The sequence below is a fragment of the Garra rufa genome, chromosome 1, assembly GCF_049309525.1.
Source record: "Garra rufa chromosome 1, GarRuf1.0, whole genome shotgun sequence".
Lineage (NCBI taxonomy): Eukaryota > Metazoa > Chordata > Actinopteri > Cypriniformes > Cyprinidae > Garra > Garra rufa.
This window is the reverse complement of record NC_133361.1, coordinates 13,822,354-13,894,442: the sequence shown is the minus strand read 5'-3', so window position 1 is coordinate 13,894,442 and position 72,089 is coordinate 13,822,354. Positions and strand designations below refer to the sequence as shown.

The following is a 72,089-nucleotide window of genomic DNA, read 5'->3' as shown; positions in this document are numbered from 1 at the left end:
GATTACCAGCCGAAGGCGACGGTCGTGTACTTTTCCGTTTGAGAATGGTTACGTCGCCACACAGACGCGTGACACCAACGCCATGGAGAAGTACGTCGCCTCAACAGGCGCGTGATAAGTTACGTCGCCTCAGTAGACGTGTGAATAGAATTTCCCCTCGGGGATAAATAAAGGAATTCTGATTCTGATAAGTATGTCTCTGTTAGATTTGTTGAATTTGTAATACATTGTCAGCACAGCTGTAATTTCCCCAGTTTCATACAATAAAAATCAAAGATGAACATGTTTATTTAAAATCAAGTAACATGTAATAAAAACAATATCTTAAGTATATTTTGATGGATATAGCCTTATATCATTTAAAGGGATGTATTTGCATTTTTACTTAAAGGGGTAGTTAAAGAATATCAAGAAGTTAAAAACCAAGTAATCACTATAGGCTAATCATTTTAATTTCATTTGAGTCCTATTGTTATTTTCTTTTTTTCTGTGAAACAAAAAAGTTATTGTTTTTGTTTTTAAAATCTCATCACTTGAAGGCACTGTTCATACTCTCCTTACACATGGAATAAAGCTAAGAATGAAATCATAAGTTTTGGATTGTCAGAATACTAGATCAATAGAAAAAAATCCTAAGAATAAAAATCAAAGTACACTTTCATTTTATTATCCAATTATTTTGATGACTAAAAAAAAAACCCAAATAGACAATGTTTTTTTTTAATAAGAATGAATAAAAATCACAACAAGAACAACACTTAATGTTTCAGATAAATGTTTAATCATTTAATAACAAATCGTAAAATGCAACAAAAATCAGGAATCTGTAAATTTGATAATTCTCTTTAACTTTTATTTAATTGACAAAAGTACAAAGAAAAGATTTTCAAAGTTTCACTGACCAACTTAAATATATTTTGTAAATATAAACAAATTTTGATTTTGATGGCTATACCATACTAAAAAAATGCAAAAAAAAAAAAAAAAAAAAAGGGTTATAGAATTGAGCTGTTTTGGAACAGTTTGTGAGCAGGGTATATTAGTAGCCTAGGTAAGGTTATCAGGTTTGGCTCATCAGAAAGCTATATATCAAGTGCCAGAGCTCATCTCAGATGTCGAGCTGTCAGTCCCACTGATCGAAGGGAACTCAAAAATATTAGGCCTAGAAGATTCCTTATCCTGTGGCTCAATCAAGTGGACAACATTAATATCACCGCCTTTATCTTTCAATTAAAATGGCTGATTAGCGTCCCAAACATGAAAAATGCGTGAAACTAAAGCCGACTCGCTACAGGACTGTCATGAATGGAATTTGGTCTTGAGGACGGTCGTGCCCAGTAGGTCTGTGTCTGTTCATGGCCTCAGTCGCTGTTTGCAGTCGGCAAAAAAAAAAGTGTCAAAACTTTGTCTAAGATAATAATCTTAGAATCCAGGAACCAGTCATTGCCATTCGTTTTCACAAAGATTTTTTTAAACATTTAATATTTGTCACTGACAAATATTAGCTGCAGCTATAGCGGAGAAGTGTTCCCTGTCATATATCATTCAGCATTAATTTTTCTAATTTTATCAAACATCCCAGCCGGCACATGACCGACCTTCAACGTTGAAATTTGGTTGAAATAAGGTCAGTTGTTGTTTCAACAGTGAAACAACGTTGATGTGACATTCAATGCTAAATGGTTGAAGATCAGTCAACACATGACCGAAATTCAACGTTGAAATTCGTTTGAAATTAGGTCGGTTGTTGTTTCAGCGGTAAAACAACTTTAATAAAACTTTGAATGCTAAAAGGTTATACATGCCTTCAAAAGCAAGTGTTTAAATTATAATATTAATAATAATAATAATAATAATAATAATAATAATAATAATAATAATTAACAAGGTTAACTTGTAAATCAACATAAAATCATGTCTTCAGCATACAAAGAAATGTTTGCCTTTTAAATGGACATTGTTATTCCATGAAACTTATAAAATATAAGTGTATTTAAATATAATTATCACCAACAATAAAACTAAATACATTTCGCTACCACACGCTGAAACAATTCCTATTGGTTGTTTTACCTTACTGCTTTGATCATGATTGGTTCATCTGGCTGTCATTCAGGAAACTGACAGGTGAAACTGCGCGCCTTTGGAATTTAAAAAAAATTGACCGTTACCGCATTTTCTTGTGAGGCTGTGAGCTGCGTAGACTATATGAGAGCTGCTGCTTACCGAAATTATTCAGTTGGTCCCGAATTATTTTATATTTTCCTGTTATATTTTTATTTTGAGCGTATTTGAATTGTGAGATCCCAACGGAGAACAAAAACCGGAACACAGAGGAAATAGACGTGAGCTGCGAGTCTCTGAAAACATACAGCACTGGCTAAATCAGGGAAGACAATAAGTAGGTATTTATTATTACCTTTTAAAAAATAGTACAATAGTTTACAAATTGGTAAAGGACATGTAAACTGCAGAAATTAAATACTTGAGTGTGTGTTTGTGCTGCTTTATTATCACAGACAGCAAAAGTTAGAAGCTAATCGCATTTAGAGCGCTAGCATTATTAGCTCATCTGGTCGTATAGACCATTTCAAGCGCTATTCGGCGGCTTAAGGAAGTGACGTCGTTGGTCCCAGGACGTTTCCGGTTAGTGATCCAGCGCATTCAAAACAATGGCGAGAAGCGCTTTATGAACAGTGGGATTGCGGTCATATATATACAAACTTCCTGCTTAAATGTCTAAATTAAAATTAGATCCTTGTCGTTCGGTGGTTGTGTGCTCCCTCTGGGGCGGTACTAACATTCTGAGACGTGTTTAACGGTAGATTTCCGCGAAACGTACCCGTGTTGCGGCAGTGAAGGAGAAGGCTGGATAACAACAAGCAACTCTAGGATATACAGCGCACATTTCGATTCAGGCAAGTAAATATCGTTTTTAATTAATCGGTTTATTTGTATATCTTTACGTTAACTCTTCAAGTATGATGCTGCATAATTTAAAGTAGCATTTTGTCATTGTTTTAATGTTTACATATGCATCTAGCTTTCGTGTGTAACGTTAATGAAAAAAAGCAAGTTTTTTATTTCTGTTTTATTGCTAAGTGTTATGTGGGTTAAATTCATATTAGTCGTCTAGTTATTTTGTCAGTTGACAAATGCAGTGAGTAACATGAAAGTACGTGAATGTTGTATTGTGTAACAGTTAAGGGTAGTAGTTTACAAAACGTAATGTTTATGGTAAATATTATTTTCCATCACATAAGCTTTGGTGATGTTAATTCCAAGATGTACTGACGTATTAAGCAATAATAGCATTATTTTTTTATATTGTGCATTATATTAAATAATTGTTTTTCTACTTTTATCCTTATATAATGTAAACAAAATTTATAGAGGTGATTTCTAATATCATTTGTTTCTTAGTCTAGGAAGCATTTTGATGTAAGCAGTTGTAAATATGCAGCAGGGTCACTAAATCTGACAATACAGTGTAATACTGAAATTTGTTAGCTCCCTGTAATTCCCATAGAATTGGTTAAATGTTATATACATTTTCATAATGATGGCTAATATCCTTTGTTTTGTTTTCTAGAAAGTATTCTAAACTGATGTAAACAGTTGCAGAAATACAGAAGGGTCACCAAATCTGAGAAGGCAGTGTAAGGAGAGCCATCATCTGTAGACACCCAAGGACAGCTGATCATCCTGCAGTGACAAACCACATCTGACCATATCAACACCCAGATGTGATTGAGAACTTGAGTGTAGTATTCAGTAATTTAGTGTAGTACTTAAAGCGACTGATGACCAGACCAGATACAGACTGCTGCTTTTGATATTTGTTCCCCCTTTGTACTCCATTTCAGTTCAAATGTTGTTTCAGTTGTTGTTGTTTCATTTGTTGAAGCATTTTATGTTCATACAAATATTTACATATCAATACATGTGCTGGAAATAAAAACAGTTGAAAGTGAGAGAATGCTTTTTGTTTATATACAGTACTGGTCAAAAGTTTGGACAAAGTAGTTTTTTTATGTTTTTGAAATAAGTATTTTATGTTTATTAACATGATTAATTATTTAAATGATTTCTATTATAAAAAAATATGTTGTGCAAAGCTGAATTAGCATCAGCCTTTACATTACACCAGTATTCATTTTCACATGAATATATATATATATATATATATATATATATATATATATATAAAATTTGTGTGGGTGTGAACAGTAAATACGTGCATAAAAACATATATGAATGCTTTATGTGTGTTTGTGTGTGCATTTATTAATCTGCAGATATACAGGTTTATGTAAAACACGTTAGCCAGCATTGAATTGCGACGATCTTGTTTATTTGTGATCACATGATGATTCGGAGCATTCATACCCTCCACTTGCACTGTTCCACAGCAACAAACTTGACCAAACTAACGTTGAACACATGTTGAAATGAATTCAACACGTAATAATAGCATCGAGCGCTTAGTTTAATAGCATACATTTAGCGTTGTTTGGAACGATATGTATTGTGAAAAGTAATGTACTAATGAAAACAAATATTTAAACAGAAATACAGACTGACCACGCAATGCAAGTAAATTAATCACGAACAACCTCCGGATATCTTGGGAACAAAACATGAAGTAAGTTGCACTGCTTGCTTCAGACTGATGACATCCATTGTACGAATAAATGTTCACAATATTTCCGTTCATGTGATATGCTTTTAGCAATCTCCCGTGTACACGCACGCAGCATGGATTAGTTAATGAGCAGCTTTTTTTTTTTACCTTAACTAGCTTTTTCGCTAGATTTTAAAAGAATGTGTTCGTATTGACAGATCGGAGAAATAGCGCTACCGGAAATGTTTCAGGACCGGACATGCGCAGTAACGTTCCAACGCGCTTGTTATTGTTTACATCCTTGAAATGGTCTATAGACCTTTTTCCTGAGTAAACGATGAGCGCCGCCATTACGAATTCTAACGTCAGATTGAATGCTTTTCTGTTCCGGTTTCCATAGGAACCCATTCAAATAGCGTCCATCTGTTTTTAATGTAGCTAACGTCCGCTGCTTCGTGTCATCTACACACTCATTAAAGTGAAGCACTGACAAGAATGAAGTGGGTCCAGGAAGAGAGTGTTGAGGGAATCCTTTGGTCACTTTATTTCATTTTAGGTTTCATAAAAGGCTCTCTGAGGCCTGGTGCCACACCCATTGTGTCTGCCGTTTGCTCCTCCCACAACAGTGTCCATTCTCTATCAGTGTCTTGTCCACGGTCAGTATGTCGTCCACTATAACTGTCTAGTTCACAAGTGTTTTCTCCATTATCAAAGTCTCATCCTCTATCAGTGTATCCTGCTGGAGAAACAGTAAAATGTCAAAATGTATTTGCAGTGTGTGTGATAACCTATTACATAGGAATGCACCAAAGTTTTGGTCAGCAATAAAATATTAAACAAAAAAAAGTATATGATTGTAAAAAACAAACAAACAAAAAAAAAAACTTGCTGATGCACAGTGAAATGTATCTTTACTCTATTACAGCAGCACATGGACAATTTTTGTCTATTACAGTTTTGAGTCCAGATTTGGTTTTAATGTGTTACATGTGCAAAACTGACATTTAATGAACAAACTGTCTGTGCATACGATTGCATACTTAGAGAAAAAAAAACATTACTGGTGTGCATCTTGAGACAAAACAAAGGTACTGGTACATTTTTAGATCAGTCAGTGCAAGTTTCTTTCAGTTGAAACAGTCTGTTGTAAGTGTAAGGTTCTGTTGTAAAGATAAAGATAAAGATAAAGATAAAGAGACTTTATTGTCATTGTAGTTATACAACGAAATTTGTTTGGTAGCTCACAGAGACCAGCAGCAATAAAACAAGAAAAGCAGCACAGATAAAAACATAGTAAAGTAGAATTATAAAACTAAATAAATAAATGTATAAAATAAATAAAAAAGGCACTTAGTATAGTAAAAGACAAAGAAATTTAAGGAATAGAAATGTAACAGTATTTAAAGTGTGCTAGTTAAGTACAAATATGAATGTCCTATAAAGTGTCTAAGTAGTAAATAAATATAACTATACTGCTTCCAGCGTAGTTTTCCTTTTGAGCCACTAGGTGGCGCCTTTACTTTAATGTTTGACATTGGCTGCGTTCGAAACCGCATACTCAATGAGTAGGTACTTAATTTCAATAAGTACTTACTTAACGAGCGCTAAAAGAGTACGTACTCTACAGCCAAATCTCGTTGAATATGGATGTGATCTGCACGTCTTCCGCCATGTTGACGTTATCATGTGACCAACGACGTTATAACAAGTGCAACAACTTAACATATAGCGACAGGTTTAATTCATCTTTCTATAAATATTTTGATATTGATGAAATTTGTTCATTTTGTGGTCATGTTGAAGAAACAGCTGTTCTTTTATTGTGATTGTAGTATAACAGATACATTTTGGGTTCATTTAGGTTTTTGTATTTTCTAATTCTTAAAGAAATAATTTTTGTCAGGAAAACCCAAATTCTTTATTTTTTGAATAAGTTATTTCTTTTGTATTCAAAATTGTTTATCCACACGCAAAGCTAGCTTAAATTCCTGTTGAATTTCTCTTTTCATCCCTGAGGCTTATCAATAACAAAAACAAATCCAATTTTTGATAAACGATGATGTGAACATTTTGATTATTCAGAGATATTTAATCATATTTCCCCGTGTATATAATTGCATACTATGATGTAAGCAATCCTAATAGTTATGTTTTCAGTTTTTCTCATTATGATTGTTCATTGTTAAAGATAAATACCATCTTTCCCTGAGCTTGTAATTGTAAGTTAGGTAGTATTAATAATAAAAAGAAAATAAGCACAAACGGTGCTCAAACACCTCATAGCATCAGTAACACAACAACCCTACCTAGTACATCTTCCTCCATGTTTGCAATATCTGCACAAAGGAGACGTGGATCAGCTGCTTGAAGATCTTGTGTTTGGAGGTGTTTTTTGAGGATTTTACACTCAAAAATGTAAGTATTACTACTTAGAAATTAAGATTACCTCAGAATGCACTGATCAATAATAATGATAAATGCTGACCTATAATTAATTATATTTTTTAGTAAAACAAGCATGTTTTTTTTTAATCAAGTAATTAATTAATGCATATGTTAATGAAACTTATATTTTATTTACTGATAACAACATGGATATATGAGTAAAATAATAAAGTAACCATGAACATAAATAAAGACACATGGAACAAAGCTTTATTCAGACATATTGGTATTTTAGTCTTTCTCTAGATGCTCTCGCTGGCTCTTTGGTCTCTGAGGATGAAGAGACCACAGCAACATCTGGTCCAGATGAGACCAAGGGCAGGTGGAGTGATGGAGGGTCTCATCGATGGCACTTGACCATTTCCAGGATGCTGCTGTGGATTTCTCTTTTCTCGATGCACACCAGTCTGCAGCAGACATTTCAGATCATACAAAGATGCACAAATACAATACAAAAGTTGTCATTTTAACAGCACAATTTCATTAGATCTCTGTATTAGAAGTAACAAAATTACCTAACTTTATATTAAGTTACAGATTTTACTTTTTCCCCCACAAATGCTGCTGTCACCTTTCCGTTCAGGTCCTGCTCCACCGCAAAATATCTGCAACAAAGGCACAGAAATCTAGAATCAGAAAAGTAGTTAAAGTTTTTTTTATTATTAATAAACTGCAACTTAAGGTTTTGGTCTGTAGTGTACTCACTCAAAGCCTTTGATGGCAGCACTGCTTCATCAATCACTCTTCACCAGACAAGCATACATGTCTCATCTGTCCCTGTAACATCCACACAAGATTCAGTTCCCTCTGATTTGTGTGCTCAATACTACATTTATGAGGTAGCTGTTGTGTTCATTGGCTTTTTATCCAATACAAATGCTCCTGAATTTATAAACAGTACTATTAGACAAATGAAACAGATAACTCATGTTTAGTTACTATATGTACACGTGTTTATTTACATTACATTAATCTAAAGCAGTGTTGACAACAGAGAATTCTACATAAACTCACATAACGTCCATCACTCATTTAGATGTCTGTTTGGTGTTGTGATGTGCTCATTTAATGCTCTCAGAACATGTTCCTGTCAGTTGTTAAACATTTAGTAATCATCTTTAAGATGCTATGGTCGCTATACGTAATAAAACGTGTTTTACAGCGAAATCTCAAATATACTTTAACACTACACGTATTGACACCTAATGCAAATCAGCAGTTTACGATACAGTAGCTCAACAAATACGATTTTAAGACAGGGAACCGTGTTTTGGTTTGTAATACTCACATTTGTAAACACCTTCGTCGCGGTTCTCAATCACGTTTGATGATGACGTTTTGGCCTCCTGTGGCCTCCTGGGATTGAAAAGTGTGCATCAGATGAACACTTCAGAATCTGGGCTGAAGCAGTAGGACATCCGGGGATTTCTCGCCTACTCTTTTATGAATACTGAGGTTTCGAACGTACTTCTTTCTTCACGTACACTTTTTTCCTACTATATAGTAGGTAAGTAGGCATATTCGAACGCACTTTAAGTAGACGTTCGTCCGAATCTCGCGAGAATTAGTGCACTCGCCTACTAATTCTCGCCTACTCTTTTATGAATACTGAACATTCAAACATACTTTTTTGCTCGCCTACTGCTTTTTGCCTACTATATAGTATGGAAGTATGCGGTTTCGAACGCAGCCATTGTCATAGTAAATGACTTCTGACCTTAATAGCAGCCATCTTGCTGTACTCAGTTGATGCTGATAGCCACACAGTTAAGGCAGCTACCTTCAATCTATTCATTATTCCTGCAATTGGTTTATAGAAGCTTTGTCTGTAAGTACTAAAATGTTTACAAGTACTTTATATCCTTCTTATGTTGGATATTGGTGATGTTACTCGTGACAAACTTATGTTTAGAGAGATTATTTTCAGAACAGTGGTACATACATCCACATTATTATTGTATATGGTTTATACAGTTTTCTCTTAATTGAACTGTAACATTTCTTTAATCCACATATTTTTGAACCCTATTTTCCTCTGTATTTCAGTTTTACTCTGTTCCACTTATATTTGAAGTGGTGGTCACAATAAATCCATGCTTCAGTTCAACGTCACTGTGGAAGGAGTTATCTATCTGTCTAGTTAAAGAAGGGGAACTCTTTTACGAGGGCGGAATAGTAAAAAGACAATCACTGATTGCAGCTGTCGATGAGTAGGATTTCAACTTCTGCATTCACCTCAGAATGTCTTCATCAGAGAAACATAGTCTGAAAACAAGATCAGTGTGTTCACGATCATCAAGACGCTCAAGCAAATCTGCAGCAAGTGTAGCAGCATTGGAGGCCCAGGCAAAGGCCGAAGCTGCACTGACTAGAGCAACATACGCTCAAAAGGAGATAGAAGTGAGAGTGAAACAAGCTCAAATACAAGCTCAGCTTAAAGTGGAGGAGACCCGTCTGGAGGCCACACTGAACGCATTGCACCAAGAAAGAGAGGCAGAAGCAGCTGTAGCAGAGGCATCAGTGTTTGAGGCGGCGGCAGAGACTGGGGAAATAGAACAGCTATCTGAGGCCCACGTGCATCAGTAAGAGGACTGAGAAATATGTTGAAGAGCAGCACAAATACAAAGAAGGGAAATTACCAATGCTCGCAGAGACCACTGAACACAAGCCATCGGCTTCCTTCTCTGGTAATCTGCTACAGCCACAAACCATCATGCAGGATAGTCCTTTTCAGGACTTGCCAGTGAGACAGTCACCAACCCAAATTCTCACAAAAGCTGTTACACCTCTTAGCTCCCATACCATGCATACTCAAGCTGAATCCATCAAACAAGAAGGTGGAAACACATCACAGTTTAATTCAGCATTGCCTAATGCATTACCTCCTAAACACAACATTACATTCACAACTCACTCACCCTCTCAGCGCAACGAGTTCCATACTGCTAACTCAGATGTGTTTGAGCTTGCAAAATTTCTGGCCCGCCGTGATCTTCTGACAGGCGGACTTTCAAGATTCAATGATAAGCCCGAGAACTACTGGGCATGGAAGTCCAGCTTCTGCAATGCTATTGAAGGACTTGATCTTAAGCCTAGTGAAGAACTAGACCTACTTGTTCAGTGGCTTGGCCCAGAATCGACTGAACATGCAAGACGCATTAGATCAGTTCACATAAATTATCCAGAAGTTGGCCTCAGCATGGTCTGGAAACGGCTTGAGGAATGCTATGGTTCTGCAGAAGCTATGGAGGCAGCTCTCTTTAACAAACTGGAACGTTTCCCTAAGCTGACAAATAAAGATCCTCAACATCTCAGAGAGCTAGGAGACCTACTTCTTGAGTTGCAGACAGCCAAGTCTGAAGGCTATCTGCCTGGGTTGACCTTCCTAGATACTTCACGAGGCGTCAGCTCCATTCTAGAGAAGCTTCCATTCAGTTTGCAAGAGAAATGGATGTTGCAGGGAACTCGTTACAAACAAGAGTACGGTGTCAGCTTTCCTCCATTTTCATTCTTTTGTAATTTCATTTGTGCTGAGGCCCGCATGAGAAATGATCACAGCTTTAATTTGAGTAGTACGTATGATGTGAAATCATCAAGAGGTGAGAGATTTTCAAAGGCAGTCAGAGCTCCTGTTACTGTTCACAAAACAGAAATTGACAATGCCACACAAAAGGATGAATCTTACAAGGCAAATGACAACCCCAACAGACAATGTCCAATCCATAAAAAGCCACATCCCTTAAGGAAGTGTAGAGGTTTCAGGGAAAAATCTTTGCAGGAAAGGAAGGCTTACCTCAGAGAGAACTCGATATGCTTCCGATGCTGCTCCTCAACCACTCACCAGGCAAAGGACTGTAAGGAAGTAATCCAGTGCTCTGAATGCAATAGTGACAAGCATATAGCTGCCCTACACAATGGCCTAGCCCCCTGGTTAGCAACGGAGGATGCCGAAACCTCAACAAATTATGGCGGGGAGCAGAAAGAGCCCCATTCCCCAGTTGCCACATCCAACTGCACAGAAGTATGTGGGGATCATAATAGCAGAAAATCCTGTTCAAAGATCTGCTTGGTAAACGTATACCCAAAAGGTGAGCCTCAGAACAAACAAAGGGTTTATGCAGTCATAGATGATCAGAGCAATAGGTCTTTGGCAAGGTCGGCCTTTTTCGAGATGTTTAAGGTTGAAGACAACACAGCACCTTATACGCTCAGAACATGTGCAGGTGTCGCACAGACTGAAGGCCGTAGAGCTGACGGCTTTATAGTGGAATCCATTGATGGAAAAACATGCCTTGCTCTTCCATCACTTATTGAATGCAATCTCATTCCAAACAACAGAACGGAGATTCCTACTCCAGAGGCAGCACAATCTCACAGTCATTTACAATCAGTAGCCTCTAAAATTCCAAGTTTAGATCCAAAGGCCAAAATTTTGCTTCTGCTCGGAAGAGATCTCATCCAGGCGCACAAGGTGGTAGAGCAATGCAATGGACCTCAACATGCTCCTTTTGCACAGAGGCTGGCCCTTGGGTGGGTGATAGTTGGAGATGTCTGCCTTAACGGAGCCCACAAACCTTCAACAGTCAATGTTTTCAAGACTCACATTTTAGGAAATGGGCGCCCCAGCTACATGAGTCCGTGTCCAAACAGTATGTACATGAAGGATTGTCTCAGTCTTCATGAGGAGCCAAAAAATTCCTTTGCCCTAAACCCTAAACAGATGAGTTTGCCGACTCATAATGAATGTCTCATAGGTGAGTCAGTTTTCTGCTGCACAAGGAATGATGAGAAACCAGCTCCTTCCATGGATGACCTGGCCTTTCTGAAGATTATGGAAACAGAATTTCATCAGGACAAGTCGAATAGCTGGGTCGCTCCACTTCCGTTCCGTAGCCCTCGACAGCGCCTCCCGAATAACAAGGCGCAAGCCAACAACCGGCTTATGTTACTGACTCGCAAACTACAAAAACATCCCGAGGTAAAGGAGCACTTTGTGGATTTTATGAGTAGGGTCTTTGAGAATGAGCATGCAGAGTTGGCACCTCAATTACAGAAAAATGAAGAGTGCTGGTATCTACCAATGTTCGGGGTGTACCATCCAAGAAAACCTGGACAGATAAGAGTAGTATTCGACTCCAGTGCTCGGCATCAGGGTGTATCATTAAATGATGCTCTCCTCACCGGCCCTAATGTGAACAATAGCCTTTTGGGGGTTCTACTGCGATTCAGGAAGGAACGGGTGGCAGTGATGGCTGATATCCAGCAAATGTTTCACTCCTTTGTGGTAGCAGAAAAACATAGGGATTTTCTACGCTTCCTTTGGTATGACAACAATGACATAAACAGTGAGGTGCTGGAGTATCGCATGCGAGTGCATGTTTTTGGAAACAGCCCGTCTCCAGCAGTCGCCATATATGGGCTCAGGAGAGCTGCACTCACAGGCGAACAAGACTATGGATCCGAAGCAAGGCATTTCGTGGAAAAGAACTTTTACGTGGATGATGGACTTACCTCCCTCCCCACAGAGGAGGAAGCCATCAAACTACTCAAAGCCACTCAGGAAATGCTGGCTCAGTCTAATCTACATCTTCACAAGATTGCTTCCAATAAAGTGGAAGTCATGAAAGCATTTCCTTCCGAGGATCTTGCAAAGGAGGTAAAGAATCTAGATCTGAACACTGGCCTCCCACCAGTCCAGAGAAGTCTGGGAGTGAATTGGGACATGAATGAAGACGTGTTCATCTTCCAGGTTGCAGACCAGGTGAGACCATATACCAGACGTGGGGTTCTGTCAACGATTAACAGTTTGTTTGATCCTCTTGGGTTTGCGGCACCTGTCGTCATTCAGGGTAGACTTCTGCTTAGAGAGCTAACCACAGAGTCTTGTGACTGGGACACACCTCTATCAGATGAGAGATTCAAAGAATGGAAACATTGGAGAGACTCAATAAAAGAGCTTGAGCACGTCAAAATTCCCCGCACATATGCTACAACCTCTCTCCTTCAAGCCCAACGGAAAGAGATGTGTGTCTTCTGTGATGCATCCACAAATGCTATTGCAGCTGTTGCATACAGCAGGATTACCAATATGAGTGGTAATATAGAAGTTGGCTTCATGTTCGGCAAGGTTAAACTAGCTCCACGACCCGAGATCTCTGTCCCCAGACTTGAACTGTGTGCAGCTGTTCTGGCTGTGGAAATAGCTGAAACTATTGAAGATGAGATTGACACCAAACTGGATGCTGTAACATTTTATTCAGACAGTAAGGTGGTCTTAGGGTACATCTGTAATAATTCCAGAAAATTCTATGTGTATGTTCACAACAGAGTGCAAAGGATACGGAGATCTACGTGTCCCGAGCAGTGGAAATACGTACCTACCGATCAAAACCCTGCTGACCAGGCCACGAGATCGGTTCCAGCAGCTGACCTTCCCCATAGCTTATGGTTGACTGGGCCAACATTCTTGTCTGCTACAAAACAACCTAAAACTCACACAGGTCTCTTTAGCATGGTAGATCCGGAAATAGACACTGAAGTACGCCCCCAAGTCACTTCCTGTGCTACGCATACTTCCAGAAAGGAGTTAGACACCAAACGCTTTGAAAGATTCTCAAGCTGGCGGACACTGATTAGAGCAATAGCAAGACTTGTGCACATAACGCACTCCTTTAAGCAGGATAGTGACAAAGGCACTTGCAGGGGCTGGCATATATGTGACAAGCCCTGCTCAGTCCAGGATCTAGAAAAGGCCAAATTCATCCTAATTCATAGCGTTCAAGCAGAATCCTTCTCAGAGGAGCTGAAATGCCTTCAAACAGGCAGAGTGATTCCCAAACAAAGCCCTCTCTTCAATCTCTCCCCCTATATTGATAAATCTGGCTTACTCCGGGTTGGTGGACGCCTTTCACAAGCAAGCCTTAGTAGAGATGAAGTGAACCCTCTGATTCTCCCCGGTCATTGTCACATTACATCTCTTCTCATTCAACATTATCACAAACTAGTTGAACACCAGGGACGTGTCTTCACTGAAGGTGCCTTAAGAGAGGCTGGCTTCTGGATCATAGGTGGTAAAAGGCGCATTAGCAGTGTGATCTTTCAGTGTGTCCAGTGTCGCAGACTGCGGGGGAAGATTTTAACTCAAAAGATGTCTGACTTACCTCCTGAAAGGCTCAGCATGGAACCTCCATTCTCCTTTGTAGGGCTGGATGTTTTTGGGCCTTGGGTGGTCACCTCGCGTCGAACTAGAGGAGGACAAGCAAACTCTAAACGCTGGGCAGTTCTGTTTACATGTATGAGCACAAGGGCCATACATATCGAGGTCATAGAGTCGATGGATAGCTCCAGCTTTATAAACGCTCTCCGCCGTTTCTTCGCTGTTCGAGGTCCAGCAAGGCAGCTACGGTCTGACTGCGGCACCAACTTTGTTGGTGCATGCAAGGAGTTGAAAATGGAGTCAATCACAGATGACAGAAAGGTACAAGAGTATCTGAGTGACAAGGGATGCACTTGGGTGTTTAACCCCCCACACTCATCTCACATGGGGGGAAGTTGGGAGCGTATAATCGGCGTCTCAAGACGGATTCTTGAATCTATGCTACAGGGATTTGGTCCATCAAAGTTATCCCATGAGGTTTTGACAACCTTCATGGCTGAAGTCACAGCTATAGTCAACGCTCGTCCACTGGTACCCGTATCAACAGATCCAGATGCTCCATTGATTCTAACCCCAGCAACTCTATTGACTCAAAAGTCTTCAGCATTTCTTCCGCCACCAGGAGAATTTGGAGAAAAGGACCTCTTTGTTCGTCAATGGAGGCAAGTCCAAAGCTTGGCCAATACGTTCTGGAATCGTTGGAGGAAGGAATATCTCGCAACCTTGCAAAACCGAAGGAAATGGCAGAATGAAAGCTCCAATCTCCAGGCAGGAGACATCGTCCTGCTGAAAAACATTCAAGCCAAAAGGAACGACTGGCCAATGGGAATCGTGATGGAAACATTTCCTAGGAGAGATGGAAGAGTAAGGAAAGTCGAGGTCAGGGTGGTCAAGGATGGATCGTCAAAGGTGTTCCTGCGACCTATTTCAGATGTCGTTTTACTGCTGTGCCCTAGAACTGAATAGACAATAATTGTGCTTAATGATGGCATCTTTCAGATACCAGACGGGGAGTATACTGCTTCCAGCGTAGTTTTCCTTTTGAGCCACTAGGTGGCGCCTTTACTTTAATGTTTGACATTGTCATAGTAAATGACTTCTGACCTTAATAGCAGCCATCTTGCTGTACTCAGTTGATGCTGATAGCCACACAGTTAAGGCAGCTACCTTCAATCTATTCATTATTCCTGCAATTGGTTTATAGAAGCTTTGTCTGTAAGTACTAAAATGTTTACAAGTACTTTATATCCTTCTTATGTTGGATATTGGTGATGTTACTCGTGACAAACTTATGTTTAGAGAGATTATTTTCAGAACAGTGGTACATACATCCACATTATTATTGTATATGGTTTATACAGTTTTCTCTTAATTGAACTGTAACATTTCTTTAATCCACATATTTTTGAACCCTATTTTCCTCTGTATTTCAGTTTTACTCTGTTCCACTTGTATTTGAAGTGGTGGTCACAATAAATCCATGCTTCAGTTCAACGTCACTGTGGAAGGAGTTATCTATCTGTCTAGTTAAAGAAGGGGAACTCTTTTACGAGGGCGGAATAATAACACTATTTACAGTGCTAATGTAGTGCAACCATTAATGTCATAAAGCAAACATGAGGTAGAGGCGGGAGAGAGAGGAAGGGTTAACTATTGTGTGTTGGGGGGGGGGGGGGGGGGGGGGGCACAGGCTACAGCTCTGGGAAAAAAACTGTTCTTTAGTCTGTTTGTGCGGGTTCTGATTGACTTATATCTTTTCCCTGATGGGAGGAGTACAAAAAGTCTGTGTCCTGGATGAGTTGGGTCCTTGATGATGTTGCTAGCTCGCTTCTGTAGACGGCTAGCATAGACCATGTCGAGGTTCATGAGTTTGGTTCCTATGATCCTCTGAGCAGTTTTGACGGTCCGGTTCAGAGCTCGACGGTTTTCTGCAGTGCAGCTGGAGTACCACACTGTGATGCAGTAACAGAGGATGCTCTCTATTGTGCTCCTGTAAAAATTTACTAAGAGCTGGGTTGGCACTTTTGCTTTTTTGAGTTTTCTTAGGAAAAAGAGTCTCTGTTGAGCTTTCTTCACTAAGTGGGATGTGTTAATGGTCCAAGTGAGATCTTTTGTTATGTGTAGACCCAGGAATTTAATGTCGTTCACCCCCTCAACTTCCTCACCATTTATGTGGAGGGGTGGTGGTGTTGTTTTCTTGGCTCTCCTGTAGTCTACAACGATCTCCTTTGTCTTGGCAGTGTTCAGAACCAGATCGTTGTTCACACACCAGTTGATTAGGTGTTGGACGTCCTCTCTGTAGTGAGACTCATTGTTGTCTGATATCCTAATAATGTCCGCCGATGTACACCAGGCATTATTAATGTATATACACACTCCGCCGCCTTTGTTCTTACCGGAGTCAGCTGTTCTATCTGCTCTGTATACAGAGCGGCCCGCTAGGGGTGCGTTTCCCAAAAGCATCTTTAGCTAACATTGGTCATTAGTTCCATTGAACTCTATTGGTAACGACGGAACTTGCGACCATGTTTGCTTTTGGGAAATGCACCCCAGACCTCTTATGATAATATATTAATCTAGAGCTGTTCTCTGAGAGACAGCATGGGTCAAACTAAATCCTCCACTGGAAACAAACTACGTTTTGTTTATTTTTTCAGAGTTTCCATTTATCCAGTAGGATCTTAGGGTAAATTCAGTGGCAGACTGGCCATCTGGAGCACCGAGAGTTTTCAATGTCAAAATTTTTGATAAAACGAAGAAGTCAAAGCTGAGGTAAGCTGAATGACGAGACGATTCAGCAATATTTTCAAATGGTTTACGATAATAAAAAATAAATAAATAAACGAAATACATTAATTTTTAGGGATACAAACTACTACTGGCCTTTTCGAATTTCTTAATGCCATTTACGTTATTTGTCACAATATAAGATAAGATAAAATGTTTGTAGACTGCTTTCTTCCGTGTCACATGCATCACATACTGGTGGTGAAATGTTTAAAATAATTAAGACTTTATTTATTTTATTTTTTTGAAGGCTGAATTTATTTGATCAAATATGCAGTAGGCCTAGCAAATAACAATATCATGAAATATTACACTTAAAATAGTGGTCTTCTATTAAACATATTTTTAAATTTACACTACTGTTCAAAAGTTTGGGGTCAGTACATTTTTATTCTTTCTTTCTTTCTTTCTTTCTTTCTTTCTTTCTTTCTTTTTAAGAAATTAATACTTTTATTCACCAAGGATGTATTAAGTTAATACATAAATTAAAAGTTTATTAAACGTTAATAATAAATAATTTACATTGTTATAAAAAATGTTTTATTTTGAAGAAACACTGTACTTTTTAAACTTGTTATTCATTAAAAGAATCCTGAAAAAAAAAAAAAAAAAAAAAAAACACAGGTTCCCAAAAATATTTGGCAGCACAACTGTTGATATTATCCAACATTGATCATTCTAATAATAAATCAGCATATTAGAATGATTTCTGAAGGATTATGCGACACTTAAGACTGGAGTAACAGCTGATAAAAATTCAGCTTTTCATCACAGGAATAAATTCTATTTTAAAGTATGTTAAAATAAAAAACATTATTTTATATTGTAAAAACAGTTTTTCTGTATTTTTAATCAAATAAATGCAGCCTTGATGAGCATAAGAGACTTCTTTAAAGACTATTACAAGTCTTACTGACCCCAAACTTTTAAGCGGTAGTGTATTTATTTCTGTGATTAAAACCACATTTTCAGCATCAATAGGCTACTCCAGTCTTCAGTGTCACATTCCTTTAGAAATCATTCTAATATGCTGTTTTAATGCTTAATTTTTATCAGCTATTGTTTGTGATCAATTATTACTAATGGTCCTTATTATTATCAATAGCCTACTGAAAAGTGTTTTTGCTTAATATGTTTGTGGAAACTGTGATACATTAACTTTTTCAGGATTAATTGAAAAAAACACCTAAGTTAAAGAACAACATTTATTGCAAATATAAATAATTTGTGATAAGTATAATATCTTTACTGTCACATGAATGAATTTAATGCAACCTTGTTAAATAAAAGTATTAATTTATATAGGCCATGTTTTTAACTTTACCCTAAATGGAATGTGTCATAATTTCCACAAACATACCGAGCAGCACAACTGTTTTCAACACTGATAATAATCAGATATGTTTCTTGAGCAGCATATCAGAAGGATTTCTGAATGATCAATTGGAAGGGACCATTAAACCAGTGTACATTCAGCACTACATTCCAAGTCTTCTGTGTAACAATTCTTCTAAATTATTTATAGGTCATATTCCTATAGTGTACTAGACCTCACACTACATAAATGAATGCATTTCTTCTTCGAAATGTCTTTGACAAAAAAATAAGCATTTTTACTCCCTATTTGTCACGTATAAATACACAACATAAGATTGACCCCTCCCAGTTGAAAAATCCTAGAATCGCCCCTGTCCCTGTGTAAATTTATTTAAGACTGCTAATAGGCTATAAATAATAATAAAAAATAATTAACTTCATTACTTCTATGTTTTACAACTAAGTTAATAATCAGGAAGCTTAAACGTGTTACTTTCACTTTGGTTTCACGCAGTAAAAAACAAATTTTTTACCTGCTCGCAGTGAAGGCAAAGTCCAATAAAGAAGAAAAACACAAAGTCGAGCAGAAATCCTGACACCACTGATCTATAATAGAGAACGCACCATACCGCGCTGACTACTTAAAGACATTAAGCTTTATTTCAAAGATTTTAATTTATAGTACAAGAGCAATATTGTACAATCGAAACAATTTCAGGTAGGCTACTAATACCATATACACGGTTTTGTTTATAATTTCCTGCATAATTGGGTACATAAATATATTTTCGTTTTGGTTCAGTTAACTCACCTGTGTCTGGAAGTGCGCGGCTGACACACCCACCTAAACGATTTCAATATCGCTTATCCAGCCCGAAAAGACCATAAACATTCCAGATAACATCTTAAGTATAATTTATTTACATACACATATCCTCAAACCTAATGATGTGTGAATGAAACGCTTCAAATCGGGTGATTTTAGGTCAGTGGTTTACATGCGAAATCAATGGCGCACTCTGCCGGTAGGGAATAGTAAGATGGCGGATCGAACACTTCCGGTGGCTTCACTGCCTAACGGCATTTTAGAACGCAATGAGCGATCCAGTCATTATATAGATCAGTGCCTGACACCCATAATCAGGATTTAAAAAGATATATGTGATTTTACTTATGTTTACATCGCTCCTTCATCAACCGAACGCAACAGCTTCTCCTCCCATTTCTTCTTTGTTTTTAACGGCGGTTGGCATCCAGCTTATTGGTGCATTACCGCCACCATCTGTTCCGGAGTGTGGATCACACGGCAGCAGGTTCATGCCGGTAGTGGGCGGAGTCTCCGTCTCAGATCAAAAGTGGGTTAAAATAATGATCAACTTATATTTTTCTTTTCCTTTTCTTATTTTTAACGTTGTTTCTTGATAACGTGCTGTATGTTATTTGAAAAAAAAAAAAAAATAAAAAAAATAAATAAATAATGTAAATAATAATGATAAACACCAGAAATTGCACTACTTATCTTTGTGGAGTGTTTCAAAGCTGTTAATGTTATGTCAGTATTTAAAGTTAATGTTTTTAATTTAAAAAAAATATATATATATATACATACACACACATTATTATAAATAAATATGTGTGTGTTCACGCCTGTGTAATATAAATATAAGTACTGTAATCAGAATCAGAATCAGAATGAGCTTTATTGCCAGGTATGTTTGCACATACTAGGAATTTGTTTTTGTGACAGAGCTCCACAGTGCTACAGAAAGACAGTGACAAGACGATACATATTATAAAAAGAACAATATAGAGGTATACAAGACAGACAATGTGCAAAAATAGCAAAGACATTTGAATGGAGTAAGTATGTGCTTTAAATAAATAACGGAAAAATGAATAAAGAATGTATAGTGTTGTATGTTCCACGATCAAGTGTTCATGAGATGGATTGCCTGAGGAAAGAAACTGTTTCGGTGTCTGGTCGTTCTAGTGCTCAGTGCTCTGTAGCGCCGACCGGATGGTAACAGTTCAAAAAGTGAGTGTGCTGGATGTGAGGGGTCCAGAGTAATTTTGGCAGCCCTTTTTCGTACTCTGGATAAGTACAGATCTTGAAGGGTAGGGAGGGTTGTACCAATGATTCGCTCAGCAGTCCGGACTATCCGACGTAGTCTTCTGAGATCAGAATTTGTAGCTGAGCTGAACCAGATGGTAATTGATTGTATCTTAACTGTATCTTACTCCTAAAAGTATTGTTTTACAGTTACAAATTAAAGTTTAATTACGTGTTTTTGTTGTCTTAAAAGATAAACAGTATAAATTGAGTACAAAGCTTAAACAAAAAAATAAAATAAATAAATAAATAAAACCTTGAGCAATAGAACGTTTTTATTTATTTAGTTAACCTATATTTTTTACTTAATCATTTCAGTATTAACCAATTTTTCATTAACTGGATTTTCCCAAAAAAATTACAAAATCAAACAAAAGTTATAGCACAGAAGGCACACATTTAACAACAATAATAACCACACATTACTCAAGTTAACTAAATTAGGTTAAACCTAAAATAAATCAAAACTCTTCAAACATGCAGTTAATCCTGAGGCATGTTTTGTCCACACACTCATTGAGGAAAATTTCCATATCATCCTTAAATTTAAAGTAAAACATGAAGGGCTCTTTGGCCAGCAGACTCTCATCATTTTTTTCTGCCATTATACAAGTTCATCATGTTGCTGCACATATATAACGTGGATAACATTAAATAAATATTTTTTATCAGGTTTTTTATGCATATCCTCATTCACTGCGCAGTGCGCAATGTGTTGTGGGCAATATAATAGCCGTTGGAGTGCGCATTTATCTGTACTTCGACTGGCTGTTTCGCTGTTTTCCCTGCTTCCTGTTTGCCTTGCCTTGCTGCAGAGTGGTCTGTGTTTGTTGCTCCCTGCAGCTTCGGTTTTCTGTTGGATTCTCTGTCTTATTGTTAATTCTGCCGTTTTAAATTGATAGATATAACTTAACTTAATTTCTGATCTTATCCATCAAACTAATCTGACTAATTTGATCTTTCGACTTATTTTATAATCACGAGTGCAGCACATTAGCATTCCATTAGACGGTTTAACTTGCCGCTCGCACTCCATTCACGCTTTTAACTCTTGTTTACTATCTTTAGCATTGCGTTAGCCGGTTAGCTTGTCATCTGCGTTCCATTCACGTTTTATTCTCTCGTGTTTAATATCGTTAGTACTCCTTTAGCCAGTTCCGTTCCGTTTTTTTCAGGAATTCAAACAACAACAGTTGTAAGTTGGAATCATTCCACAATCACGGTGAGTAATGGCTTCTTCTCCTACAATTGTAGTCTGCACTGCTTGCCACATGTATAGACCTTTTTCCTGAACACGGAAGTAAGTCCGACTCTTAACTGAAAGAATGCTTTGCATTTCCGGTCTGCATTGTTTCTAGTCAAATTAGTGTATATTCCGAGCTAATAAACTAATGTTAAACCGATTAAAATGTTTTTAAAAAGCACATGGCTCCATAGCGCCATCACTTGGCAATGTCGCAATGACTGTCATTTGTCAGTGCCTCACTTTAATGAGTGTGTAGATGACACGAAGCAGCGGAAGGTAGCTACATTAAAAACAGATGGATGCTATTTGAATGGGTTCCTATGGAAACCGGAACAGAAAAGCATTCAATCTGACGTTAGAATTCGTAATGGCGGCGCTCATCGTTTACTTTGGAAAAAGGTCTATAGCTTATCTATCTCTGTCAGCAGTAAGCCTTATACATGTGATAAATGCAGGAATATAGTCAGGCTGACAGAGAAGATTTTAGAACTAGAGTCACGCATCCAAACTTTAATGGAGGATAGTAAGAATGTGAGGGCCTTAGATACGGTTTTGGATGCGACTAGCTCAGAAAGCCCTGTACATTGTTCGGTTCCGGTAACAACGCCCGTGCAGCAGGGCAACTGGGTGACTGTGAGACGGCATAGTCGTGGGTCAAAACACCGCTCTTCCATTCTGATCAGAACATCAAACAGGTTCTCCCCACTCAGTGAAGCACCCACTGAGAAACCTGATGAAAGTGCTTTAGTAATTGGCGATTCTATTGTACGGAACGTGAAAATAGAGACTCCAGCCACCATAGTCCAATGTTTACCGGGAGCCAGAGCGCCTGACATCTTGGCAAATTTAAAAGTGCTGGCTAATGCTAAACGTAAATTCAGTAAGATTGTTATTCACGTCGGCACAAATGATGTTCGACTTCGCCAGTCGGAGATCACTAAAAATAATGTTAAAGAGGTGTGTGAACTTGCAAGTACGATGTCAGACACTGTAATATGCTCTGGTCCCCTCCCGGCTTACCGTGGTGACGAGATACACAGTAGACTGTGGTCACTCAATGGCTGGATGTCAAAGTGGTGCCCGCGAAATAACATAGGTTTCATAGACAATTGGACGAGTTTCTGGGGCAGAACTGACCTGTTGAAAAGAGATGATCTTCATCCCTCCGGATGTGGAGATCTCTCCTATCTAGCAATATGGCACATAGTCTTATGGTGCGTTCACAGGAACCTGATGAGTTCTCTACAATCGGACATTGGTACAAACTGCTGGTTTCGTCTGGCCAGAGGAGAACTGGTCCCCCGACTGAGCCTGGTTTCTCCCAAGGTTTTTTTCTCCATTTCTGTCACCTGTGGAGTTTTGGTTGCCACTGTCGCCTCTGGCTTGCTTAGTTGGGGACACTTTCCAGCGATATCGTATACTATTTGAACTGAACTGACGATGATATCACTGAATTCATTGATGAACTGCCTTTAACTGAAAATTGATTATTTACAATAATGCGTTACTTACACACTATTGTTCTGTTTAAATACTGTGCAGTTGCTTTGACACAATCTGTATTGTTACAAGCGCTATATAAATAAAGGTGACTTGACTTGACTTGACGAGTTTAGATAATCAATCTGAGTGGAATAAATGGTGGCAGGGGAAAAGTGTTTTAAGTCATGGGACAAATACAAGTGCTGGTATAGCTATTTTATTTTCCAAAGATATGAAGGTCAATGTTTTGGCTGTGGAAGAAATTGTAAGAGGAAGAATATTGTTGTTAAAGATTGAATATGAGGGTTCTATGTTTGTACTGATAAATGTTTACACACCCAATAATGAACCTGAGCGTGTGAGGTACTTTTTAAAGCTAAGGAATGCTATTCAGATAATCGATGACAATATTTGTATTATTATTGGAGGTGATTGGAATTGCACTGTTGATTTTATTATTGATAGAAATGGAGAGGAACAAAAATAAATAAAAAGAGGAATAAAAATTGGGAGGGAATGCTGGAAAAGGTATCTGCCAGATTGTTTAAATGGAAATCGCTATTACCACTAATGTCATACAGAGGGAGAGTTCTGGTTGTAAATAACTTGGCTGCCTCAACTTTGTGGCATAAACTCATTGGAACCACCTGAAGAATTAATTTGTAAAATTCAAAGGACATTTGTGGAGTTTTTTTGGAGTGGAGAACACTGGATTCGTGCAGCAGCAGTATACCTTCCCGTTTATGAAGGAGGTCAAGGTCTGGTGGATGTGTGGAGTAAGATCTGTGCTTTCAGAATACAAGCAGCACAGATATTCTTGTATCAGAAGGACTTAGTATGGGCTCAAACTGCTAAAATGATTTTACAAAAAGCGGGCAGTCTTAAGCTAGACAGACATCTGTTCTTAATGGAACTGGAAAAGGTGAATCTGTGTGGAGTTACATATTTTTATCGTTCAATGTTGCGCTCTTGGAGAACTGTTTTTAAAGTGGAAAGAGATTTTGAAGAACCCGGGAGTTGGATACAGGAGGAACCATTGTTTTTTAACCAAATGATCCAGACAAGACTTTTGTCATCTGTAAGCGTGAGCGCATGTTTGCAAAGGCGTGGCATTGTGAAGCTGGGACAACTTTTGAATAATAACCAATGGGAATCAGTGGATACCCTGAAAGAAGTAACCGGTTTAAAGTCCTCACGGTTGACTGAAAAGCTGGTGGAAGAAATTTTTTTAATGTATTATCAAGCGGCTATAGGAAAAATATTGGAAAATAATTTCAATCAGACATGACAGGTGAACCGGACTTTCCAAAAATAAGAGTTGCTGCTGTCGTCAGTGAGAGTCAAGAGGAAAAATCAGCGGGTTCAATTTTATCTTTTGAAACTCCACAGCTGGATTTGTTTGAAAATACATCAAAGAAAGACATTTATAATGCTGCAGTTAAAGTTTTGCATCAAGGTCTGCTCAGAGGACAAAGGATCTCAGGGTGGCCAGTTTTGTTGACACAATACTTTCTTGTGAGAGACAGGTGGAGAGCCCTGTACAAACCTCCAGTAGAGAAACGAACAGCAGACTTACAATGGAGGGTTATTCACGGGGCAATAGCTATAGTTGGGGTGGGGTGTAGGTTTTGTGGAATAGAAGAGCATTTAGAACATTTATTTTTAAAGTGTAAAAGATTGGAAGCTTTTTAATGCTCTTGACAGATTGTTTCAAGCCTTTGGTGAAGAATTTTCAGAGCAAGTGTTTATAGGGGGTGTGAAATATAAGTTCTCAGAAAGAAGAAAGATGTGTTTGTTAAATTACCTAATATGGAACTGCAAAACTAGCAATATGGAAAACTAGGAAGAATCAAGGGGTACAGTTGAATAGTATTAATGCCGAAGTGATGTTTATGAATTTAGTAGCTGGTAGACTAAAAATAGAATTTGCATATTATAGTCTTGTAAATAATGAAATGGTTTTTAAGGATGTGTGTTGTGTTAACAATGTTTTATGTATTGTTCATGATGAAAGTAATGTCCATGAGTAATATATTTACAGAACACATGCCCCTAATAATTCATAATAATGTCAGACTGTTTTATTAGTGTTTCCCTAACCTAAGTACTCTGTCCACCATCATTTGTAAAACATATACACTATAAATACACTAAATAAAAGCATATTTCTTCTTCAGTAGTGCTTCTGTGCAATTGTAAGTACTTTGAAATAAAGTGTACTACTGCAAACAAATATACAGAGGACTTTCATCAGTGCGTTTCTTAAAAGTGTGCATTGAATTTTAATTTGTAGTTCAATGTTGGTACACTTTTTCATAGTTCCTTTTTCCCAATTGTGCTACTTAAGTACACTTCATATAAATAAATTAGACTTAAACTGATTTGAAGTGCAGTCAGATAAAGTACATTAGAAGTGTTTTATAATTGCATTGCATAAAAGAGTGCTATGAGTACTTTACATACAATTTTAGTGGATTTTTATATATGTTACCTCTCACACCCGTTCCCTAACGGAAAACCCGGGTCTCCGGCACTGGAGGTGGACGCACTAACAAGGAGGCTAAAGGCTGCAACCTCTAGCATCAGTCGCTAGTGCGTCTCTTGAGATCAGCGAAGTGAGATTTACCTGCACAGCACCTACTGGCTGGCCTCCGTTACACTCACCCCCCTAGACCTCACTCCTGTTCGGGTCACGGCACCAATGTAACCCCTCACACCCGGGCCCTACCACACCCGCTCTGAACGGGTCTACCGTCAGTCGCTAGTGCGTCTCTTGAGATTGGGGAGTGAGGTTTACCTGCACAGCACCTTCTGGCTGGCCTCCGTTACATATATACTATCATTACGTTGGATTTTCATAAAAAATACAGTAGAAATGTATTACTTAATGATGACTCATTCATAAAGATCATTGTCACCATCTATTGGTCTAACAATGTAACTGCAGCGACTGACAGCCTTCACCTTCAGTTCAGTTTAACATCAGGTTTTGCTCATTAATAAAACAATTTCCATCCTAATATGAAAGTGTTTTGTGTTTGCTTAGTTTTTAAAGGCCTTATTCAAATTAGATCTCTTTCTACAAAAGTGCATTTTGTAAATGATATGATCACTGATCATAAACGAGAGGCTAGTTGTTCAAAAGTTATCTGATCAGATTTTGGCCATCAGATTGGATCAAATCTTGAAAATGTGTCGTTAAAAAGAAAAAAAGTTTGTGAATTCTGATTAGCTCACAAAATTCAATCTTGGTTTTGATCTGCATTAAGTCTTTTTTGTGCTTCAGCTGCTTAAAAAATGCAAACAAAATATTATATTACATTTGAAGTTTTTATTTATCACTTTTTGTAAACTACATTGGCAAAATCTTCAGAGATGGAGCAGTGAGAAGTAGTAATTTGTGTAAAAGCAATGCACAACTAGAATGAAAAACATTGGCATTTTTTCCTTATCTCATCTTTGTTCTCCATCATGATGTCCCTTTAGGGGTTCTGTTTTGAATTCATCTGAATGTGTTACTGACCTAAATATCTTATAAACTTATAAACTTTTTTTTTTGTAAAATCATGGGTTACTTTCAAAAGGGTTATGTTGTTTATTTATTTTAGAACTATAATATATATATACAAAGATTTACTTGTTTTCTGGTCTGATATTCAGATCAATAGTCTCGATTACTGACTATTGATCACTAAGATCTTCAGAGACGTTAATGGATGATAATTACAGAAGAATGGCAGTAGTGTGTGAGTGAAGGTGGTTGTGAATGTGTGTAGATGTGTATTAGTTACAGGATCAGAGAATGACACCGTTCCTCTGTCATAGTCCAGATTCACTCTCACACGATCAAGCTTCTGTTTGACACGAAAACCAGAACATGAAGACTGCCCATACTTCTTATACCACACACACCAGACACCAGTCTTAAAGAAATTGCGTCTTTTCCTCTGGTTTGATGCTGTAGTTACTCCTAGACACCAGTCTGAACTCTTTTTAACCTCCACATCCCAGCAGTGTGTTCCTGAGTTAAAACCCTCTGAACCCAGAACACAGGCATAATAGTCAAATCTCTCTGGATTATCGGGAACAGGTTGATTAAATAAGCTCCAGCTCACACTGGTCAGATCATCAGACACGACGAGACGTGGATGAGCAGTGTTTGGATCCAGAATGACAGGAGCTGATGAGACACAATCAACAGATGCTGTTATTCTGATGTTCATATAATGATCAAGAGTGAACCAAACACAGATGATTATGAATTATGACACTCGTCCTGTTGATCAAACACATCAGACATTTTCCTCTCATCACTGTCAGTCATTCTCTGTATGATTTATCAATACTGAAAGTTCAATCAGAAACACTGAGTGACACTCAAAAGATATTAATTTGATTTATGCTGTCGTTTATATTCAATTATAGTCAGAAGATACTTTTAATACAAAATGTTGCCTTTGTACAGAGCTTTACACAGTTCTGTCATATTCAAATGAGACAAACTAGAATAATACAGAAGAACTAAAGTTTATATCTATATATTTTTCCTCAGTGTTTCTCTTGTATGAATCAAAGCTCTGTTTACTTCATAAAAATAAATACACAGTAGGTATTATTCCACAGTAATGCAATCAAATAACAACATTGCTGATATTATTAACTACAACTACAACTAATATATATATTAAATTAAATAATCATTAAATGAAATTGAATAATTAAAATTAAATGCAAATTAGAAAAGTCATTTTGGCAACTTACTGAAATTAACTGGATGTACTTGAAGCAAAATAACTTTAACCTAAATAAAATTATTTATAAGTGTGCATTTTCTTTTTTTTTTTTTTTTGATAGTAATAAAAAAAAAAAAAAGCATCTGTTATATTTGAAGGCAGAAAAATGTTCATTTCACCAACCCTCTGTACATTTCCTTGGATACATCATCGATCGTCATGGAGTTCACATGGAGGAGGGGAAGGTGAATGCTGTCATTTCCTAGCCAGAACCCAAAACTATAAAAGAGTTCTTGGAGTCGCCAACTTTTACTGCAGATTCATCAAGAATTACAGTCTGATCACCAGTGCACTTACTTACCTTCTCAAGGGTCATCCGAAAACTCTCATCTGGACCACAGAAGCATCAGCAGCATTTACAGACCTCAAACAAGCCTTCACACAGGCTCCACTTCTCACTCATCCTGACCCTGATCTCCTTTTCATATGAGAAGTGGATGCCCCTACCACCGGAGTAGGAGCCGCACTACACGCCTCCATCCATGCGCCTACTTCTCGAGGAAGCTCAGTCTGGCAGAAAGGAATTATGACATCGGAAACAGGGAATTACTGGCCATCAAGCTCACCATAGAGGAGTGGCATCATTGGATGGAGGGAGCCAAGCATCCTTTTCAAGTCCTCACTGATCGCATAAATTTAAAGTACCTCCGTGACGCCAAGAGACCATTGTCCTCGTCAAGCCAGGTGGGCACTCTTCTTCACATGGTTTCAGTTCACCATCTCATAACGCCCAGGAGCAAAGAATGTACGTGCCGATACCCTCTCTCGTCTCTTCGACCCTGAAGAAACCACAGACACACCTACCAACATCATACCTTCTCAGATGATTGTCAGTCCTATCAAATGGACTTCTCCTCCAGCTGTCGCCACTCCTGAACCCAGGACTCTGCCGGGCTGCCCTCCAGGACGCCAGTACACAACGGGTAGATCTCATCCATAATACTTACACCTCACTAGATACTGGTCGTCCTGTGACCTACAACACTCTCTCGCTTTTATCTGAACGTTTCTGGTGGCCCAACATGGCAAGGAATGTGAGGAGACAAGTGAGAAGGTAAGGATGTGGAGAATGCGCTATGGCCAAGAATCCTCGTCACCATCCTGTGGGTAAACTCCATCCCTTGCCTATACTGAACTGCCCCTGGTCACACCTAGGAGTTGACTTCATGACCATCTTCCCCCGTCATAAGGAAATGCATCCTGGTCGATGTCGATCGTTTCTCCAAGTCTTGTCGCCTCATCCCTTTGAAAGGATTACCCACAACATTTGAAACCGCTGAATGTCAGTTAAATCAGGTATTTCGGTCCTCATTTTATTTCCCGTGTGTGGAAGGCCTTCTTCAAGCTCCTAGGTGTGACCGTTAGCCTCTCGTTCTAACACCATCCTCAAACAAACAGACAAACTGAGTGGAAATTCCAGGGGGTGGGGCGGTTCCTCAGGACGTTCTGTCATGGTTTCAACAAAACTCCTGGAGCCAGTTTGTGGGTTGGGCTGAGTATGCCCAGAATTCCCTGCGGCAACATTCAACAGGGCTCACTCCCTTCTAGTGTGTGTTAGGATTTCAGCCACCACTCTTCCTGTGAAATGGAGAACTATCAGATGTCCCCGCAGTGGATCACTGGTTCCGGGAGAGCAAGAGAGTCTGGGACAAACGCCTACCATCATCTACAAAGGGCATTGCGCAAGTCCAAGACCATTGCAGACTGGCGGAGGATTTCGGGCCCTACCTTCTCGGGGTCAGAAAGTCTGGCTTTCCACCAGAGACATCCGCCTGCACCTGCCCTCCAGGAAACTCAGTTCCAAGATTTGTTGGTCCCTTTACCATCCTGGAGCAGTTCAACCCCTTCACATAAAAAATAACAACTTCCACCTCAGTACAAGATTCACCGTACATTTCATGTGTCACTTCTCAAACCCTGTCACGACCCTCTGCTTCCCTCCACAGAGCCGGCCAGGAAGAACCCCCTCCTGAAATGACGGTAGAAGAAGGTACCATCTATTCTGTCAAGGAGATCCCGATGTCCTGGCGTCGTGGTGGTCGCCTTGAATATCTGGTAGATTGGAAAGGATATGGTCCTGAAGAGAGATCATGGGTACCTCGGGATGACATCCTTGACCCCACACTCACCGATGAATTCCATGCGGCTCACCCGGACTGTCCAGCACCTCAAGGAAGGGAAGACCACCTCGAAGGCGGAGAATTCGGCCCTCAGGAGCTGGCCGTGGGGAGGGGGGTAATGTCACGGATTGGCCAGGCTCTAACACCAGTCATACCCAGCGATCTCATTCACCCCAACTGCACCAAATTACCAGCCGACTTATTTAAGTACACACAGCACTACAGTCATTGTCTGGGCACGTTGCTAATACACAGACTCATTGTGTCTCTCTTCAAGGAGTCACAACTATTACCTACTTTGAAATACTTACCTGTCTCTCGTGTTCCAGTCTTGTCTTCCCTGTGTCTCCAGTCCAGTCTGCGGTGTGTGTGTGTTCATCCTCAAAGGTCCAGTTCCTGCAAAAATAGAATTAGATTATCATTCCACTGTTCTTTTGAAGTCACATCAAGCCATATCCATGCTACTCACCTCTCTGGATCCATTAACATCTTCATTGTTTGCTCTGCTGTTAAAATAAACTTCCTCTACGTAACTTACCTGTCTTGTGTGTGTCTGTGTGTGTAACACGCATATTGAATTTGAAGCTAAAATGTAAAAATAAACCCTAATTCAAAATATAAATAAAAAATGAAACTATATGAACAGTAGTCATCATTGTCAGTTTGATCTTAAAAACAGCTGAAATTACTTAAGTGTCTTTCCTTAGATTGAAAAAGAAAGTCAAGCACATTGAATTCCGGGACTGATTATTTCTAAAAGTGATCTGCTGATTTTGCTGCAGTAGATGATCTGTTTATTCCCACATAATGCTGAAATCTGTCAATATTCCCCCTCATGCATCATTTCTAGTGTATGTGTGTGAGCTCAGATCTTCTGCAGTCAGACTCACTGTTCTGGACGATGTCCTGCATCTTCTTCCAGACTCTGAACGGCAGGTTGCCCAAATAACGTGGCACATGAATCAAAGCTCCAGAAGGCATCTGTGGATCCGGCTGTGAGATCTGGACTCTGGAAGAACATTCAGGAGTCAGAACTGCAGTGGCTTTGGATCAGAAGCAGAGAGACCAGAGACACCAGCAGATCACTCACCTTTCCATTGAGACTGGAAACTCCTGCAGAACAAACACACCATTGATCATCAACAACTCAATCAATCATCAATCAATCAATCAATGATCTGAAATCAGACCTTTAGAAAGCAGACATCACTGGCTTTCATCATCTCCTCCATGTCTTTGATTGTGTGTGAAAGAGCTGAGATGTGTCTGTTGATCTCCTCCAGCTTCTCCTTTATCATCTGCTTCTTCTGCTCCTCTTCCTCCCTCAGTGCAGTGATTGTAGCTTCTTCTTCATCTCTGAGAAACTGATGAAGCTTCTCAAACTGCTGTTTAATCTGACGCTCTGTGTGCTCAGCTTGAGACTGAAATCAAACCACATTCACTTCAATCATCTCCATCAACACACATCAACACAATCACATCATTCAGATCTGAGAGAAACTCAGATACAGACATATAACAGATCCAGAAGCAGATTGATGATCCTCATTTACTAAAATAATCAGCTGGAGTCCATTATATTAAATATATCAGATCATAACTGTATATAGTGATCCTACAGCTGGAATGAAAATGACTCTCGATTCTGTTTCCTCACCTTGATGTGTTTAACTGTTTTCTCAAACTTTCCTTTCATTGTTTCTTTGTGTTGAAGTTTCTCCTGTAATGATTTCAGTGCTGTATTGAGTTCCTCCTAGAATTAAATAAAATAAAATACATAAAACACCAGATTATAGTGAAAAAAGAAGAAAAGACGATACAGTGATATTGTTATGGAGTGCCCAGCAGCCCCAATAGAGGGCACTCCAATATGGAATCTATGTTATGTGTTGTCTCAACCAACCAAGTTTCACTCGTCTGTGTCATGTTGTCATTGGTTCCCCTGTTCCATGTGTCCATCTCCCATTGGTTGTTTCTGTCATGTGACCCCTAGTGTTTGGTATAAAGGCCTTCCTTGTTCCTGAGTTTTTCGTGGTGTCTGGTTTCCCCGTGTTTTGACCTTGGACTGTTTCCGTATTTATTGTATCTTGCCGCCTGCCCTGACCTTCTCGCCTGTTTTCTGGACTACTCTTTCGGACTACCCTGTTTATTTCTGTTTGCCTTTATTGACCCCAGCCTGTCTTGACTACGTCTTCTAATAAAGCTTGCATATGGATCCACACTTCAGTCTCCCTTTGTAACAGAATGATCAGCCACACCCGGATCCAGCAGCTTCCTTGGAACTATCCAGTCCCAGCATGGAGTCAACATCCAAGATATTGCGTCTCTGTCAAGGTGAGCGGTCCATCAAGGACTACATTATAGACTTTATTGAGTTGGCTAACTCAACTTCTCTGGATGATTTGATCTTAATTATATTTTTTTGTGGTGGACTTTCCAAACCATTCAGTTCTTTGATGCCACTTCACCAGCCTGACTGGACCCTCCAGCAATATATTTGTGTAGCACTGCAGTTGTTTTGCTCTCTGTTTGCTGTGGGTGTGTTAGAAGAGCCACTACACAAGATGTCTGCCAGCCCAAAACCTGCTAACAAGATGGTCGCTCTTCCAGAGTCTGCTCATAAGATGGCCGCCCTTCCAGAATCTTCTCACAAGATGGCCTGCCTTCCAGTATCTGCTCATAAGATGGCCGCCCTTCCAGAGCCTGTTCGAAAGATGGCCGCCCTTTCAGAGTCTGTTCACAAGATCACCGCCACGCCAGAGCCTGTTGCAAAGATGGCCGCCCCGCCAGAGCTACTGCACAAGATGGCCATTACAAGTCAAGTCCAATCACAGCTGCTGTTCCTGCCATGTCAAGTCACGTCACAGCTGCCGTTCCTGCCAATTCATGTCACGTTACAGCTGCTGTTCCTGCCAAGTCAAGTCACGTCACAGATGCCGTTCCTGCCAAGTCAAGTCGCACTACAGCTGCTGTTCCTGCCAAATCACGTCACGTCACAGCTGCCATTCCTGCCAAGTCAAGTCACGTCACAGCTGCCATTCCTGCCAAGTCAAGTCACGTCACAGCTGCTGTTCCTGTTAAGTCAAGTTATGTTACAGCTGCCATTCCTGCCAAGTCAAGTCCCGTCACAGTTGCCGTTCCTGCCAAGTCAAGTCACGTCACAGCTGCTGTTCCTGTTAAGTCAAGTTATGTTACAGCTGCCATTCCTGCCAAGTCAAGTTGCGCTACAGCTGCTGTTCCTGCCAAGTCAAGTCACGTCACAGCTGCCATTCCTGCCAAGTCAAGTCACGTCACAGCTGCTGTTCCTGTTAAGTCAAGTTATGTTACAGCTGCCATTCCTGCCAAGTCAAGTCACGTCACAGCTGCTGTTCCTGTTAAGTCAAGTTATGTTACAGCTGCCATTCCTGCCAAGTCAAGTCACGTCACAGCTGCTGTTCCTGTTAAGTCAAGTTATGTTACAGCTGCCATTCCTGCCAAGTCAAGTTGCGCTACAGCTGCTGTTCCTGTTAAGTCAAGTCACATCACAGCTGCCGTTCCTGCCAAGTCAAGTCACGTCACAGCTGCCATTCCTGCCAAGTCAAGTCACAGCTGCCATTCCTGCCAAGTCAAGTCACGTCACAGCTGCCATTCCTGCCAAGTCAAGTCCCGTCACAGTTGCCGTTCCTGCCAAGTCAAGTTGCGCTACAGCTGCTGTTCCTGTTAAGTCAAGTTATGTTACAGCTGCCATTCCTGCCAAGTCAAGTTGCGCTACAGCTTCCGTTCCTGCCAAGTCAAGTCAAGTCACAGCTGCCATTCCTGCTAAGCCAAGTTGCGCTAAAGCTGCTGTTCCTGCCAAGTCAAGTCACGTCACAGCTGATATTCCTGCCAAGTCAAGTCCCGTCACAGTTGCCGTTCCTGCCAAGTCAAGTTGCGCTACAGCTGCTGTTCCTGTTAAGTCAAGTCAAGTCACAGCTGCCATTCCTGCTAAGCCAAGTTGCGCTAAAGCTGCTGTTCCTGTTAAGTCAAGTTACGTCACAGCTGCCATTCCTGCCAAGTCAAGTCAAGTCACAGCTGCCATTCCTGCTAAGCCAAGTTGCGCTAAAGCTGCTGTTCCTGCCAAGTCAAGTCACGTCAAAGCTGCCATTCCTGCCAAGTCAAGTCCCGTCACAGTTGCCGTTCCTGCCAAGTCAAGTTGCGCTACAGCTTCCGTTCCTGCCAAGTCAAGTCAAGTCACAGCTGCCATTCCTGCTAAAAACAAGTTGCGCTAAAGCTGCTGTTCCTGTTAAGTCAAGTTACGTCACAGCTGCCATTCCTGCCAAGTCAAGTCACGTCACAGCTGCCATTCCTGCCAAGTCAAGTCGCACTACAGCTGCTGTTCCTGCCCAATCACTTCACGTCACAGCTGCTATTCCTGCCAAGTCAAGTCACGTCACAGCTGCCATTCCTGCCAAGTCAAGTCCCGTCACAGTTGCCGTTCCTGCCAAGTCAAGTCACGTCACAGCTGCTGCTCCTGCCAAGTCAAATTGCGCTACAGCTGCTGTTTCTGTTAAGTCAAGTTATGTCACAGCTGCTGTTCCTGTCAAGTCAAGTCACAGCTGCCGTTCCTGCTAAGTCAAGTTGCGCTAAAGCTGCTGTTCCTGTTAAGTCAAGTTACGTCACAGCTGCCATTCCTGCCAAGTCAAGTCACGTCACAGCTGCCATTCCTGCCAAGTCAAGTTGCGCTACAGCTGCTGTTCCTGTTAAGTCAAGTTACGTCACAGCTGCCATTCCTGCCAAGTCAAGTCACACTACAGCTACTGTTTCTGTTAAGTCAAGTTGCTCTACAGCTGCTGTTTCTGTTAAGTCAAGTTACGTCACAGCTGCCATTCCTGCCCAGTCAAGTTGCGCTACAGCTGCTGTTTCTGTTAAGTCAAGTTACGTCACAGCTGCCATTCCTGCCAAGTCATGTTGCGCTACAGCTGCTGTTCCTGTAAAGTCAAGTCATGTCACAGCTGCCGTTCCTGCCAAGCCAAATTGCAGCTGCTGTTCCTGCCAAGTCAAGTCTCGTCTCAGCTGCCATTCCTGCCAAGTCTGGTCACCTAATGGCTGAGGTTCCTGAGTCAAGTCAAGCAGCCCTTCCTGAGTCAAGTCCAGCAGCCCTTCCTCAGTCAAGTCAAGCAGCCTTTCCTGAGTCAAGTCAAGCAGCACTTCCTGAATCAAGTCTAGACACAACTTCACTTCCTGGGTCAAGCCAAGATGCCGCTTTACATCCTGAGTCAGGCCAAGACACTACAGCACTCCCAGAGACACATCAAGACACAGAAGCACCTCCTGAGTCAAGCCAAGCCATAGCTGCTTCTCCAACATCAAGCCAAGCCGCAGCTGCTCCCTCAAAGCCAAAGCCAAGTCAAGCTACAGTCATCCCTTCAAGGACAAGTTAAGTCACAGCTGCTCCCTCAAGGTCAAGTCAAGTCACAGCTGTTCTAGACAAGCCAAGTCAATTAACAGCCGTTCCAGCAAGTCTAAGACAAGTCACAGCTGTTCCAGCCAAGTCAAGTCACATTCATTCATTCAAGGTTGGGCAAGATCTTGCCCGAGCGTCCAGAGCCAAGTCACATCTCCCCCGAGCATCCTGAGCCATGCCACGCCTCGTCTGATCTGCCAGAGCCTCTGCATGTCTTGATTGCCAGCATAATGGACCCTTCTTTGATGTCAGTGCGGGCTGCAGGCATACCGGTGGAACCTACACGCCCAAGCCTTACATCCCCAAATCTGGTTTGCATCCCATTAACCGCCGCACTGCCTATGATGGCCATCACCATTCTGAGTGTGTGGGCTGCACACTGTGCTCCAGAGGCCTGCCTATGAGTTTGAGCCAGAAGCCTCGTCTTTCCACGAACCTGCTGCGCCCATGCCTCTTATACATTTCCTACTCTGCCTGCACCACTAAGGCTCCCTGCTCTGCCTGCACCCCCAGGGCTCCATGTCTGTCCAGTCACGGCTACGGAGGCTGTCCCTGAAATTCCTGTCTGCCCTGTCACGGATATGGAGGGGGCATGTGCTCCATCGGCACCACCCTGGTGGGCTCTTGCACTGTCTGCGCCACCCTGGTGGGCTCCTGCACCGTCTACGCCGCCCTGGAGGGCTCCTGCCCCATCTGCGCCACCCTGGTGGGCTCTGGTGGTCATCCGCTCCGCTGTGGGTACTCCCACATATCCTGCTGTGGAGGTCCTCAGCTCCCCCTGATCTGCCGTTTCTGTCTCTGTCATCAGCTCCTCCACCTCCACATGGACCTGGCCCTCCTTCGTTCCCCTGCTCCACCCCTGCTTCCCCCAACCGCCCTACAGGACTGTCTGTGCTAAGCCCTTTGGGAGCATCTGGAAGCCGCTCTTTGGGGGGTGGCTATGTTATGGAGTGCCCAGCAGCGCCAATAGAGGGCACTCCAATATGGAATCTATGTTATGTGTTGTCTCAACCAACCAAGTTTCACTCGTCTGCGTCATGTTGTCATTGGTTCCCCTGTTCCATGTGTCCATCTCCCATTGGTTGTTTCTGTCATGTGACCCCTAGTGTTTGGTATAAAGGCCTCTCCTCCCCATCTGTGTTTTCTGATCGTTGTTTAGCCTTCCTTGTTCCTGAGTTTTTCGTGTTTTCTAGTTTCCCCGTGTTTTGATCTTGGACTGTTTCGGTATTTATTGTATCTTGCCGCCTGCCCTGACCTTCTCGTCTGTTTTCTGGACTACTCTTTCGGACTACCCGTTTATTCCTGTTTGCCGGTATTGACCCCCGCCTGTCATGACGATGTCTTCTAATAAAGCTTGCATATGGATCCACACTTCAGTCTCCCTTTGTAATAGATATGGTCATATAATTCAGTGCAAAAGTGTTTTCCTGATTTCTTCTGTTTTTGTGAACATCTCGTGCTAAATTAATTCAGAAATAATTATAGTTTGTAAAGTGAAAAGTTTTATTAAAGCAAAATGCTTGTTCAATACCAACTGAGTCTGTGTGAAAAAGTATTTGCCCCCATAGTTACTGATTCACCAAATCCGTGAAACTGCATTGATAATGGGCTTCAGATCCCTGCAGTACTGTTCAAACAAATCAACACTTAAATAGGAGTTTTCAACATCATAAAGTTGAAAAATGAATTTCTCCTACCTTATATGATGAAACCACTTCACTGATGGGTCTTAATTTGTGATTGATGTGTTTTTGTGAATCTCTGCACACTAAACACACCGGCTGTTTGTCCTCCAGACAGAAGAGTTTGAGTTCCTTACTGTGTAAACTGCAGATCTCCTCAGATCCTGATGAACTCCTCTCATTTCTCTGCTTCAGGAACGACTCACACAAGTTTTTTAACGCGAGATTAGGAGGAGGTTCACCTTTTGAGGATCTTCTCCTGCATACAGGACACTGCTGAGTTTTCTTGATTCTCCAGAACTGTTGAAGACACTCTTTACAGACACTGTGACTACATGACAGAAAAACAGGATTCTTGAAGATTTCACAGCACACGGGACAAGAAAGCTCTTCTACAGATAGTGAATCCATTTTCACAGTTTGAGCTCCAGCAGTCTAAACTTTACTTTCACTTTCTCAACGCCGGTTTCAAAAATGAATCACAAAGATCTGCTGTCTGTTCACAAACAAACATCACAAAAAAGTGTTTCTCTTTGTTCTTCACTTATTCTCTGTTTTCTTTAGTAAAGACAGAAGAGAGAATGACAGACAGGAGAAATAATGAGTCTCTTCCTGGTTTTGAGTGTTGAGTCGACTGTCAGGTGTTTTAAGAGGGAGGAGTTTCTGATCACCTTTGGGTGTGTTCAAACAGGTCAGATATGTGACCCTGGACCACAAAACCAGTCATATGGGTAAATTTTTATAAAACTGAGATTTATACATCATCTGAGAGCTGAATAAATAATTTTTCCTTAGATATGTTTTTTTTTTCTTATGAATTTTTATTTATTTTTCTTTTTATTGTAAATCATATATACTATTAATACACAAACTAAAAGCATATTTCTACTTCAATAGTACTTCTGTGCAATAATTGTAAGTACTTTGAAATAAAGTGTACTACTGCAAAAAAATATACAGAGGACTTTTATCAGTGTGTTTCCTAAAAGTGTGCTTTGAATGCTTTAAAAATTAGTTTAGTGTTGGCACACTTTTATTTATATAGTACTGTACATTTTCCCAATTGTGCTACTTAAGTACACTTAATATAAATACACTAATCAGACTTAAACTAATTTGAAGTGCAGTCAGATAAAGTACACCAGAAGTGTTTTATAATTGCATTGCTTAAAAGAGTGCTATAAGTGCTTTACATCAGATTTTTGTGGATTTTTATATACTATCACTTTGTTGTATTTGGATTTTCAAGTAAAATGTATGTACATTTCAAGAGAAATGTATTACTCAAGGTCGGTTTGGACTTAGTGACATGGTGCATTGGTGTTTACATTTACACGAATTACATTTACAGGAATTTTAATCAAGTGTATTATTTGTATATTTTAAATAATGTATTTTTTTAATGCATGATGAGTATATTTAAAAGTGTATGAAATATGGGTTCAAGTTTACAAGTGGTAACTAAATATTTTTTATTTATTATTTTACATAGAAAGTATGTTAAAAGCACATATTTAGTTCATATTCATGGTGTCCCAAAAATAGCACAGCTGAGTACACTCCCTTGGAAATGTGGTTTAAATCTAATTTTTATGTGTATTAACCAAGAAAATTAGCCGAAGTGGTAGAGCTTGGACTTATTTACTACTTAAAATAAAATATATAACAATTTGATTAAGAATACTTACTGTTTTATAATTAAAGAAAATATTCATGATAAAAAAAATATATATATACCAAGTTTATTAGCCTATAACCTGATTGTCTGTTGGTGTTATTTACAGTTCTCAATCAACAAATAAGACATGGATAGTTTGTTTTTATCAAAGAAGTGCAAAACCAGTTACAGTTTAGCAGACATTCATAATAACTGGCAGAAAAAAAAACATCACTAGCTGTTTGAAACCCTGAGGAAAACAGTTCAAATAGAATTTTGTATATAATTTTTGTCTTATTACATTTGTACACCGAAACAGCTACAACATACAGTAAATACCTGCCATTCACTGAGCAGTGGCAATATAAATGAAGTTGATTTGGAAGAACACAATTAATAAACTAAACAATCAATACAATAAGAATAAAATAATTTACAGTGTAAAACAACAGTATAAATTGCAATCTCTCATACAGAACAATCATTTTATTGCTGCAAATTTTTGCAGTCTGACCCTTTAGAGGTAGAAATAAAAAAACAGCTCTCTAAAAATATTTTTCTTTGTGCATTTGTTATAAAAAAAATATCTATTGCACAAGCAAAGAGCTTCAAAACACCCAGATTATATATAAATTTAAGAATACTTAGAAAATACTATTTTCAAGTAGCTCCTGAAATGTAATGTTTCTCAGGACTATTAGTGTTGTTGACAACTATCAAGAATATTTATCTGACTCTGGATGAGCTTTGACCTGTTTGTTGTGATTGTGCTTCTGTTAGCGCTTCTGTTCTCGCCTCCTGCTGTTGTCAGACCTGTAAAATTTAGATATTAAAGTTAAGCACTAATTCATCAAAGATTTTGAACTGTGATACTGATGCAGTGAGAAGATGAATCTCTTCAGTACAGTATATTACACTTCCAGACAGCCCAGATTTGGTTTAATAAAAATGAAAGAAAAAAGTAAGTGGAGAAAACAGTGCAATGTTACTCTCAGTCATAATGTTTAATACACATTTAAAAAAGCTGAATATCTAAAATGTATAAAATATATATATTAAAACAATCATCGTGATCTGTCATGTTTACTAGAGTGATTAGATACTGCAATTGCAGGTACCTTCTTTCAGAGGAACTCCAGCATTTCATCGGGTTATTGTCGTTTTCTGTATCTGAAAACTAAACAGCACAAAAGGTAACATCATTTAATATTTTTTTGCACTGTAAATTGATTTTAATGCAAAAAATACTAACAAACAAACAAAATATTTAAAATAATAAATAAATAATATATTAATATAATAAATAATAATATATTTTATAAACACATGTATCTCCAGCGGTTTAACCTCCATGTTATGAAGCAACATAGGTGCTTTGTGCAAACATAAATAAATGAACACATACATAAAAAGTAATTTACCACTTTATTTACAAAATGTAATCTCCAACGCTCACGCAACAATGTCAGCTCTTAATGCTTTTAATGAAGTCACATGGACTATTTAATCTATCTATTTACTACCTTTTTGGGCCTGAAAAGTGGTAGTTACATAGTCAGTGGAGGGACAGAAAGCTCTTAGATTTCATTAAGAAGGTCCTAATTTGTGTTCGGGAGATGGACAAAAGTTTTATGGGTTTTGGAATGACATGTGAGTAAATAATGATAGAATTTTCTTTTAATTGATCATTAATGGCATTGGCCAAATGTAACCTAATATGTGACCCTGGACCACAAAACCAGTCTTAAGTCGCTGGGGTATATTTGTAGCAATAGCCAAAAATACATTGTATGGGTCAAAATTATAGATTTTTCTTTTAAGCCAAAAATCATTAGGAAATTAAGTAAAGACCATGTTCCATGAAGATTTTTTGTAAAATTCCTACTATAAATATATCAAAATGCTATTTTTCAATAGTAATATGCATTGTTAAGAACTTAACTTGGACAGCTTTAAAGGTGATTTTCTCAGTATTTTGATTTTTTTTTTGCAACCTCAGATTCCAGATTTTCAAATAGGTGTATCTCGGCCAAATATAGTCCTATCCTAACAAACCATACATCAATAGAAAGCTTATTTATTGAGCTTTCATATGATGTATACATACTCAGTTTTTAACCTTATGACTGGTTTTGTGGTCCAGGGTCATGTATATATATATATATATATATATATATATATATATATATATATATATATACAGTTGCAATCAAAATTATTCAACCCCCTTGACCTGCAAGACAACATTTTGTGAAAACGATTCAACAAAGGCATGTGTAAACTATTAAAGAAAGTTTATTAATACACATTTGAGTAATTCTGAGAACGTAAGTTGATGAATAATGACAAAAAATTGAATTGCTCTAAACATTCATGTTCAAAATTATTCAACCCCTGAAAGTAAATTTGGTGTAGAATCTTTTATTCTTTAAAACCACCCATACACACTGCCTGTAAGTGCTTAGATGCGTCACCTTTCTGCTGCAATCTTGGGCCATTCCTCCCCTGAAAAATCTTTCAGATCACTGATAATCTTTGGTTTTTACTTTGCCACTGCTTGCTTCAAATTCAACTATGTATTTTCAATGAGAATTAAATCTGGAAACTGAACAGGCCACTTAAAAACATTCTATGACAGATTCCCAAACCAAGCTTAGATTTGAACTAATAATTTAGGATGATTGTCCTGCAGGAAAGTCCATTGATTATTAGCTTTAGACTTTGCACAAAAGGCATCACAATGCTTGCCAAAACCTTTTTGCCAATGTTAGCCTTTTTGTTCTTCTTGGTCAAGAGTGGTATTCAGGAAGATTCCTCAACATGAAGACTACACTTGTCTAGTGTTCCTCTTGAACACAGCATTGAAATCCTTTCGTTGGGTTGTCTTGCAAGTCTTTGGCTGTACATTGCAAGTTTTTCTCAGTTGATCTGATCAAACATTTTATGATATTGTGCTTTTTTGTTCAACAGCCTCAAAGGTTTTCTGGTTCAACACACTTTAATCTAAGGAATACGGCTGCCAGCTGTGTCTCTAGGGACTTGTAATGTCTTAGACATCTTCATGTAGTTTTAGACTTTCTAATATAGCAAACTATTTCTTCTCTATTGATTTTGTGTGAGCTTTGTTGATTTTACCATATTTGCTACTCCCTATCAGCACATGCATGGGCTAAGAGTATACTGTGTGTAACACCCTCAAGCTAATTCCATTTTGAATAAGTTTATAAAGGCTTAAGACAATTTTTAAGACAATTTTGTTCCTGACCATGAAAATAAAATTTCTTAAAACAGCAATGTTGAATAGGGGTTGAATAATTTTGACATAGCTGTGTTATTAAAAAAAATCCTATAACTCAAAAACATTAAATTATATATTGACATTATCACTTTTTAATGTACCAGAAAACTGTTGTAGATGCAATTTAGTCCTGGTTTAAGTTTACCAATGAGCCAAAGTTTACCAATGAGCCAAAAAAGAGATTTACCTCAGACTGTAAAGTCAAAAACTATTAAATGCCCATGAGAAGGATGCAATACTAATGCAATACTGCAATTTGCAAAGTTAAGGCATGACCATCGGACAGAAAAACGCTTGTTGCATCTGCATTGTCAGAAAAAACAGGTGGAGGAGAAAAGATGCATGTTAATTGCAAAAAAAGTAAGAATTAATGTTAAGAATCAGATATGAAACCATCAGGAACCACTTTGTCTCCAGCGCCACCGTTTTCCAGAACTGCAACCTACCTTGAGTCTCCAGAAGTGCAATGTGTCAGGTTCTCAGAGACTTTGCTTGGGCAAAAAATCCTAAAAAATGACCCTCAGTTAATAAGAATAACATTCTGAAGTATTGTCAAATACATAGACAGATGCGTTGAGAGTAACTCACTCTTGAAGGACCAGCAAATAATTCACTTCAGTTTTCTTAAAAGTAGCACGTTTCTAAAGAAAGTAGTTTAAAAAGGTAAACCACATTAAATACAAAAATATCTCAAAATATTACAGCTACAGAAAGAAACCAATTGATCTACTGATAACATATTAATCTATATTTGTTCTCTAGTCAAAATAACAGATTTTAGCGCAGTAGGAGACTAGTTAGGTATACAGGAGCTAAACCATTAAGGGCCTTATAGGTAAGAAGTAATATTTTGTAAGTGATACGGAACCTAATAGGTAGCCAGTGTAGAGACTGTAAAATTGGGGTAATATGATCATATTTTCTTGATCTGGTAAGGACTCTAGCAGCTGCATTTTGGACTACCTGTAGCTTATTTATTGAAGAAGCAGGACAACCACCTAGTAGTGCATTACAATAGTCCAGTCTAGACGTCATGAATGCATGAACTAACTTTTCTGCATCTGAAACAGGTAACATGTTCCGTAGCTTAGCAATGTTTCGAAGATGAAAGAATGCTGTTTTTGTAACATAGGAAATATGATTTTCAAAAGACAGTTGCTGTCTAATATAACACCCAGATTTTTGACTGTAGAGGAAATAACAGTACATCCGTCTAGTTGCAAGTTGCAAGTTTAAGAGATTCTAAGGTGGCGCTGAAAAGGCCTTTTTTATTTAAATGCCATAAAAACAAAACAAAAGAAACAACGCTGTAGAAAAATACGAGTTACAAATGTTGTACAATCATGCACTACTGCAGACTTATAAACTGATGTTTTAATGACATTAATGTATTAGTTATAGTCTGTTGTGAGTTAAAGTAAGCCGGTCTAAGGCATGAAACTCCAGGGCTGAAAATGAGTCCCACTTTGGCCCTGATACAGCGCATGGTTTTCATGAATGCTGCGAAAGAGTGTCAACAAATATATTTGGCAAGAAATCTGAGGTATATTTTTACAGACTGCCAAAAGCTGGATCCCTGCAATTCACAGAAACAAACTCCAGGTAGCGAAACATGGATTTACAGTTATCATTTTATGTCAATATGTTGAATCTTGCAGTAAAATAATACCCTATATATTGTATTGCTATATATTGCATTGACAACTCATAAATTAAATATTTACCATCTTATATTCTGCATAACAGCACTGAACGCTGTTTGCGTTCAGTGGATACTCTGCAGAATGACACTAGGGAGATTGTTAAACAAATTGTTGAATAAAAACAATAACATATTGATATAAGTGATCATCTGGATTTAGACCAATCTATTTTGTTTTGTGTTCACAGGCAGATTTGCTTTATGTTTTTCCCCAGTTTTAAAATCAAGCACATGGTTTGTGTAGGGCTCCTTTAATAACGTACATCGTGAATTTTATGGAATGGTTAAAAAAAAAGGTGTTTTTTAAAGCTAATCTTACACTTGATGAGGCTTTTTATAACAGAATAAGGCAGAACATATTTTAGGATATTTCATTTAGCACTTAACTATTCTCTAACACATAAACCATATATTGTCGTAATTGTTCGTCCACAAATCTGGAATCTAATGGTGCAAAAAAATATTTGTATTGTAAAAGTAGAAGCTCTTAGAACACATATTACTAATTAGAAATTAAGTTTTAATTTATCCACGGTAGGAAATTTACAAAATATCTTTATGGATCATGATCTTTCCTCAATATCCTAATAATTTTTTGACATAAAAGAAAAATCTTGACCCATTCAATGCATTTTTGACTATTGCTATAAATATATCCATGCAACTTCAGACTGGTTTTGTGGTCCAGGGTCACATATTTTGAATGAAATCAATTTAATTTAAACTTAGGATAACTATTTAAAACTGTACTAACATTTAATAATTTGTAATTCATTTAAACACTTTTTATACTCTGTCTTTTAAATAAAAAAGGAACATATTCAATACATTTTGTACAGAATTAATTTTTCTTTAGAGACATATTTACTCAATATTTTTTATTCTAATTTCTCTTCCATTTTTCCCCTTTTGTGATAAACCCACCACCCACACATTCACACAATTATATAAGTATCAACAACATTTACATACCTAGACAGTTTATACACATATATACATAATAAATAAATAAATACATTACTTAAAAAAATAAAAAATAAAATAATTAAATACAAAACACTCAAATATTCATATCAAATTTCTTATGATCCTCATTTCCTAGTAATTCCAATAATATTATTAAAACATCAACTGATAATAATATTTAATAATCCCATTAAGTAATAAAACAAATAAATTAAAAGAGAGGGAGGATTATGTAAAAAAAAAAAGAGCTATTTTATATATTTTATTTATAATGAATACTTTTATGGGGGCCCATATCTTTTCAAAGTGTACACTTTTACTTTTAATTTGAAATGTTATCTTTTCAATAGAGCGTACTTTAGACACTATGTCTAACCAGTCACTTATTTCTGGGGATTCTCGCCTTCTCCAAAATGTAGTTATTGCTTTAAGAGCTGAGATCCTCCATATTCTCAATAGATATAACTCATCTTTACTAAATGACACAGGTTCTATATCCAAAACTATATTTTGTATTTTTATTTTAAGTGATTCATTAAACATGTCTTCTATTGCCTGGGTTACTTCTGTCCAAATGTTTATTATTTTACAAGTATAGAATATATGCGTAGAAATGCGCACCACAGCTTCTCCAACATCCTGAAGATAAATTATTATATTTAGCAGATTTCTGGTGTTATAAAATATCGCATAACAAATTTCTAAATATATTCTTCCAATGTGGTGATTGTGTGGTCCTTAGATTTTCTTTTAAACTTTGTTATTTTATTGCCCAATTCAGTTTCCCATTTTACCTTAATATTACATAAACCCCCATCCTTAATTTCGAGAAAAATTTTAATCATCCGTCCTATTATGTTATCTATTTCATTCATTTTACTAACTTTAATCATAAAACGCATCAGAGGGTGAATATCATGGAAAGTTTTTATTTTGATCTCATCTTTTAAATAACTTCTTATTTGCAGATATTTATAAAATAATTTCTATGATAAAACATCTTTTTTTTTTATCTATGTTCTCTTTATCTCCATAAATTTGATCACATCTTTAAAGTGCTTTGCTAGCCCAAAACTTAAATCAAATTTATTTGATTAAAAATCAATTTCTCTTAAACAAACCATCTCTCCATCGCTAAGCTTCATCACTTTGCAAATTCTTCTCCAACATTTAACAGTTTCACCTCCATAATAATAATTATCTTTTTCTTTCTCCCACAAAATATTAATGTACTAATTGTGTCGAGTGACCCGATTTACATACTTTTCCACTTTGATATATTTTGTCTTGTTTAATCTGGGCTGCATATTAATAATACTCCAAGTTTGACAATTTGTCGCACTCTGGCGGGTTGAGGAGTGGAGATGGAGGAGAACCGGAGTAAATGATTATATAGTTTATTAAATAAAACACTGAAAATAATTACAAACAAACAAAAACCAGGCGCAAGAAACGAGAACATGTAACATTAACAACGGACAGCGGGAAGTGATCAGACACAGACTTAAATACCCTACAAACAAGGCGTGGTTACAAACGAGAATAACAGGATGACGAGGGGGAAATACAAATATGGGCAAGACTAAACCAAGTAAAGCAAAACCAAAAGGGGTAGACAAGGACTAAACCATAATGACTAGAAACAGAAGGGGAAAACACTGGGAAAACAGAACAGAGACAAAATACTGACTCAATGATAAAACCCCCATTTCTTTAAGTTTACTCTTGGTTTTTCCTTGTCCCAGATAAATCTTCTAAAAATGTTATGACACGTTTTAAAATTACTAGATTACTTAAAATCTCGGAAGTATACTCATTTTAATAGTGCTTATTTTTTCAGTCAAAGGTAATGATAATATTTTCTTAAATTCATTTTTTAAAGTAATTTCTAAATGATCATAGTTACACTTATATAAATTCTCGACTTTGTTTGCCCCAAAAACATTATCTCTGTTTGGTTCCATTTAAAATCATATTTCTCCTTTAAACTTTCTTGTAATTTACCCCCAATCTCCACAGCTTCTGTCTTATTAAAATGTAATGCATATCCTGTAATAGCTCCATATAACTCTATCTCATTTAACACTGAGGGCAATGATGTTTCTACATCTGTTACAAACAAAATCACATCGTCCACATCCACATTTAGTGCAAATTTATGTTCCTCTTCTTCGATTCTTAGGCCTTTTATTAAAGAATTTTTTCTTCTACTCTGTGCTAAGGGCTCAATACATAGGTCAAATATCTGAGGTGTTTAAGAAGTACACACACAAACAGTAGCTTGTATATCATGGTTGGTGACATGTGTGCATCAGTAAAAAACTGTGGGACAAGGGGGTTAGGGGCTCGGGACCCTGCAGCCGTTTGTTTCTCTCTGGTTCTCGCCTGAGAAACTTTTTGATTTGTTGGTTGTTTTGCTTTATTTTTTAAATTCTGTTTATTATTTGTTTTTAGGTATTATTGTCATATAATGTTCAACAGCTTACAACGTTTATATTAATTCACTTTAATGGGTCGAAAATAAGGATAAAAGACTATTTTTGTTAATTTCAAGTACTTTATTATAACAAAGTCATAAAAAACACGACCAGACTAATTTAAGGGTTTAACAGTTTAATTGATGTTGAACAAATGATAAAGCTTGGCTTAATGAACATTAGATCTCTTTCTACAAAAGAGCTGTTTGTAAATTATATGATCATAAACTAGATGTGCTCTGTTTGACCAGTTGTTCAAAAGTGGAAAAAAAAAAATCTTAATTTGGATTGCATCACAAAATCCAGTCTTGGCTTTGATCTAGATTAAGTCCTCAGTTTGTGTTGTTCAAAGCCTTTGAGTAAGATAGGGATACTTTTGATTAAAAAAAAAAGAAAAAAAGAAGATTATTCTGATCCCAGCAGAAGGGTGGACTTCAGGAACGACAAATATGATAAAACTGCTTCAAAAATAAAACATTTTAAAAAACATATCTCCAAACATCTGTCAATATCAAACAAAAATGTTGTATTAAATAAAAAAGTTTTTTTTTTCTTTTAATCACTTATTGTGAACTACATTTGCACAATCATCAGAGATGGAGCAGAAGTAGTTATTTCTGTAAAAGCAATACACAACTAGAATGAACAGAGAAAAACACCAGCATTTTGTTTATCTCATCTCATCTTTTGCTTTCCATCACCATGTCCCTTTAGGGGTTCTGTTCTGAATTTATCTGAATGTGTTACTGACGTAAATATCTAAATTTTCTGTTGTATTTGTAATAAAATTTAAAATTTTGGTAAGGGAACATGTGTTGAATCCACTCTTTCAGTGCTGCAATACTAGACAAAATATGATATTATTATGTAACTAGATGAAGACGTTTGTAGACAATCTTTGATGTTGTCTTGAGAAAGTCTAGCCTGATGCCCTGAAAATAGTTTGAAGTGGTTTTAAAATTTTGTGCTCCTGCTGTTTCTCTCTCAGACACAAACACACAGATCACTAGCAAGAGCACTGAGACATGGTTGCTAGGGTGTTCTGAGTGGTTGCTATGGTGTTGCTAGGGTGTTATGGGCAGGGGTTGTTTCTTGGTCAGATATGATTCACCTGATTTATTTTGACCCTTCATGTATTTTAAACATTTTACTTTTTTTTACAGATGAATATATGTATAGTTTTCTGGTCTGACATTCAAAACAACAGTCTCTTACTCCTGTGATTAAATATTGTATGATGAAAGATGAAAGCAGGAAGATCCAGACCTACAGGAGTAACCATTACTGACTATTGATCGCTAAGATCCTCATAGAGTCATAACAACAGAAGAATGGCAGTAGTGTGTGAGTGAAGGTGGTTGTGAATGTGTGTAGATGTGTGTTAGTTACAGGATCAGAGAATGACACCGTTCCTCTGTTATAGTCCAGATTCACTCTCACACGATCAAGCTTCTGTTTGACACGAAAACCAGAACCTGGATACCATCCGTACGCCACAAACCAGACACCAGTCTTAAAGAAACCACTTCCCTTCCTCTGGTTTGATGCTGTAGTTACTCCAAGACTCCAGTATTTTCTCTGTTTAATCTCCACATCCCAGCAGTGTGTTCCTGAGTTAAAACCTCCTGAACCCAGAACACAGTGATAATGGTCAAATCTCTCTGGATTATCAGGAACAGGTTGATTATATCCGCTCCATCTCACACTGGTCAGATCATCAGACACGACTAGATCCTGATCTGCAGTGTTTGGATCCAGAATGACAGGAGCTGATGAGACACAATCAACAGATGCTGTTATTCTGATGTTCATATAATGATCAAGAGTGAACCAAACACAGATGATTATGAATTATGACACTCGTCCTGTTGATCAAACACATCAGATATTTTCCTCTCATCACTGTCAGTTCACGAGTTCCCACTTACTGATAATAAACAGAGTAAAAGGATAGCGATAGCGTATAAGGTTAAGCGTATTTGGCGTGCTGTCCGGGAGAGGGCTCCGAGCTCCCCCTGCCCGGGGAGAGGGTCCGAGCTCGGCAATCGGCCCGAACCCAATAGCTCCCCAAAAGGCTAAATGATCGCAGGACAGCAGCCAAGGGAAACCGCTGTAACCCCCAAAAGGTGCTTAGTTTTCTGGCTGAAGGCATGCTTGATGATTGTAGCAGTGGGGCTGCTAAGGCAAAATATGAAGAAAAATGGGGGTGGGGGAGGGGGGTTGCTTCTGCTTCTGCGGAAGCTGGTACTGCTGTGGCAGTGAGGAAAAGGGGGGTGTGCTTCTGCGGAAGCTGGTACTGCTGCGGCAGTGAGGAAAAGGGGGGTGCGCTTCTGCGGAAGCTGGGACTGCTGCGGCAGTGAGGAAAGGGGCGGGGGGGTGCTTCTGCGGAAGCTGGGACTGCTGCGGCAGTGAGGAAAAGGGGCGGGGGGGTGCCTCTGCGGAAGCTGGGACTGCTGCGGCAGTGAGGAAAAGGGGCGGGGGGGTGCTTCTGCGGAAGCTGGGACTGCTGCTGCAGTGAGGAAAAGGGGCGGGGGGGGGGGTGCTTCTGCGGAAGCTGGTACTGCTGCGGCAGTGGGGAAAAGGGGGGGGGGGTGCTTCTGCGGAAGCTGCTGGGGCGGCACCTAAATCAATTGATGAGGGCCTGGTGGGCTTTTTTAATATGGGATCTGTCTGTTCGGACATAACTCTTGAAGCGCCCCAGTGTTTGGATTTGTTGCTGTGACATACCTTTTTGGGCGGCTGTTGTAGCTGCACCTATTCGAAAGGAGTGGCTAGAGAAGTTATCAGCTGGGGTACCTGATTGAAGCAGCACCGCCTTGAGATGCTTTTGGAACCAGAATCGAGAGACGGGACGGTTGAAGTCGTCTGTGAAAAGGGGGTCAGATGGATTTTTTGATTGGGATCTCCTGAGCTGGAGGAAGGCTAGGAGGGTTTGGAATGGTTGGATGGGCGACTGGAGATTAAATATATAGATAAAATGGCCTTTCTTTAATTGGTCTGACTTGCTTTGCTTTATGAAGTAGGAAATAACTTCATCATCTAGCACTGCTAGGTCGGAGATGGTTGGGTGCGTGTTAGGGTTAAAAATGGATGTGGTAGTGAGTTCGGAGCATCTGAGGAAGCCGAAGAATGCCAGGATGAACATGGCGTCTAAAGTACGGGCGGTGTGTAAAGATTGGTAACCTTTACGGAGAGTAGAGATGCATTTAGTAAGAATTTTTAGGGTTATAGGTTGGCGGGTGTCGGGGCGGGTAGGGTGGGTTTTTTTGAATACCTTTGATGAGCAGGGACGTCTGGGAATTGGATATATTGGGTGAAAGTGAGCCATATATGAGCTTATGAAAAAATTGGATCCCGCTTCGGTATCCTTTGATTGAGCTGATCTGGAGGTTTTTAATGATGTTGAGGTAAGAGATGAAGGAGGTAATGGCTAACAGGGAAAAATCTGGGAACGCTAGATTGTAGGCAGAGTGGAAAGTTTTAAAACATTTCCACGCTGTTAAATATGACTGGAGTGTGTTGGGGGAGACAGCTTGTAAGATGGATTCCAAAGATGCTGTTAGGAGAGGTCTCAGAGGATGATTTAAGGGAATATCAGCTCTGAATAGGGAGGTACTGGGGTTGGGAGAGAATCCGCCTCCGGAGCCAATGCTCTGAATTTCTGAAAGGAAAAGCGAGAGAGAGAGTCAGCTATTACATTTTTGGAGCCAGAGATGTGCTGAGCAGTCATGATGAATTGGTCACGAGCTGAAATCCAGATCAGCCGTCTTAATAAGGGCATTAATGCGGAAGAATGGGAACGACCTTTATTAATGCAATGCACGATGGCTTCGTTGTCGCAGTGCACGATAATACTAGTGGCTGACCATTCTTTACCCCATAGAGCGGTAGCGACGACTAGTGGGTACAGTTCGAATAGCGCTGAGGACGATAAGTGCTGCGGTAAGTCTGTTAGCTGGGGGGGCCATGTGGAAGGGAACCACCGGCCGTGGTAGAAACCTCCGAACCTGACGGAGGGGGCGGCGTCGGTAAATAACTGAATGTCGACTGGGGAGGAAACCAGATTTTTGTAGAAAAAAGATAAGCCGTTCCATTGTTTAAGGAAGGATATCCACAGGCTAAGTTCGTTACGACATGAGTCATTTAAGTATATCTGATCTTCTAGCGCGTGAACGGAGGACGCGAGGGAGAGGAGATGTGAGATGAAGGGGCGGCCTTGCGGAATAATGCGCATCGCAAAATTCAGGTGGCCTAGGATGGATAAAAGCTCGCGTTTGGAGCAGCTGGTGGCGGTTAAGAGAGAGGAGGCTACCAAAATGGTCCTGTCGATTTTCTCGTTAGGAAGGGAAGCCTGAAATTTTTGGGAATCTAGGTTGACGCCCGAAAATTCGATGTAAGTGTTAGGACCTTTGGTTTTTTCTTGTGCGAGAGGGATCTCTAGTTCGGCAAAGAGTTTTTGGGTTGTTGCGAGATGGGCGTTTGGAAGGGGGGAGAGATAATTAAAAAATCATCCAGGAGATGAACCAGGAACGGTAGTTTGTAATTGTTAGAGAGGATCCAGCAAATCGCCTCTGACAACATATTGAAAATTTTAGGGCTGCTTCGACAGCCGAAAGTGAGGCGGACGGAAAAATAAAAATTTTCCTGCCAGCGGATTCCGAATAAATGCCAGTAGTCAGGGTGGATGGGCATGACTTTGAAGGCAGAAGTAATGTCGACTTTGGCCAGCCAAGCACCACGACCTGCTTCTTTAATCAGGGTGATTGCTTGATCGATGTCGTGATAGTGGAGAGAAAATTCTTCAAGGGGAATGAGGCTGTTAATACTTGGGAGCGGGGAATTATGTGGGGATGAGAGATCGATTATGAGGTGTTTTTTACCTGAAAATTTTCTGGTTGCGACGCCGATGGGGCTGACTCGAAAAACATCAAAAGGCGGAACAGAAAAGGGGCCGATCATGAAATTTTCTTCTATTTCTTTTTTAATTAAGATGTCGACTGTTTTGGGTTCGGTGAGAGCAGATTGAAGGTTGGGACAGATGAGACTTTGGGAGGGGAGGTTTACGACGCCCGGGTTAAAGCCATGCGAGAGACCTGAAAGGATATAATCTGTAAAATTAGAATCAGGATGGTGAAGCAATTCAGCAGATAAACGAGAAACATTTACAGGAGTCGATAGGTACTGTTTGTCTTTTTTATTTGCAGCTCTCTGAACTGGACAGATCAAACGGGCATGGGAGCCACCACAGAAATTACATACATGTAAATAACGACCGCGTTGTCTAGTGCACCTCGCGTTGTTGAAGTTAGCGCAAGCTTGACTGCCGGAAGAGGAAGGGTGGCGGTGAAGAGAGGGAGAGGGGAAGGAAGAGGTGTCCATGAGGCGTGGGACATAGCTGGTAGATTTGGGTTGGGATGTTTCGGGACACGGAGGGATAGAAGGGTTGACAGAGGGGCAAGAGATGGAGGAGTGCGAGAGGGAGCGGCAAACTGCGCAAGCGATGTTGCGGGCAGCCGGCGAACACCCTGCTGTGGAGCTCGTGATCCAAGGCCCCCCAATAGGGGCACTGATTCCACTGAGCTGTACGGATTGCACATTTTGCCGAAAACATTTTGTGATACGTGTAAAAATGTGAGCCACCGTATGAAAGCGCGAGCTCAGCGATTATCGTAAGGTAATCGCTGAGCTCACGTCTCCTGTGGGGAAAAACGGAGCATATTACCTCTGAGAATCGGTTGAACGCAATGGTGAATTCAGTGAACGAAAGAATGCGTGATGAGATGTGAGTTGAGTTTTTTAGGGTGACAGATTCGCCGCAATTTATTAGGCGATCCGGGTGTGAAGGAGAGAGAGGGGATAGAAGTGTGTAGAGGTCAATGTCTGCACCTGCTAGGATTTGTGTCCAGGTGGAATTGGCGACGGGAGGTGGATCCAGGGCGACTGCGTTTGGAGGGATGGGCAGGGGTGTGGCTGAGGCTAGCGTGAAAGTACTGCGAGAAAGTGCGGAAAGAGAGACTGCCGGGAGTGATAGCGGAGGCACGCTCACGCTATTACTGACTCCTGGGGCAGGAAGGGAAGAGGGATAGATGAGGTTAGCAGGCGCCGGAGCTGACGAAAGCGGAGGCATGCTCGCGCTGTAGGTGGCTCCTGGGGCGGAAGAGAAAGAGGGATAGATGCAGGGGTTAACGGACGCCGTGGCTTGCGCCGCAAGCGGAGGTATGCTCGCGCTAAAGTTAACTCCTGGGGCGGAAGAGAAAGAGGGATAGATGGGGGGGTTATTAGAGGCAGGAGCTTGAGCTGAAAGCGGAGGCATGCTCGCGCTGTAGGTGGCTCTTTGGGCGGAAGAGAAAGCGGGATAGAGGGAGGGGTTAACGGACGGCGTGGCTTGCGCCGCAAGCGGAGGCATGCTCGCGCTAGAATGGGAGGGCGGCGCTGCCGGCCATGGGTAGGGGAGAGGATTGGGAGTGGGAAAAGGATTGGCTGTAACTGTGTCTTTGTAGCCGGCTGAGGGTTCGCACTCATGCGACGGCTTGGAGGGGCGACGGCCTGACGATCGGTGCCGTCATCGGCGCGCTGATGCCCAAGACGGACGTGGGGGCGTGCACTGGCAGGTGCTGCGCTCGGGGCGCGGCCCAGGCTTGCTGAAGGCCTTTTAGCATTAGCCTGTCCTGGCCGGGAATAAGGGGCACTGCGGCCCGTGCCTGCGGTGTACGCAGCTTTAGGAGGAGGGGTGTAGTTTGGTGGATCGCCCGCTTGTAGTGAAGTGAGGAGGTCGAGGAGCTCCGCTTTAGTGGCTCGACGTGGAAAAGTCGCCGGCACCCTCCGTGCAGTGTGAACGCTCTAATCCGTTAACATGGGTGCGGAAAAAAATACTCAACGCATACGCACTGCAGACGGAGTATGTGTGAAACAGGCGTAACTGATCAGCATGCTCAACTAGCGGGTGCGTTTTTGATTTGTTTTTCGTTATCTTCCGCCATTCTTCTCACTTCTCTTTTTTTCTGCGCTTCTTCTCTGATGTTGTAAGATAACTTGTGTTCTTCACTGGCCGCTGCTTCCGCCACTTTACCCCTATTTACTCGAACAGCGACCCCCGCAAACAGAATGGTAGATATTGGGTAGTGACAGTGACACTGACGATGGGTAAATTAATCATTTGTGTTGTAATAAAATATCGATATTGGCCGTTAGTGTATCGATTATTTATTGCGACAGAGAGCACAACAATATATTGCAATATCGATTTTTTTCCCCACCCCTAGTCAGAAGATGCTTTTAATACAAAATGTTGTCTTTGTACAGAACTTTACACAGTGCTGTCATATTCAAATGAGATAAACTAGAATAATACACAAGAAATAAAGTTTATATCTATATCATCTTCCTCAGTGTTTCTCTCGTATGAATCAAAGCTCTGCTTACTTCATAAAAATAAATACACTGTAGATATTATTCCACAGTAATGCATGAAAATAACAATCTGGCTGATATAATTAACAACAACTATTGATATTATTATGTTTTTATTAAAATAAAGCTTAAATAAAATAAATATTAAACGAAAATCTAATATTTAAAATTAAATGCAAATTAGAAAAGTTGTTTTGGCAACTAACTGAAATAAACTACCTTGGGGTTGTGCAAAAGGCCATGCTTACTTTTAATTTGTTTCATTATAATAGTTCTACCGCATTCGGTTTATTATAGTTCTCTTACGAGAGGTCACTCTTACTGCGTAGCTTTACGCTGGGGGAAAATCCTTTCCGCGAGAGATATTGAAGCCAAAAAATTATCCTTAATTTTGTATTAATGTAAAACGCGTTGCCGCAGTGAGCAGACATAGGCGAGGCGTGCTGCGTGCCTATTGGCTGCTCTGCAGCAACTGCAGCACCTATCGAGCGAGGCTTGGCGCGAAGTCCGCTCCAATGAGCGCATTTCGCGCCTGACACGTCATCTCCCGCCGAAAGTGGCGTGATGTCAGCCTATAAATATCGCTCGCAGGTAGCTACACTCTGATTTTTTCATCCTCCAAGCGAAGCTCACGCATCGCTGGAGCCGGAGAAGAAGCCGCCGTAGACTGCAAGCATCTCAGCGGGACGAACCATCAGAGCTGCTGGCCACGCCGCCTTCCGTGCCTTCCTGCTGCGCTTTCCGGCGCCTATATCCTTTATAATCTTTTATAATCTACAGTGTGTGTCGCCGCTGCGATACACACTGTTTCTCTAAGAGAGCAAAGTGTCTTTTTAAAGATGCTTTCATACGGCTCGTGCAGATGCCAATGGCGACTCTGAAGACTTGCCTTGCCTTCTTCACTGAGACTGCTCCCCCGCCCGTGCGGTGTCGCGCCGTAAAAAGCGCTGTGCCCAGCGGGCCCCGGACCCTTCCTCCAGCTGACAAAGCTCGCCGGTTCGCCCGCCTGCTTCATCGACCTCGTCAGCCTCTGTTCCGGACGTAAAGCGGCCGCTGTATGCCACCGCTTCCATCGACGCCGCTGACGAGGGGGCCATGAAGGAGGAAGAGGATTTCCGTTTCCCGCCAGAGCGGGAACGCGCATTCTGCTCAGACGCAGCGCTGCGTAGCATGGCCTCTCACCGTTGCTGAGAGGCACCCGTGGTTAACGGATTCTGATGTTTTTCTCGTCCGGCCGCCGCCCCGCCAGACGCGGCCCAGGATTGAGTTGAAACCTGAGCCTCCGGAATCGTCCTAGCATCTAGGAAAACGACGGTGTACGAGTCCCGCTGTTGCCGGTCCCCCACCAAAGTTATTCGCTCGTCCAGTCCCAGGAAATGTGACTGTTCCAGTGTTTTCTGCAGCCAACAAACCGGCTCCGTCGCCTGTTTGCCTGCACACAAAAGTCGTTCCCACGGCTACACAGATAAACTCCCAATAAAGTGTATTATCTGGTGTCCCGGCCACGGCCGATGGTGTTTCACGTGTTGTAAGAATATGCCCACTAACCAGTGCTCATCTCTACACACAAGCACAGCACACATAAAATCGACTCAGATCGATTGCGCGTCACACGTGGTAAATGTGCCCACTTCACAGTGCCTACAGACACCACATTATGCACTGTTGGTTTCTGTAAAAACGAAACCAACAGTGCATTAACTCTATGCTTTGGAGTGTTAAATGTGCCCGCTTCACAGTGCTCACAGACACCTCATTATGCACGTCAACCGGTTTCTTTAAAAACGAAACCAGGAGTGCGTTCGCTCTATGCAGGCGAACGCTGTTTGGAGTGTTGAACGCCGGTGCGCGAGTCCCGCGGCTGCCAGACTCCCACCGAAAGTATTCGCTCACTCTGCTTCAAGAAATGTGGCTGTTCCAGCGTTATTCGCAGTCATCAAGCCGGCGCTGCAGCCTGCTTGTCTGCACTCGAGCCGTTCTCACGGCTACCCAATTAAATCCTCAAAGGATTGTATTTTCGGGTATTCCGGCCATAGCCGAAGGTGTTTTGTGTGTAGCTCGCATGCGCATACACATGAGCACATCCTGTCATACAAAACCCGCGCACATAAAGTCGACCCGAATCGGCTGCGCTTCACACGTGATAAATGTGCCCACCCCAGAGTGCCCACACATATCACATCAGGCAGGTCTTACGGTTTCTGTAAAAACGAACCGGACGACGCCCCGTCTACACGGCTAAAGGCTGCGCTGAGTGTGTTGAATGTGCCCGTTACTACGCAACCACATATATACACAAAGATAGCAGTCCCCGCGGTCAGTGTACCCCGAGCCTCGAATGTCGCAGTCACTCGTGCGTCACAACGCACCGAAGCGACTCCGTTATTGACAGATCGGAGCGCGCTTCGCACCTACCCCCTTGCGTTACAGGCAAATGCATGGGAAAAGCTCCCAGGGGTTTCACAATGGGTGCTGGACATTATTAAAGGAGGCTATTATATGCCGTTACACGGCGCGCGTCGAGACCACGATAAAGGCAGATGCAGCACACCTGCTACGAGCCGAAGTGACCACTAGATCTAAGGCAACTGAACAAAGCGCTAGTGAAGCGAAAGTTCAGAATGCTCATAACCAGGAAAATCCTCGCGCAAGTGTGCCGAGGAGACTGGTTTGTGTCAGTGGATCTGAAATACGCGTATTTTCAAATACAGATAGCGTCGCGTCACAGGCGATTTTTGAGATTCGCCTTCGAGGGCCAAGCTTATCAGTACACAGTCCTGCCATTCGGTTTGTCCCTAGCACCCCGTATATTTACGAAGTGCATGGATGCAGCGCTCGCCCCGCTCAGACAGAAAAGCGTGCGAATACTGAATTATTTGGACGACTGGCTGATTTTAGCGCAATCTCACTCAATGCTCAGGGAACACACGACCATGTTACTCGATCACCTCGAGAACTTGGGTTTGAAAGTCAACTGGGAGAAAAGCTCGCTGAACCCCAGCCAGAATATCTCCTTCCTGGGCATAGAATTAGACTCGCTGGCAATGAAAGCGAAGCTTTCGTCAGTGTGCGCGCTGAGCGTTCAGAGCGCAGTGAGCGCGCTCTGCCGCAGCAAGTCTGCCCCGCTCAAGACCTTTCAAAGAGTGTTAGGTCTTATGGCTTCAGCATCATCAGTTCTACAGTTAGGGGTGATTTGCATGCGCCCACTGCAGCTCTGGCTGAAAGCGACTCCGTCTCACGATCGATCAGAGTTGCGTTACAGCCCTGATGCCGTGGAGAGCAGCCGACTGGTACCGAAAAGGTGTCACTCTAGAGAGACCCTCCAGGGTGAAAGTAGTGTCCACGGACGCGTCCACCTTGGGATGGGGGGGCACTGCTAGAGGGCAGACCGGCGTTCGGCCTATGGTCAGAACGAGAGAAGTCACGCACATCAACTGCCTCGAAATGATAGCAGTGGAGAAGGCGCTGACATAATTTCTTCCCCTATTGAGGGAAGTCATGTTTTAGTCCGCTCCGACAACGCATCGGTAGTGGCTTACATAAATCGCTATGGCGGACTCAGGTCCAGAAACCCACATGCACTCGCAGAACGCCTTCTGGAATGGGCTCATCGCAACCTGTGCTCGCTAAGGGCAGCGCACGTGCGGGGGACCCTAAATGTAGGACCAGACAGACTGTCCAGGAACAATGTTCCAGCGGACGAATGGTCGCTGCACCCTCAGACGGTGCAGCTTTTATGGAAAACATTCGGCAGAGCGGAGATAGATCTATTTGCATCTCAGGACAACGCTCATTGCCCAGAATTCTTTTTCAAAAGCTAAGGACGCGCTAGCCCATACGTGGGCCCGCCGTCCTCTTTATGCTTTTCCCCCAGTCTCTCTCCTACCTCAGGTGATAGAGAGGGTGAAAGAGGAAAGGTGTGCAATACTGCTGATAGCGCCGTTTTGGGGAAACCAGACTTGGTTCCCAGCGCTGATGCAGATGACGAGCATCGCACCGTGGCCAATACCTGTGAGGAGAGACCTCCTCTCGCAGGCGGGCGGCGCGATCTGGCACCCCCATCCCGAGCTGTGGTCCCTTCATGTATGGGTCACCAGGGAATATATGATGAACTCCCCACAGGAGTGATATCAACGATCACACAGGCTAGAGCTCCATCTACTAGACGGCTCTATGCATCGAAGTGGTCGATATTTGCGGACTGGTGCACAGCCCGCGGATCCACACCCACAGACTGTGGTGTGACAGATGTACTTTCCTTCCTGCAAGAGCTACTGGACAAGGGCAGGTCCCCGTCCACGCTCAAAGTTTATGTGGCGGCCATAGCAGCGTTCTCGAGGACAACGCTAGGTCAGTCAATAGGGAGGAACGATTTAATCATACGCTTCCTTAAAGGAGCCAAGAGGTTAAATCCACCCAGACCGCCTTCAGTCCCAACATGGGACCTTTCTGTGGTGTTGGACGCTATGAAGAGTGAACCATTTGAACCACTACAGGCGGCTGAATTAAAATATCTGTTTCTTAAGGCTATATTCCTACTAGCGCTCGCTTCAGTGAAGCTCGTGGGAGACTTGCATGCGCTTTCCGTGGGCGCGACATGCATGGAGTTTGGACCCAACGACTCAAAAGTCATACTCAAACCCAAGCACGGATACGTGCCAAAGTCTATTAACACACCGTTTCGAGCACAGGTCATCGCACTGTCTGCTTTACCGGCTGTGGATGAAGAGGCTGACGCGAGACTCTTATGTCCAGTTAGAGCGCTAAGAGTCTATGTGTCACGCACGTCTGCTTTTAGACAGACAGAACAGCTGTTTGTTTCGTTTTACGGGCATCCTAAGGGAATGGCTGCGTCAAAACAGACTTTATCCAGATGGATAGTGGATGCTATTGCACTGGCGGACGAGTCCAAGGGCATGCAATGCCCGCTGGGTGTCAGAGCACATTCCACGAGGGGCGTGGCCTCGGTCGAGTGGGATCGACTTGCAAGATTTTTGTACGGCGGCAGGCTGGGCCTCTCCGTCTACATTTATAAGATTCTACAATCTGGAGGTTCCTGCCCTACAGGCCAATTTGCTGTCGGTCTAGATATTAGCAGATATCTAGACCCACGTTCCAAGTTTATCCAGGCCGTTTACCTGCCCGGATACACCAGGAGCCAGTGTGTTTAGGGCACTAATCCCCTTACATGGTTAAGCACTGTATGAACCCCGGGCTACGGCCCTAGGGTCTATGGTATCAGATGTTGGCATGCACGGCGTTTTACAGGGCGTTCCCCTAGCGTAAAGCTACGCAGTAGGAGAGACCTCTCGTAAGAGAACGTACTCGGTTACTAACGTAACCTCGGTTCTCTCAGAGAGGGAACGAGTACTGCGTACCTTGCCGTGCAAGCGTGTGCTCTGGGCGCTTTTATGATGAAAAAACCAGAGTGTAGCTACCTGCGAGCGATATTTATAGGCTGGGATCACGCCACTTTCGGCGGGAGATGACGTATCAGGCGCGAAATGCTCTCATTGGAGCTGACATCGCGCCAAGCCTCGCTCGATAGGTGCTGCAGTTGCTGCGGAGCAGCCAATAGGCACGCAGTACGCCTCGCCTATGTCTGCTCACCGCGACAACGCGTTTTACATTAATACAAAATTAAGGATAATTTTTTGGCTTCAATATCTCTCGCGGAAAGGATTTTCCCCTAGCGTAAAGCTACGCAGTACTCGTTCCCTCTCTGAGAGAACCGAGGTTACGTTAGTAACCGAGTACGTTATTGCATCAGCCTAGTAGGCGTGGTTACGGAGAGTCTCACGAGTTCAGAGAGATTAACAAATGATCAGATGCAGCAGAGGTAAAAAAGCAAAGATAACGTGCAATGGCTGTTATAAAGTATCAAAGTGAGTTCAATTGAAGATTATGAGCGGGGAATTTGTCATAAGCATACAGATCGCAAGCGGACTTAGGTTTTCGATGCGGATGGTCGGCTAAAGCTGTGAGATTGCTTCAGAGTTCGTTGGGATTGCCTGTTGAGAGTTTCGTGTGCGTCATTAAGGATTCACCACACACATATCTCATGAATCTCACGAATTATACAAGTACTGTCAGCACTTCACACATCCAGGACGCGACTACATCGAGGAGGACGCGTATCTATGGACATCTGCCTGTTCAAATCTCCGCGTGAGGATTACAACGAGTCCAATCATCTGTTTGCAACTATCCCTTTATTCAAGTTTCCCTGAAACTATTGGGACTTATCAGAACTGAGAACTGCCTCACTGCACAATCTAAGTATCTCCTTTTCTTTAAACCTGTTTGTGCAAATTGTTTTTATTTGATTGTTTATTGTTGTGCAGGCCTGCAGTTTTGGTTTAATTTATACCAATGTGCATTCTATGTGGGAATTACAATTGTGAATAATTGGTACATTTCCTATTGTGTGAACAATACATTTAGTGAATCTCAATTTATGACTCTGGGTCTTTACTCCTCTCTTGGTCACTGGACATTAATTAGGTATTCGGCCTTCTAAAGTGATTGGTATCGCAAGAGTAATCCGTGCATCATACAGTCTTCAATACAGGGGTACTTGAAGTAAAATGACTAAATCCTAAAACAATTATTTATAAGTGTGCATATTAAATCTGAAGTTAAAATGTACAAAATAAACCCTAATGCAAAATATAAACTAAAAAAAAAAGTATATAAACAGTAATCATCATTGTCAGTTTGATCAATTTGATCATTACATTTTTCTATACTCTGTTTTTAATGGTTAAATTATTTACTTTTTTTTTTTTTATAAAAAAGTATGTCTAATTAATTGAGTTTCACAGTTTTGATTTTAACAATTTTTTTTCTATTACTTTTTTGGATTGCATGTTAGTGGTTTCATTCAATTTTAATAACCGAAAGCATCTCCAATTAATTGATTTGATTAAAAATAAAACGTTCTTAAGTAAAGTTGTTGCTTTTTTGTGTGAAATTAGTCATTTAGAATAATCGATTAATCAATAAATGAGTCGATAGATTAATCGATATAAAAATTAGTCATTAGTGGCAGCCCTACAATCAAATCAAGAGTTGTTTATTTGACACTTGCAGATGACACTGGATATTGAAACTGGAAATAAAACACAGTTTAAATAGGGAAATAAAAAAATAAAAAATATTATTGCTTTTTCTCAGTATGGTTGTTCTGTGTTTTTCCGAATGTGTTTCTTCATCTATTTGGGCACATTGTTTTGAACTGTATAGTCATTAGTGCATTCAAACAAAAACAATTTCATTACTAAAAATTTTACATAAAAAGGTTAAAATAGAATAGAATTAATTAAAATAGAATTAAATGGAATTGAATTAAAATAGTCTTTGATGAAATTTCGGTTTGTATAAGGTGGTAACTGATGATTTTCATGTTCAACTGTCTTAAAAACAGCTTCTGTGTCTTTAATTAAACTGAAAATGAAAGTCAAGCAGATTGAATTCTCGGACTGATTATTTCTAAAAGTGATCTGCTGATTTTGCTGCAGTAGATGATCTGTTTATTCCCACATAATGCTGAAATCTGTCAATATTCCCCCTCATGCATCATTTCTAGTGTATGTGTGTGAGCTCAGATCTTCTGCAGTCAGACTTACTGTTCTGGACGATGTCCTGCATCTTCTTCCAGACTCTGAACGGCAGGTTGCCCAAGTAACGTGGCACATGAATCAAAGCTCCAGAAGGCGTCTGTGGATCCGGCTGTGAGATCTGGACTCTGGAAGAACATTCAGGAGTCAGAACTGCAGTGGCTTTGGATCAGAAGCAGAGAGACCAGAGACACCAGCAGATCACTCACCTTTCCATTGAGACTGGAAACTCCTGCAGAACAAACACACCATTGATCATCAACAACTCAATCAATCATCAATCAATCAATCAATGATCTGAAATCAGACCTTTAGAAAGCAGACATCACTGGCTTTCATCATCTCCTCCGTGTCTTTGATTGTGTGTGAAAGAGCTGAGATGTGTCTGTTGATCTCCTCCAGCTTCTCCTTCATCATCTGCTTCTTCTGCTCCTCTTCCTCCCTCAGTGCAGTGATTGTAGCTTCTTCTTCATCTCTGAGAAACTGATGAAGCTTCTCAAACTGCTGTTTAATCTGACGCTCTGTGTGCTCAGCTTGAGACTGAAATCAAACCACATTCACTTCAATCATCTCCATCAACACACATCAACACAATCACATCATTCAGATCTGAGAGAAACTCAGATACAGACATACAGTATAACGGATCCAGAAGCAGATTGATGATCCTCATTTACTAAAATAATCAGCTGGAGTCCATTATATTAAATATATCAGATCATAACTGTATATAGTGATCCTACAGCTGGAATGAAAATGACTCTCGATTCTGTTTCCTCACCTTGATGTGTTCAACTGTTTTCTCAAACTTTCCTTTCATTGTTTCATTGTGTTTTAGTTTCTCCTGTAATGATTTCAGTGCTGTATTGAGCTCCTCCTAGAATTAAACAAAATAAAAATACATAAAACACCAGATTAGAGTAAAAAGAAGAAAAGATGATACAATGATATGGTCATATAATGCAGTGCAAAAGTATTTGCCCCCATCCTGATTTCTTCTGTTTTTGTGAACATCTCATGCTAAATTAATTCAGAAGAAATTACAGTTTGTGAAAGGAAAAGTCCTGTTCAATCAAATCAACACTTTGAAGCATTAAACTTATTTGTCTTACCTTATATGATGAAACCACGTCACTGATGGGTCTGAATTTGTGATTGTCGTGTTGTTTTGCATCTCTACAAACTAAACACACCGGCTGTTTGTCCTCCAGACAGAAGAGTTTGAGTTTCTCACTGTGTAAACTGCAGATCTCCTCAGATCCTGATGAACTCCTCTCATTTCTCTGCTTCAGGAACGACTCACACAAGTTTTTTAACGCAAGATTAGTAGGAAGTTGTTCTCTTGAGGATCTTCTCCTGCAGACAGGACACTCCTGAGTTTTCTTGGTTCTCCAGAACTGTTGAAGACACTCTTTACAGACACTGTGACTACATGATAAAACAACAGGATTCTTGAAGATTTCACAGCACACGGGACAAGAAAGCTCTTCTACAGATAGTGAATCCATTTTCACAGTTTGAGCTCCAGCAGTCTAAACTTTACTTTCACTTTCTGAACGACACTTTCAAAAATGAATCACAAAGATCTGCTGTCTGTTCAGAAACAAACGTCCCCAAAATCCTTAAAGTGTTTCTCTTTGTTCTTCACTGATTCTCTGTTTTCTTTAGTAAAGACAGAAGAGAGAACGACAGACAGGAGAAATAATGAGTCTCTTCCTGGTTTTGAGTCGAGTGTCAGGTGTTTCAAGAGGGAGGAGTTTCTGATCACCTTTGGGTGTGTTCAAACAGGTCAGATATGTGGAAATCTGATATATGGACATGTATATAAAACAATACTTACAGCACATTATGTGATCCTGGACCACAAAACCAGGCATAAGGGTCTTTTTTTTCTGAAATAAATAAGTTTTCCATTGATAGGTTTGTTAAGATAGGACAATATTTGGCCGAGACACAACTATTTAAATTTCTGGAATCTGAGGGTGGTGCAAAAAAATTAAATATTGAGAAAATCGTCTTTAAAGTTGTCCAAATGAAGTTCTTAGCAATGCATTAGGTTTTTATATATTTACAATGATTTTGGCTTAAAAGAAAATTGAAAACCCATACAATGAATTTTTGGCTATTGCTAATATACCTGTGCTAACTAAAACTGGTTTTGTGGTGCAGGGTCACATATTTGTAATTTCATTGTCTGCTGGAGACATATATAATGAAGTATATGTACAAACATCTGGATAAAGCCTATTATTAAAATTAAAGGCCACTTAAGTATAAAGAGAATACACTTTCATGACTGTTTCACATGTTTGCATTTCTGTACTTTCTTCTGCACTGGAAGCTCCTAGTCATCAAGTCAAATTCCTTGTGTTTAAACATAGTTGGTAATAAAACATTTCTGACCTCTGATACTGTTATAATGCAATAAATACAGACAGGACACTGGAGTGATTTTACAGCCGGATTGTAAAGCAGTTGTATAAAGTGTGCTCAGACAAGAAATGAGAGAATAAAATTCACACTGTAGATCCACCACTTTTCTTTTATTAACACTAAAATAAAAAATAAAATTGGTCTGTTACGTGATTCATTAGTTTTAATTTCCTCGTCTCAGATTTAATTAATTGCTTTAATCACTGGTATGTTTTAAAAATGTCAATCTTAGGTTTGTCTCCTGATTAATGTTTTCAGCTTTCAAACCAAACCTACTCTCGTTTTCTAGTGTTTTCATCCTTAAATGGGAGAGAAATATCAGCTCCACTGCATTTGAACCTCACCACAGTTAAAATGTATATTTAATTTAACTCATCACATATGACAAATACTTTAGCAGTTTCCTTGAAATTCACTTAGATTTAAAGGTGCAGTGAGTAATATTTAGGAGGATCTGTTGACAGAAAAGCAGTAAAATATCCATAGCTATGTTTTCAGTGGTGTAAAAAGTGGTTAAAAAAATTAACTGTTATATTTTTATGACCTTAGAAAGAGCAATTTCTATCTACATTGCAGGTCCCCTTACATGGAAGTTGCCGATTTGCTCCCCCATGTTTCTTCAGTAGCTCTGAACAGACAAACTGATCTACAGATGGGTTTTGTGTTTGTAGTAAAATCATGGTTCATTTTCTTAAAGGTCATCCATTTACTTCAATGAACAAACAATCATTTAACTGAAACTCTCACTGGAATAAACAAACACTGAACATGTGTTGAATCAACTTCCTGCAAACAAGCCTGCACTGGCCCTTTAAGGGCCCACATAAGGCCAGTCTAAGGGCCCCCATCAGGTTGCCAGCACGAGGCCTCTGAGATTTTGCTCATTGGCAAAACGCTGGTCCCTTAGTACCTCACTTAGCCCACACTATTAATCTACAACAGGGATGGCTAAACCTGGTCCTGATCAAACACACCTGATCAAACTAATTAGGATCACCTTTTAATTAAAGACAGGTTTGTTTAATCAGGTTGTAACTAAACTCTGTAGGAAGGTAGATCTCCAGGAACAGGATGCACCCCTGGCGACGAATTACAGAACGTTTCTTATCTTAGTCTTTACTTAAGATATGATGCGTTAAATTAGGATTTTCCGAAAATTCGTATTGAAGAAGCAAATCTTCACTTGATTTGGGATTTATCCTATTTTACAGAATCCCCCTGCTGAAAAAAAAAAACAGCTAAAACCAGCCTAGAATGGTTGGCTGGTCTTAGCTGGTTTAAGCTGGGAGTAGCTGGAGCTGGGAAAGTGGCCAGTACTCCTCTAAAACTAGCCTGCTGACCAGCTAAAATCAGCCAACCAGCTTAGGCTAGTTTTAACTTCTCTTTTCACCAGGTCTATCTTAACTCTAGTTAGGAAATCTTAAATTGCATGGTCAACTTCGACAATCCACTCTCAGGTCTGTTACCAAGCAACCAACAGCACGAGCTGCTGATGAGGTAAACAAAATAAACAGAACCAAGTTTGTGAAAAAGCCCTTTCTACAGATCTTATCAAAGTTTCAAAGCGATACTTTCAGATAGTTTTCACCTTCACTCACTCACGAAGACAAAAACAGGAAATGGACAAGAATTGCTGAAATATCCGTAATATTCAATATACCGTAATTGTGTGTAAGTCTGTAATTACTTAAATCTGTTTTGGGTCCTCAAGAGTCTTTCTACCACTAAACATCTGCGTTCTTCATATTCAGTTATTAATACATGTAATGCCATTGTTGAACAGTTCAATTGTAAGCAGTTTTTCTTTTAGCTTTCAAATAAAAGTTAGGAAAACTTTTGGGTTGCCCTTAAGTTAAGACCGTTTTTAGGTTTTTTTGTCAAGTTAGATGGTTTCTGTAATACCCCTTTCCAATCAGTAGTTAAGATAAGATAACACACTGAAATGCTGTTCTGTAATAGCTTCAATCCTAAATTGAATCCTTTAAATTCTTAATCCTAAATCCTTTTACTGAAATTACCAAACAGGTAGGATAAGATGTTATTGTTAGGATCTTTCTGTAATATGCCCCCTGATCTATTCTATACATATACAGGCTACTGTTTCACAGCTGATGTGTGAAAGTCTTACCCGTAGTTCATCGATTTCCAAACATTGTCCACAGCTGAAGTTGACTGATAGTAAGGCAGGCAAGGCAAGTATATTTATATAGCACATTTCATACACAATGGTAATTCAAAGTGCTTTACATAAAAGGCATTAAAATCATAATAGCATAAAAATCATACAAATTTATAATAATCACAACAATAAAAACAAAATTTAAGAACATTTAAGATGATTTAAAAAAAATGGTTTAAAATTAATTAATACAGTAAAATGATTATACATAAAATAATGCAAACTGTTCGGACGTAGCACAGTGCTCATTCAATAAATGCACAACTGAACAGATGAGTTTTGAGTCTGCATTTAAATGTGGCTAATGTATTAGCACATCTGATCTCTTCTGGAAGCTGATTCCAACTGCGGGCGGCATAATAGCTAAAAGCGGATTCCCCTTGTTTTGTGTGAACCCTTGATATTACTAACTGACTCGATCCTAATGATCTGAGTTGTCTGTTAGGTTTATATTCAGTGAGCGTATCTGCAATGTATGTAGGTCCTAGGCCATTGAGTGCTTTATAAACAAGTAAAAGTACTTTAAAATCTATCCTAAACATAACTGGAAGCCAGTGTAAGGACCTGAGGACTGGTGTGATATGCTCTGATTTTCTGGTTCTAGTCAGAATCCTGGCAGCAGCGTTCTGTATGAGCTGCAGCTGTCTAATGGTCTTCTTGGGAAGGCCGGTGAGGAGACCATTACAATAGTCCACCCTGCTGGTGATAAAGGCATGAACAAGTTTCTCTAGTCTTGACGGGAAATAAAACATCTAATTCTTGCAATGTTTTTGAGATGATATGCTGATTTAGTTACTGCTTTGACATGGCTACTGAAACTGAGGTCTGACTCCAGAATCACACCCAGATTCTTGACTTGATTTTTAGTTTTTTGACCCCTTGCGTCAAGGTACATATTTACATTATGAACTTCATCTTTGTTTCCAAATGCAATGACTTCCGGTTTCTCCTTGTTTAACTGTAAAAAGTTTTGGCACATCCAACTGTTAATTTCATCAATGCATTGGCAGAGAGAGTCAATGGGGCTGTAGTCATTTGGCGATAAGGCTAGATAAATCTGGGTATCATCTGCATAGCTGTGATATGCTATTTGGTTCTTTCTCATTATTTGACTTAGTGGGAGCATATACAGACTGAACAGCAGCGGCGCTAGAATTGAGCCTTGTGGGACTCCGCATGTCATGGACGTCGACTTAGACTTATGTTCTCCTAGACTCACATAATAGCCTCTCCCTTCAAAGTATGACCTGAACCATTTGAGAACCATCCCAGAAAGCCTGACCCAGTTTTCCAGTCTATCTAGAAGGATGTTATGATCGATAGTGTCAAACGCAGCACTGAGATCTAGTAATACCAGCACTGATATTTTGCCAGAATCTGAATTTAGGCGAATATCATTTATTATCTTTATGAGCGCTGTCTCTGTGCTATGATGTGGTCTGAAACCAGATTGGAAATGGTCCAGGTATCCATTTGAGTTTATGTAGTGGTTCAGCTGATTAAAAACAACCTTTTCAATAATCTTGCCTATGAAAGGAAGATTTGATATTGGTCTATAGTTGCTCAATATGGTTTTATCAAGATTTCTCTTTTTCAGAAGGGGCCTTACAGCTGCAGTTTTCAGGGAGTTTGGAAAAGAGATCTGCTTCTAAACAGTTAAGCACACTTTTGAAAAAAGATGTGGGAAGTGTGTCAAGGGGGCAGGTTGACGATTTGAGGTGCTGTACTGTTTCTTCCAAAATGTTGCTATCGATTGCTTCAAAAGTAGACATAATGACTTCTTTTTGAAATTGCGGTCGAATCTGTCTGATCTCTGCATAACTTGAGGGTGTGCTAATTGTCTTTCTGATATTATTGATCTTCTCAGAAAAGAAGGAAGCAAATTCATCGCACTTGCTGTCGGAGAGCAGTTCACTAGGGATCTGACTAGGGGGGTTCGTTAGTCTCTCCACGGTAGGAAAAAGAGTGCGAGTGTTGTTTATTTTCCTGTTTATAAGGTTTGAGAAGAACATTTGTCTAGCTTTACCTAGTTCAGCATTGAAAGCATGAAGGCTGTCTTTATATATATGTATAAGAATTAATGTGTTTTTGTAATGCAATTTATTTTCCTATTTGGTAGTTGCCTTATGTTTTACAGGATATTTCACCTAAGAGTGTGATGATATGGTTCTGTGTGTCGAATAGTTGTTTTTGTGGTGTCTGCCTTCTCAGGGTCATCTGTCGGGCAGGAAACCAGTTCGGTGCGGCTGCACTCTGTTCCTAGAGATTGTTCACTTCCTTATACCTGCTCTGTATTTTTCCTTCCCATATGTAGAAGTATTTTTCTTAAATGATATGTGAACCCCCGCCTACTTGAAGGTTTGTAAGGGTGCTGTATAAAAGATGGGACTGCCCCATCTTCTTTAGTAGATAACAATAAACCAACTTGTATTAGAATTTGGTGTGTTGTTGTCTATTCCAAGCGCTTGTTGCTGATCCACTAGACAGACCTGAAAAACTGCAGTGACCCAGAACAGAGGTTCTAACAATTTGGTGACCCCCGACGTGATGTCTCTGATCAGGTAAGACAAAGTATAGTTTGACTACCTGATTAGTGACATTACTATTACTGTGTGTCAGTGATTACGTACTTGGGCAAGACAGAGTATAGTCTGACTGTCTAACTAGTAATTACTGTTTAATCGCGTAACTCAGGCAAGACAGAGTATAGTCTGATTGTCTGATTAGCAATTACTGTTTAACTGCGTAGTAAGGTAAGACAGAGTATAGTCTGACTATCTGTACTGACGTAAGGTTTACCCTCAGCGAGGCTGGGAAGAGCGCTATAGAAATCGAAATCGAAAACGAAATTAAAAGCAAAAGTGTGAGTCACGAGTTTCGGTCTGTCCCGTGGTGAGGTGAATATCTGTATATATTATCTGTAATATCTGTCATGGGAGCCACCTATCCTAAACCGAATCCTGGCGAAACACCAAGTGATCGGATGAATAGATGTAGTTGGGGTTTTTATACAAATCTCTTGGTGAATAATTTAGCGGGTTGGACCGAAGCCAATGGGATGTATCCTACATATCCGCGAATGGGTTCTTTTGACCCAAATCATATGGCACAAGCTTTTCGATTGACATATAAAGGCGAAGGTGACCCTGAATGGGACCAAAAATATATGAAAGACGGGTATGATGTTTGGTTAAAAATGCAAACCGTGTGGAATGATAAACAAGGCATTTCATTGCCCAGATCAGTTAAGGGTATCGTGCCAAAAAAAGCCGACGGGTAAGAATGAGAAACAATTGTTAGCCGAAGCCGAGTCCAATTTGCAAAAAACCCAAATGACCAAAGCGACTCAAATTACAAACAAACTATATCCAGACTTGTCGTCTATTTCCACATTCTCGCCTACTCTGTCTGCCTAGTCTCTGGCCGTTTCTCAATACCAAGTTCGCAAAGTCTGGACTTGCGTTCTTGCAAGTTCGAACTTGGCAAGTTCGACTCGGGAGTCTGAACTCCCGAGAACAGGAGGACACAAGTCCGGTAATCCTGCAATTGGAACAGCAGCATACTTGATAGCGTCATAGCAACATGCCATGCTTACTTAAATTAACTTAATTGTATGTTTTTTTTATTTTAGTGAATTAAACATGTTACCTTACCTAATATATTTACATCGTTTTAAAATAAAATAAAATATGAAACAACTGTCTGTTTTTTTTTTTTTTTAATTTTAAAAAGCGGGAAAAAAAAACGTTGGGAAGTTGATGGATGTTGTAAGGAAAAATAAAGAAAAGTGAAATAAGTAAATTATTTAATGAATTAATCAATCAAATGGAACAGCTTGGGATTGCCATTGCAGTTGGTATACTTTACCAAGATGCTGAAGAGGAGGCTGCCGAACTGAGGAGAAGAATACTTCAAAGAAGAGCCAGAATGCAGCGGAGGATGCAGAAAAGACGTGCTTTATTAGCATGTCTCTCTTGCTTTGTACGTTTGTTTTGTCTAATTATTATTTCATATATCTAAATAAAAAATAATGTTTGGATATATTATATTCTTATTAAATAACATCTCTAAGAGGTGCCATAGATATATATATAAGTTAATAATATTGAAATTAGTTAATTAGCCCACATTCCTATGCCTGCATTAACACAGACAGAACAAGTTCTGTGTAAAATAATGCTATTGGCCAGTGGTTATTCAACTTTTTATACCAAGTACCCAATAATGATCAACATCAATACAGTAGGTAGTATGCCTAACTATTCAGTTATAGCTCTGCAGTTTTCAAAATTTAAGTTTTATTCCTAGCAAGAATATTTATTGTCAGCCACTTTTACAGTGTAAATTCACAGTTTGAACTTTAACACTGCATATAAAGGTAAGTAACTGAAATAATAATTAAAATAAAATGTGTTGTGCTTAAAAGTTAAATACTGTACTGTAAACAAGTTTTACTCAAGTAAAGATCAAGGCTCAAGCCTATATAAATATGAGCTGTTTCAGCTGAAAGAAAAAATATATCAGTGCCTTTTTTTCCCAAGATGCAAACAGTAAAACATTTTTTTTCTAATCATGTTTATAAAAAAAAAAAAAAAAAAAAAATACATAAATGTTCTAACTGAACTATGAACTAATCCAGGCTTAGTCTAAGCCCTATCTGTGAAACCAGGCCATAGTGCTTCAAAATTAATTTATTTTCAATTTAGTGATTCCTCTGCATACCAATAGCCGGAGTACCACTAGTGGTACTTATCCACACTGATATAGGCTACAACTTTTAGACTCTGGGACACCATTGTGCAAGGTCTTATCAATACATGAATGAAACTGAAATAAAATGTAAGCAAATACATCAACAGATCAAATGTTAGAGGAAAATTTAATTCTGTCAGACTTAAATTAATTTCAGACAATGTTTAAAATACAATTGATTAAATATTGAAAAAATATATAAAAAAATTCATTAAATATAATAATATAATATATAAAAATATAATAAATACACAAAAAAGAAACAGTAAAAACATTCTTAATTTATATATTATCTGTATATTTTCACAGGAACAAAGTCCCACACAAAGGTATTCACAAGTCAATGACCAAGTACCTATCCTGGTTAAGTTTTTTTCTGGAGAGGATTTAAAACCAGCCTTCAGGCTCTCCA

At 40.0% G+C, this 72,089-nt stretch overlaps 2 protein-coding genes across 2 annotated transcripts; both read right to left on the bottom strand.

Moving 5' to 3' along the window:
- Nucleotides 1-26,841: 26,841 nt before the first annotated feature.
- On the bottom strand, nt 26,842-37,685 carry LOC141330908 (E3 ubiquitin-protein ligase TRIM35-like). Its single transcript, XM_073835708.1, has 6 exons — nt 37,200-37,685; nt 31,738-31,833; nt 31,271-31,501; nt 31,171-31,193; nt 30,971-31,089; nt 26,842-27,347 (listed from the first exon to the last, which is right to left on the bottom strand). Exons 1-6 carry the CDS (start codon nt 37,593-37,595, stop codon nt 26,842-26,844), a joined length of 1,371 nt encoding a protein of 456 aa, XP_073691809.1. The 5' UTR covers nt 37,596-37,685.
- Nucleotides 37,686-48,532: 10,847 nt separating this feature from the next.
- Nucleotides 48,533-64,126, bottom strand: LOC141330882 (E3 ubiquitin-protein ligase TRIM35-like). The gene is made up of 6 exons (XM_073835673.1): nt 63,426-64,126; nt 63,095-63,190; nt 62,623-62,853; nt 62,523-62,545; nt 62,323-62,441; nt 48,533-49,053 (listed from the first exon to the last, which is right to left on the bottom strand). Exons 1-6 carry the CDS (start codon nt 63,819-63,821, stop codon nt 48,566-48,568), a joined length of 1,353 nt encoding a protein of 450 aa, XP_073691774.1. The 5' UTR covers nt 63,822-64,126; the 3' UTR covers nt 48,533-48,565.
- Between the last annotated feature and the right edge of the window lie 7,963 nt (nt 64,127-72,089).

Bases quoted from the DNA above. Each gene is read 5' to 3' on its own strand.
- LOC141330908 (XM_073835708.1), bottom strand. From the start codon at position 37,595: ATGGATTCACTATCTGTAGAAGAGCTTTCTTGTCCCGTGTGCTGTGAA. The intron at 31,834-37,199 runs GTAGGAGAAATT...ATTTAATTCTAG, and splicing joins AAGTGGTTTCATCATATAAG to GAGGAACTCAATACAGCACT. The intron at 31,502-31,737 runs GTGAGGAAACAG...GTTTGATTTCAG, and splicing joins AAACAGTTAAACACATCAAG to TCTCAAGCTGAGCACACAGA.
- LOC141330882 (XM_073835673.1), bottom strand. From the start codon at position 63,821: ATGGATTCACTATCTGTAGAAGAGCTTTCTTGTCCCGTGTGCTGTGAA. The intron at 62,546-62,622 runs GTCTGATTTCAG...TTTGTTCTGCAG, and splicing joins GTGATGTCTGCTTTCTAAAG to GAGTTTCCAGTCTCAATGGA. The intron at 62,442-62,522 runs GTGAGTGATCTG...ATGTTCTTCCAG, and splicing joins TTTCCAGTCTCAATGGAAAG to AGTCCAGATCTCACAGCCGG.